Source organism: Euleptes europaea, chromosome 19, assembly GCF_029931775.1.
Source record: "Euleptes europaea isolate rEulEur1 chromosome 19, rEulEur1.hap1, whole genome shotgun sequence".
In the NCBI taxonomy this organism is placed as follows: Eukaryota; Metazoa; Chordata; class Lepidosauria; order Squamata; family Sphaerodactylidae; genus Euleptes; species Euleptes europaea.
Window position 1 is genome coordinate 6,087,602 of NC_079330.1, and position 70,661 is coordinate 6,158,262.

The 70,661-nt window shown below is 49.4% G+C and overlaps 2 protein-coding genes across 2 annotated transcripts; both read right to left on the reverse strand.

Moving 5' to 3' along the window:
• Nucleotides 1–16,816: 16,816 nt before the first annotated feature.
• C1QTNF12 (C1q and TNF related 12) lies at nucleotides 16,817–44,662 on the reverse strand. The gene is made up of 8 exons (XM_056865374.1): nucleotides 44,444–44,662; nucleotides 34,257–34,373; nucleotides 32,304–32,406; nucleotides 31,427–31,608; nucleotides 24,980–25,088; nucleotides 21,962–22,052; nucleotides 18,247–18,325; nucleotides 16,817–16,932 (listed from the first exon to the last, which is right to left on the reverse strand). The coding sequence occupies exons 1-8, from the start codon at nucleotides 44,630–44,632 to the stop codon at nucleotides 16,834–16,836; spliced, it is 969 nt and encodes a 322-aa protein (XP_056721352.1). The 5' UTR covers nucleotides 44,633–44,662; the 3' UTR covers nucleotides 16,817–16,833.
• A 10,958-nt stretch (nucleotides 44,663–55,620) lies between these two features.
• On the reverse strand, nucleotides 55,621–67,977 carry UBE2J2 (ubiquitin conjugating enzyme E2 J2). The gene is made up of 7 exons (XM_056864840.1): nucleotides 67,911–67,977; nucleotides 61,140–61,270; nucleotides 60,017–60,057; nucleotides 58,685–58,787; nucleotides 57,671–57,809; nucleotides 56,333–56,413; nucleotides 55,621–55,955 (listed from the first exon to the last, which is right to left on the reverse strand). The coding sequence occupies exons 2-7, from the start codon at nucleotides 61,268–61,270 to the stop codon at nucleotides 55,671–55,673; spliced, it is 780 nt and encodes a 259-aa protein (XP_056720818.1). The 5' UTR covers nucleotides 67,911–67,977; the 3' UTR covers nucleotides 55,621–55,670.
• Nucleotides 67,978–70,661: the final 2,684 nt, after the last annotated feature.

Here is a 70,661-nt window from a genome sequence, read left to right on the forward strand (position 1 = left end):
AAGCAAATAACTCACTCTAAGCATATTCCTTCTTTTCTCCCCTCTCCTTTTCCTTCTAGGCAGATTTAATGTTGTGTTTGGGAATGATTCAGAAAGTAGTCAAAAGATAAATACGTTGGAAGCACAGCTCAAAACAGACTTCAGGAGGCAGCAGGCCACAGATTGGCACGCGTCCACTTGCGCATGCACATGGTCAAGGTGGCGGGCAGGTGGGGTTGCTAATCTCCAGGTGGCGGCTGGAGATCTCCCGCTAATTAGGCTTGCCAGGCCCCTTAGCTCCAGCGGTGGGAGCTTTGCAGGGATGCGACTGTGGCACGCAGTGCGCGCGTCTGGCGTGGCATACACACACCCCCTGCACGGTGTGCCTACATCACTTCCGGATTTATCCGGAAGCGACGTGGATGCTCTAGCCATCTCGGCCATTAGCCATTAGCCAAGGTTGCCAGAGCGTCCTCATTGCTGTTGGGTTGACCCAGAAGTGAAGTGCGCGTGTGTGTGCCCGCATTGCCCCCCAGCCCTCAGCTGGTCGGCGGGCAGCCCGGTGGATTGGCGGGATTTTACCCGCCGCCACCGGGCACTTGGCAGCCCAACTGCTATTACATCTGATCTCCAGGCGATAGAAATCAGTTTCCCCAGAGAAAATGGCTGCTTTGGCAATTGGACTCTATGACATTGAAGTCCCTTCCCTCACACAAACTGAATGGCAATCAATCGGGCAGCTTTGTTCCCTGAGCATCTGGAACACGTGTGCTCCTGCTCGGCCAGTCGGTGCCAGCAGTTTCGCAGACAGAAGCACAAGGCAATAGAAATATGTGCCTCAGCAAGGGAGTGTTTAGCACATGGCCAACTGCGACTTCAAGGCTCATTCTTATGGCATGGTCGAAATGCCCACCCTTTCAACCGGCAGAGAAAAGGAAACCTGGCGAAATCCCTCCCTGAGCCTTTTATTTGAGGCTCTTCAGCCACACCCCTTCCCTGTCTCCCTTGCCTTGCTCATGAGTAGGCTGTTAATCGTAAGCAAGCCTTTTACACACGAGGAGGCCAGCCAACGGGAGGAACTGACGGTTGCTGCTTCCAGAGAGGGCCCCCACATCCTAGCGTTGCCAACCTCTAGGTACTAGCTGGAGATCTCCTGCTATTACAACTGATCTCCAGCCCATATTGATCAGTTCCCCTGGAGGAAATGGCAGCTTTGGCCAATGGACTCTGTGGCATTGAAGCCCCTCCCCTCCCCAAAACCCCCCTCCTCAGGCTAAGCCCCTAAAATCTCCCGCCGATAGCGAAGAGGGACCTGGCAACCCTACCACATCCGGACATTCCTACACAACCCGCTGGTGAACCTCATTCCCTGTGGCTAGGAACTTCGGCCAGGTGGGGAGTACCCCTTGAATTCGAGGGTTGCCATCCTCCAGGTACTAACTGGAGATCTCCTGCTATTACAACTGATCTCCAGCCGATAGAGGTCAGTTCCCCTGGAGAAAAGGGCCGCTTTGGCAATTGGACTCTACGGCACTGAAGTCCCTCCCCGAACCCCGCCCTCCTCAGGCTCCATCCCAAAAACCTTCCACTGGTGGCAAAGCAGGACCTGGCAACCCTACTGAATTCCCATGTGGTACAGTGTGGTTGGAGGCTGCTGGAGGCAGCCCAGGGAGACCCATGTTCAAATCTTTTCTCACCATTAAGTTTGGTCTTTGAAGACAGAACTGCACAAAAATATAACAAATTCTGGAGCAATAAAGGAGGGGGGCATTTTGCTAATGCCCCCTGTTAAAGAAGAGGCTCTTCCCTAGGGTTGCCAACCTCCAGGTACTAGCTGGTGATCTCCTGCTATTACAACTGATCTACAGCTGTTAGAGATCAGTTCCCCTGGAGAAAATGGCCACTTTGGCCATTGGACTCTATGGCACTGAAGTCCCCCCCTCCCCAACCCCGCCCTCCTTAGGCTCTGCCCCAAAACCTCCCGCTGGAGGCGAAGAGGGACCTGGCAATCCTACTCTTTCCCTCAGCCAGCAGAACCTAACTACATGGTGCAAAATAATTTTTTAGAAATGCATCCTAAATTAGGTATGAAACAAGAGGCATCCTGCAGAAATTTTAGTATTTTGTTCTTTTTAAAATTGCAGTCTGCATACAGGTGTCTGCATATGAGGAAGCACCATCTTGGATGGAGGCACGCCCGGAATTTCCTGAGCATTTCATGCGCTCGTGCACTCAGCCGACAACATCCCCGCGCTATTGTTTGCTGCCTACGTGCCTGGGGTCACCTCCGGAACCACCTGCTGCCGCCAAGCCAGAAAGAAGAGAGGAAAAGAGGATATTGAATGAAAATTTGGCACAGAGGTTCGCATACTTATTCCTTCAGACCATGGCAAGGAAAGGAGAGAGGGAATCACACCGGATCCAAATCTTAATAGATTTCTGGCTCCGGCTGGCCTGGTGCGCTCTCTCTCGCAGGCATGGGGGCGGAGAGGGGCCGAGCTCTCAATATCACAACCTCGAATGATTCCTACTGTCATGGGAGGAGGAGGAGAACGGGATCAGGAATTCAGGATGTTGTTATGAGATTGTGATGAAAAACAAACCTGTTTGCTTCTTTGCATTGCTCAACTCAGCTCCCATCTGCACCTGAGACTCGTTGCTCAGGGACGTGGCCCGTTTTCATGGCAAGAATGTTTTGCTGTGCACAGAAAGCTGGGTGTTTGCCGCGATAAACACCGCACAGAAGAACGGATTTGCCAGATCAAGTCATCGAGCCCAGCATCCGGTTACTGGCGCGAGCAAGGTGGGAAGGCCTACCCCTGTTGATCTTTAGTGGGGAATCGAACCCGGCTCACCAGATTAGAGGGGGATGGGTACGTAGGGTTGCCAACCTTGAGGTGGGACCTGGATTTCTCCCAGCATTACAACAGTTCTCCAGACCAGAGACATCATTTCCCTTCCACCTCTTTGCCACCAGCGGGAGGTTTTGGGGCGGAACCTGAGGAGGGTGGAGTTTGGGGAGGGGAGGGACTTCAATGCCGTAGAGTCCAATGGCCAAAGCGGCCATTTTCTCCAGGGGAGCTGATCTCTATAGGCTGGAGAGCAGCTGTAAAAGCAGGAGCTCCTGCTAGTACCTGGAGGTTCCACAATTAAAGTATCACCAATATTGTATAGTAAATTGAACAAAGTAACAGTGCTAGGCTCTAAAATAATATGAAACACAATTCAAACTTGTATAAGTGAAAGTGTTTAACACAGAAATTTACTTATTATACTATATATAACAACAACCAACATAAAAGGTGATCAGTGAAAATACAAACATGATATTTACATTACAACGAAACAGGCAAGACAGAACACAAGGTCCTAGTTTGGAGGTAAGCATCGAGTACACCTTTTTGCAGGTGTCTTCATGTATTCAACTCTATCATGTAGGAACACCAATATTAGTCCAATGGGACTCTATGACATGGAAACGTTGTCCGGATTAACAAACACGCTTTCACCACAAAAAAGTGGCTTCTTCAGCCAATACTTCAAGCTTAGTTTCTCAGTACTTCAAGCTTGATTATTCAAAGTTTGATTTGTCAAAGAATAATGTTATAAAGATCTCAGGGCGCCTCTGTGGCTGTTTTTTCCTTCAGAGCTTCTCCTTAAGCAAAAAGAAAAAAACAAGAAAGAATTTCAGTAAAATACTTGCAGTGACCTTGTACTCGATGCTTACCTCCAAACTAGGACCTTGGTTCTGTCTTGCCTGTTTCGTTGTAATGTAAATATCATGTTTGTATTTTGCATTGATCACCTTTTATGTTGGTTGTTGTTATGTATAGTATAAGAAGTAAATTTCTGTGTTAAACGCTTTCGCTTATACAAGTACCTGGAGGCTGGCAACCCTAGTGGTAGACCATAAATTCGAGGTGAAATTGCTAACCAAATCCCCTCCTCCACAGCAGGTCCCAGCTTCAAATCTCCAGGAATTTCCCAGGCTGGAGTTGGCAACCCTACTACAGCATAAGAACTTAGGGACCGGCTGCGAATCACCCCGTTTTGGTATCCAGCCTCTGCCTTGAACTCACAAGGTGACCTTAGACAAGACTACTCTCTCTCTAGACCAGTCATGAGGGTCAAAGGAGAGAAGACAATACAAGAAGTGAGAGCACATCCCATGTCCACGTCTTTTTACCGTTAAATAGCCAGCGGAGGGGGGACGTTTTGGAATGGGGCCCGGTGCACCGTACTCTCCTGCACGCAGACATCATCCTGGCTTCCCTTCGCCATCAGACCCTCCTGAATTTTTAAGCTAATAGCCCAAAACAGAGACAGAGAGTATGGCTGTTATCAACAAAGATGGCTATCAGCCCTTAATACAGCATCAAGCTGGCAACAAAATTGGCAGGGGAAACCCCTGAAGAATGTGACCTGTTGAAAATGGCTGGAGTCGGCTGGACCGGGGGACTGTCGATACGGGGCTGAGATGTCTAGCCCCACAGATGAGCAGCCGGTCGTTCTTTCTTCCTCTGATTTCCTGACATGTCTCTTGAAGGCATACGGGCAGGGGGAGGGAGACAGACGAAGAAGCGTTCGTTTTACCCGACTCAGAGGGTGCCAGCTGATCTGTGGAGTAGAGCATGCATCATATATTTTGTTTTATTTTTACCTAGATAGCTATTCCGTGATTTTCTCCTCATTGGGGACATAAAGCAGTTCACAGCATTGTTCTCCCCCTTATACATTTTATCCCCAGCAACAACACCCCTGTGAGGTAGGTTAGGCTGAGAGTGTGTGATTGGCCCGAGGCCAACCGAGCAAAGCTTCCATGGCAGAGCAGAGATTCGAACCTGGGTATCCTAGGTCCTAGTCTTAGGTTGCCAGGTCCCTCTTCGCCACCGGCGGAAGGTTTTTGGGGCGGAGCCTGAGGAGGGTGGGGTTTTAGGGAGGGTAGGGACTTCAGTACCATAGAGTCCAATTGCCAAAGCAGCCACTTTCCCCAGGGGAACTGATCTCTATCAGCTGGGGATCAGTTGTAATAGCAGGAGACCTCCAGCTAGTACCTGGAGATTGGCAACCCTATCCTATTCTGACATTCTCATCAATGCAAAACTATAATATAATATAATATAATATAATATAATATAATATAATATAATATAATATAATAAATAGACAAAGAAGAAGAGTTGGTTTTTATATGTCGACTTTCTCTGCCACTTAATGAAGAATCAAACTGGTGTGCAATCACCTTCCCTCCCCCTCCCCACAACAGACACCTTGTGAGGTAGGTGGGGCTGAGAGAGTTCAGAGAGAACGGTGTCTAGCCCAAGGTGACCCAGCTGGCTTCATGTGGAGAAGTGGAGAATCAAACCTAGTTCTCCAGATTAGAGTCTACCGCTCCTGACTACTGCTCTTAACCACTCCACCATGCTGGCTCTGTTATGATATGATGTGTGTGTGTGTGTGTATGTGTGTGTGTTTTCAAGACGCAACTGACTTATGGCAACCCCAGCAAGGGGCTTTCAAGGCAAGTGAGAAGCAGAGGTGGTTTGCCATTGCTTTCCTCTGCAGAGTATTCCTTGGTGGTCTCCCAAATAGTGACCCTGCTTAGCTTCCAAGATCTGACGGGATCAGGCTATACCAGGCAGACTTCCCTCCTATCCTATCCTATCCTATCCTATCCTATCCTATCCTATCCTATCCTATCCTATCTCATATCATATTCTGTGGGAGGTATATAGATTGGCAGTGTTCCCTCCTGGCAGCCCAACCTATCTCCCACTGAATGCCTAAGAGGCTAACTCCAACTTGCAAGGCCCATAGTGAGGCACAAGGCATGGGGGTAAGGTTGCCAGTTCCGGGTTGGGAAATCCCTAAAGACTTTGGGAGTGGAGCCCAAGGAGGGCGGGGTTTGGGGAGTTTGGAATCCACCTTCCAAAGCAGCCCTTGTCTCCAGGCGAACCGACCTCTGTCTCCCGGAGATCTGCTGAACAGCGGGGAGATCTCCAGATACCACCTGGAGGGTTGGCAACCCTACACGAGGGCCGCTGCGCCACTACAGGGAGGGTGGCATCGGAGAGGGAGAACAGCAGGCCACATTCCCTTGCTGTGCCCTCTCTCCACGTTGGGCTCCAGTAACCGGAGATTCTAGCATGGGAACCGATCTTCCCGATCAATAAACTGTCATCAGTATGAGGCAGGCCCTTGATTAATGGCACGAAGACAGAATTATCACCTTGTTCTATCTGCAGGTACAATCCAGCCCCGGAGCCTTGGCAGGAGGGAGAGTTGGCACCGACGTTGTTTTAGGAAGTTGTCCTTCACAGCTTCCCTCTGTGCTCCTTTTCCCATGAGAAATCCTGCGCGAGACCTCGAGGAATGCACTTCCCAGTCCGTTTTTGGGTCACTGGGCGTAGCATTTCCCAGGATTTTCACACTTTCTCTAGGGAGGGACAGATATTTGGGGACGACGACGTTTCATCATGGTTGCCCGTCTGCCTTGGAAGGCAGGCCCAGGTTCCAGTTTGGGCGCCTGCAGTTCCAGGATCTTCAGTGACGGGCAAGGCCTTTCTCTATTGCCAATCAGAGTCAACAGTATTGAGCTAGAAGGACTAGTGGTCTGAGCAGGTTGTCAGCAACTGTCTAGCAACCACTGGGAGAGAAGAAGAAGAAGAGTTGGTTTTTATATGCCGACTTTCTCTCCCACTTAAGGAGGAATCAAGACGGCTTACAATCCCCTTCCCTTCCCCTCTCCACAACAGACACCGTGTGAGGTAGGTGGGGCTGAGAGAGCTCTAAGAGAGCTGTGACTAGCCCAAGGTCACCTAGCTGGCTTCGTGCGGAGGAGCGGGGAAACCAACTCGCTTCACCAGATTAGTGTCCGCCACTCGTGTGGAGGAGTGGGGGAATCAAACCCTGTTCTCCAGATCAGAGTCCACCGCTCTAGACCACTACACCATGCAGGGAGGGTTTTTACCATAGAGTTTTTACCACTCTATGGTTTTTACCATGGAGTTTTGTCCAGATCCTAGAACGTCACATAAGCGGAGAGAAGAAAAGCACCAATCAGAAGGAGGAGATGGAAAGTTACTCACAAGAGGTCATCCTTTCTAATTAGGAAAATCACTTCCCCCACCCCAAGATAAAATCTCTCTGCCTTTATAGGCAGAAAGCCAACAGGTGAGTCTTTTTACCTCCTCATCCTCCCTTGTCAGAAAAAAGAAGTCTTCACCTGTTGTGTTTATGTCTGCAACTGAGCTTCTAATAGCAATACTCTGTCTATAGTGGATACAGCGGCAGAATCCAGTTTTGGAAGGAGCTGAATCCACCATTCCCTTCCAAACACAGTCCTCCGCCAAGAGCCAGGGAACACATGGCTATAAACTGAAATAGAATTAAAAGCAGTTACAAGCAGGTGTTTTATAACATTTAGGGGAGAGGGGGAAGGAGGCTGGTGGGCAACCGCCAAAAAAACAACAACCGTCAAGCAAAATTGCGGTCAGTTTTGGCAATATAAAATCACCGTTTCATGCTTGGCTGAAAGACTGCTTTTCTCTCCGGACCGCCCCCCTCCCATTTTCGGAGTGTGACTTCAAAGTCTAACATGATTTGTATTACATTGTAAACTCACACATAGCAAAAAAAAAAGGGGGGGGGAGAGAAAGACCTGAGCCGATGCCAGGGCGTCAGAATTGAGATGGGGAACAACCTTGCTTGTCAACTAGAAATGCACAGGCAATTTTCCCCATCAGAAGTTTTTCTAGGATGTGGAGGTCCCCAAAGACCTGAACTGGTTTTTGGAGTGATGGGTGTCCATTCATAGGGTTGCCAGATCCCTCTTCGCCACTGGCAGGAGGTTTTTGGGGTGGAGCCTGAGGAGGACGGGGTTTGGGGAGGGGAGGGACTTCAATGCCAGAGTCCAATGGCCAAAGCGGCCATTTTCTCCAGGTGAACTGATCTCTATTGGCTGGAGATCAGCTGTAACAGCAGGAGATCTCCAGCTAGTACTTGGAGTTTGGCAACCCTAACCATTCGTGATTGATCCTTTCCCCACTTTCTGTTCCGACTCCTGCACATGTACAGTTTGGCGTACTTTTCCATTTCCAGAATGAGTTTCTCCAAGTGTTGCCAGGTCTCTCTTCACCATTGGTGGGAGGTTTTGGGGGCGGAGCCTGAGGAGGGCGGGGTTTGGGGAGGGACTTCAATGTCATAGAGTCCAATTGCCAAAGCGGCCATTTTCTCCAGGGGAACTGATCTCTGTCGGCTGGAGATCAGTTGTAATAGCAAGAGATCTCCAGCTAGTACCTGCAGGTTAGGAAATCAGCACAGACGCGAACATATTACAAAGTGCAAAACCTTATTATTCAATGCTACATTATATACAATATGGGATCTTAACAATGCTAGAACAACCTATCCTAATCCTAAATGTATACACGATATAGTTACAAAGTAACCTCCAAAAATGACTCAGTCCAATGAGAAATAAACATCCATATAGGTAATGTATCCAACAATCTCTAATTGGCTATTCCTCTTCTTTGTGTAGAGTTGTATAGAGTTGGTAGTAATCCTTCAGCAAGGTATCAAGAAGAAAATCATCATAGAAGGGGTACGGCAGTTTCGAATACTTCTTCAGCCCCATCTTCAAGTACTTGAAAGGCTGTCATAGAAGGATGGTGCCGAGTTGTTTTCTGTTGCCCCAAGAGGTCAGACCATAACCAGCGGGTTGAAATTAAATCAAGAGTTTCCGTCTTGACATTAGGAAGAATTTTCTAACATAGCAGTTCCTCCGTGGAACAGGCTTCCTCGGGAGGTGGTGAGCTCTCCTTCCCTGGAGGTTTTTAAGAAGAGGTTAGATGGCCATCTGTCAGCAATGCTGATTCTGTGACCTTAGGCAGATGATGAGAGGGGAGGCATCCTGGCCATCTTCTGGTCACTGGGGGTGTAGAGGGGAGGTAGCTGTGAATTTCCTGCATTGTGCAGGGGGTTGGACTAGATGACCCTGGTGGTCCCATTCAACTCTATAATTCTATTATTCTATTATTCTGGATCCATTTTCAGAGTCACCCAGCCAGCTCAATTTCTTTTAATAAATCCCTATGTTAGGATAGTGAGCTGAGTTCCCCGACGGAACTCTGTTTTATGAGCACAGAAGTGTCTATTTCTCTGCAGTATCTGGAGGTTGGCAACCCTACCTCTCCGCCTTTTAATTCGGCATCAGATTGACAGCGTGAAGACCTGCCAAGAGCCGAGGCAGAAAAATGGCAACGTGGTATCTTATCGCTCATGTTTTGAAATCGAGCCAGATTTGAAGGGCTCGAGAGAAGGCTGGGATGGTGTTTCTCGCTTGCAACGCAAGCGATGAGTAGATTACACCTCCGGCGGGATCTTAGGAAATATCACCTCCCACAGCAAATTACTTTCCTCTCTCGCCCAAACCCAGCTGCTTCCCAGCCCATAAACACAAAACTTCCCATCATAAGTGAACCCGTGTAGTGTAGCAGCTCCAGATGTCGGATGAGGTTCCGGGGGAGACCCGGGTTCAAATCCCCACTTGGCCGTGGCATCTTGCTGGTGGATCTTGGGTCAGCCATTTGCGCCTTGCCCAGTCTACTTCACAGGGTTGTCGTGAGGATAAAACGACAAAGAGAGGACCTTGAAGGCACCTTGAGCAGCTCGGAGGAAAAAACTGATAAAAATGTATCAGCGGTTCCCGAAGTGGGCAGTACCACCCCCTGGGGGGGATTACCAGGGGGGACTAAGAAGCAAGGGGGCAGCAGGGGGGCACTAGAGGTGGGCTCCTTCAGCTGCGTTGTTCACTCATTTACAATAGATCAAGCTGTGGCACCATGCTGGCAAATTTGGTGGAAACAATCAGCATTTCCCCCCACACTTTGAAGAGCTGGTACCACTGGTTCAAGTTCATCAGTTTTGTTGAATAAATTAAATGTTTTAATTTGATTTTGAATAGATGTGCAATTAATTGTTACTGTTTTTAAATTTTATTGTTCTTATCTTCTTTAGTGCATCATGCAAACCATTATTTTGAATAATGCTTTTTATAGGATAGGGTAGGGTAGGGGGCGCTGGGGTAGAGTTTGTGGAACTAAGGGGGCGGTGGCTTGAAAAGTTTGGGAACAACTGTACTAGATGGATAAAAAAAACCCTACTGATTCAAGACCCCTCCCCGCTCTATTGTCTCCCGGTAACCCCCACCAAAGTCTATTCCCCACTTCTTTGTCTTGCTGTCACTATGGCAATTTAACCCAGAAGAAACACCACCCATTGGTTTCATATTGTGACCATCCTTAGGATCGCCAACTCTGGGTTCGGAAATAGGGTTGCTCCGGGTTAGGAAATACCTGGAGATTTGGGGGATGGAGCCTGAGGAAGGTGGAGTTTGGAGAGAGGAGGGACTTCAACGCCATAGAGTCCAATTGCCGACACAACCATTTTCTCTAGAACGCCATAAAGTCCCATCTTCCAAAGCGGCCGGTTTCTCCAGGGGAACTGATCTCTGTCACCTGGAGATCATCTGTAATAGCGGGAGATCTCCAGCCACCATCTGGAGGTTGGCAACCCTGCCCATGGATCACCACGACATGCCATTACTGAGGGATAGGACCAGAGTGTGGTTGGCTTCAGGGATCTGCAGAAAATTGCTAGTTTAGTCTGTATCCAACCTAAAATGCCTCCATTCCTCACAATATCTAGAGAGACCCTCCAGAAGAAAGGTGATGCTAGCAATTCACGCTCAAAGCCAGCATGGTGTAGCGGTTAAGAGCGGTGGTTTGGAGTGGTGGACTCTGATCTGGAGAACCGGGTTTGATTCCCCACTCCTCCATATGAGCGGCGGAGACTAATCTGGTGAACTTTGTTTCCCCGCTCCTCCACTCGAAGCCAGCTGGGTGACCTTGGGCTAGTCACACTCTCTCAGCCCCACCTACCTCACAGGGTGTCTGTTGTCAGGAGGGGAAGGTGATTGTAAGCCTGTTTGAGTCTCCCTTGAGTAGTAGAGAAAGTCGGGGTATAAAAACCAACTCTTCTTCTTCTCTTTAAGAGGCATTGCCAAAAGGTAACCATAGGGACCAGACATGAGGGACTTCTACTAATAAACAGATAGACAAAGATAAGTGTAGACGTGGGCATGCCCGCCCACACTGCACATTCCTTGCTTGTCAACTCTCCAGGGATTGTTGCTGAAGATCAGGATGGTTTTGTGGGGTGTGGCCAGAGACCTTTCAACACCAGAACATGAATCCATTCCACAACACAATGTCTTTCGAGAGGTCTGGAACACGTAGTTAGACTTTCACCCATCCAGATCTTCCAAGCTCTGAGTATGAGCAATTACATGGGCCAGACATGGAAGTATTAACATCCAAGCCAGGTCAGGGCAATCCAACCAGCTACTTCAGGGGCGAAATGCATCCAACTGTCACTCTTTTCTTGTCATTAGCCCTGATAAATCACAGCCTTCTTTTTGTTCCGATTGCCTTTTTAGAATATCTCAGTTCAAAATCTTTAGTGCAGCATCCTAGATTATTGTTCTGTTAGGGTTGCCAGGCATGGCATGGCATGGCAATTGGGAGGAGTCCAGAAGGGAGGCGTAGAGTTGCCAACCTCCAGGTGGTTGCCAGGTCCCTCTTCACCACTGGTGGGAGGTTTTTAGGGTGGAGCCTGAGGAGGGCGGGGTTTGGAGAGGGGAGGGACTTCAATGCCATAGAGGCCAATTGCCAAAGAGGCCATTTTCTCCAGGTGAACTGATCTCTATTGGCTGGAGATCAGTTGTAATAGCAGATCTCCAGCTAGTACCTGGAGGTTGGCAGCCCTATTTACCATACTAGCATTTCCCCAGTCTGGTTCTTGGGTACCTTTCAGGTAGGGTTGCCAACCTCCAGGTGGTGGCAGGAGATCTCCCGCTATTATAACTAGGGTTGCACGGTCCCTCTTTGCAACCGGCGGGAGGATTTTTGGGCGGAGCTTGAGGAGAGAGGGGGTTGAGGAGGGGAGGGACTTCAATGCCATAGGGTCCAATTGCCAAAGCGGCCATTTTCTCCAGGTGAACTGGTCTCTATCGGCTGGAGATCAGTTGTAATAGCAGGAGATCTCCAGCCACCACCTGGAGGTTAGCAACCCTAATTACAACTGATCTCCAGGCGACAGAGATCAGTTCCCCTGGAGAAAAGGGCCGCTTTGGCAATTGGACCCTATGGCATTGAAGTCCCTTCTCTCTCCAATTTCTGCCCTCCTCAGACTCCACCCCCATAATCTCTTGGTATTTCCCATCTTGGAGCTGGCAAGCCTACCCGCAGGGGAATCAAATCCCCAGATTGATCTGACCCCTGATTTTCCCCAGTGTCGGGAAACAATGCCTAAGGGCGGCACCCTTTCGCACTCCCTTTCCTAGCCAAAACCTGCTCCCCATTTCATGCCAAGAGTTTCCCTAAAACGAGCGAAGCGTACGACGCGAAGAGTTAAAAGCCCTGCCAGTCACCGGGAGTTTGCAAACCCGGGGCTTTCGTCTCTGTCGGGTGAGGAAAGGCAGGCCAGCCGACGCTAATCCAACGTAAATACCCATGGAGTCAGTCTGGAGTATGGCATCAAAATCATTTACAAAAACCTGAAATCCGAAGAGGGCTTAAAACCCCCGTAACCTGTCAAATCCCTGCCAGGGAAAATATTCAAAAGGCTGCATGAGAACGGAGCCCACGAAGCTGTCTGGGTGCCAGAAGGATTGGTTGCATTAGCAGCTACGGAAAGGGGAGGTGAAGGAAAGCGATCGCAGGAGAAGATACACAGCACAGTACAACTCCTGGATCACAACCCTAACCACAATATATTCAGGGGTTGGAATGACTGGATCTTCCCCCCACTCGGTGCCTGCGTTGTTCCAAAATGTTGCCATGCCAGAGAAGAGCCATGCCTCTTCCGTTGCAATGAAGGTTGCCGGTAGGGTTGCCACCAGCCTCTTCGCCACCAGCGGGAGATTTTTGGGGCGGAGCCTGAGGAAGGTGGGGTTTGGGGATGGGAGGGACTTCAATGCCATTGAGTCCCATTGCCAAAGCAGCCATTTTCTCCAGGGGAACTGATAGGGTTGCCAACCTCCGGGTAATAGCTGGAGACCTCCTGCTATTACAACTGATCTCCAGCCGATAGAGATCCTTTTAACTGGAGATGCCGGGGATTGAACCTGGGACCTTCTGCATGCCAAGCAGATGCTCTACCACTGAGCCACAGCCCAGTGGGAAACTCCTGGACAATTGGGGGTGGAGCTTGGGAAGGACAGGGACCTCAGTGGGGTACAATGCCATAAAATCCCCCCTCCAAAGCTGCCATTTTCTCCAGGGGAACTGATCTTGTAATCTGGAGATGAGCTGTAATTCCAGGGGATCCCCAGGTCCCTCCAGAAGCAGACATCTCCATACCCAGGCCAGTTTTTTTCAGCGTTGACAGCATGAAAGATGGAATCTGGAGTGTATAAGTTCCCAGCCTCTTGGTTAGGATATTGGGAACCTTCTGCCTGTATCACACCATGGTTAGGACACTGGGAACCTTCTGCCTGTATCACACCATGGTTAGGACATTGGGAACCTTCTGCCTGTATCACACCATGGTTGGACATTGGGAACCTTCTGCCTGTATCACACCATGGTTAGGACATTGGGAAACGTCTGCCTGTATCACACCTCGACAGAAAAGTTGGTCATCGATTGGCGCCACGTACACCCTTCATGACTCTACACGAAACTTTAAGAAAGACTCAAAACAGTGCACGGAGTGAATTTTCTGCATTTTTTTTTATAGCCACCAATGCCAAACCAGCTCCATAAAGAAGTCAACACTCCCCTTGCCAGCCGGCGGGTCCCGTGCCAGGTCGTTTTGGCAGCCGGTACGGTGCGCATGATATGTTTACCACTTTATATGCGTGCCCTGGAGGCGGCAGTGTATACAATGTGACTAAATATACAGATTTATTTATATATCTTATTAAAACATAAGACGACAAAAAGAAAAGCCAAGAGTCTTTGCTATAACGGTTGCAGTTGCTTGAAATATGCGTCCTCTCATTTCTTGCCCTTCTCTTCATAACAAAAACACAAAATTGCCCAGCCTGCAGGAAGTGTTTAACTGTAAGAGATTGGCAGTTGTAATCCTAAACAGTCAATGGGATTAGAAAGGTATAATTGCTTAGGTTTGCAATGTTAGAGAGAGACAACATTAAAGGACTCGCAGAGCTGCCACTGAAAACAGCAGTCTGGTGTCTCGTTTTTCCTTTCTGTAACATCTAGGATGACATGTGCCAGGTTTTCTCATGATGCACCCCCTTCCTGCACATCACTTCCTACTGCTGGCATGGAAGCAAGGAAATGGACAACAATCTGAAGGCATGGGATAAGTGATAGTAATTGGGAGGGATACCTGACTGGGGACTGCCGTTTCCAGCAGTAGCCCTGAGCTCCTTGCAATGTTGAGCTCCACTCTAAGTGATAGCAATTAGGAGTACTCGACACAGAACTGCCATTTCCAGCAGTAGGCCTGAGTTCCTTGCAATGTTGAGCTCCATTCTAAGTGACAGCAATTGGGAGGAATCCTTGACACGGGACTGCCATTTCCAGCGGTAGCCCTGAGTTCCTTGCAATGTTGAGCTCCACTCTAAGTGACAGCAATCAGGAGGAGTCCTTGACACAGGACTGCCATTTCTAGCGGTAGCCCTGAGTTCCTTGCAATGTTGAGCTCCACTCTAAGTGACAGCAATCAGGAGGAGTCCTTGACACAGGACTGCCATTTCCAGCGGTAGCCCTGAGTTTCTTGCAATGCTGAGCTCCACGCTATAAGAATGACTTAGAAATCAAAACAAAATACAGAGGCGAATATCTCACACCTTCCCACATGACATTGCTGGTGCTGATGGTCCACAGGGCATGTCAAAAGCGGATCCAAAAAGAAGGCGCAGCAAAGTTGGCCAGCTGACCTGCATCGTTCACTCCCATACACATCGAGATGGTAGTTCAGGTTCTCCCTTCCTCTTGTGAATGGGAAATGAGAACAATGAAACTCACAACAGCTCAGTCCCAACGGAAACCACTGTGACGAGAGGGCATCAATTTTAGCCGTCTAGACTTGCATTCTTCAATCTTCACAGAGCAGGGCAGGGAGCTTGCAGTGAAGCATGGATAACTTAAATAATATACAGTTCTTTGAATTATAATTATCATTAAACTTTTTTTTTAACACACACACATCACCATAGAGCCGTCACACAAGACCTTTCCAAGCAGCAGCCGCTGATGGCTTGAAAGCGGGTTGGAATGTTTGCATAAATCAGGGATCTAACACACCTGGGGGGAGGGCAGAGGGACCCCCGAATTTAGACTAGGGGGGTCCACCCTTCTCAAACAGTTTCACTTGTCTGCTATTCTGGGTTCAGATTAGGGCTGCCAATCTCCAGGTGGTGGCTGGAGGTTGTCCGGAATTACAACTGGTCTCCAGGTTACAGAGATCAGTCCCCCTGGAGAAAATGGCTGCGACCACTATGGCATCATACCCCGCTAAGGTCCCACTCCTCCCTAGGGTTGTCAACCTCCAGGTATTAGCTGGAGATCTCCTGCTATTACAACTGATCTCCAGCTGATAGAGATCAGTTCCCCTGGAAAAAATGGCCACTTTGGCCATTGGACTCTATGGCATTGAAGTCCCTCCACTCACCAAACCCAGCCCTCCTCAGGCTCCAGCCCAAAAATCTCCAGGTATTTCCCAACCAGTACCTGGCAACCCTACTCCTCCCTAAACCCTGCCCTCCCCAGGATCCACCCCCCAAAACCAGCAGGTGTTTCCCAACCCATAGCTGGCCACCCTATCACAATTCCACTTGGTGGGACAGCTTTGCCGGTATTTTAGTTGATTTATGACTATATTTAAATCCTACAACTTTTGGGGGGAAGCCCCAAATGGGTCAACCTTTGACTCGACCTCCCCCCTGCCCCTGGTCATCTCCCATCTGGGGGCTGGCCAGAATCTCCAAGACAAGAGTCTTACAAAACTCTGTTAATTTAAGCTGTGTTATAATAAAACAATGTTCCCTATCATCAGGCAAGCCTGAGTAAAATAATATTCAGTTCAGTCGCACGGGAGGTGAAAAGAAATATCACCAAGGCTGCATTTGAAAACTTGTTTTTAAAGCTTGGCACCAAAATGGGGGGGGGGATGAAAAATAAAAGGGAAATGTTAAAACTGGGTCACATTTTCAGTCCGCCGTTACTCTGAGGAGCTCAGGGTTGTGTCTGTGGTTCTTTCCTCCTCCTTTTAATCCTCACAACAACTCTGTAAGGGTGATTTGGAAGACAGTGTGACTGGCCCAATAAGCTGAGTGGAGATTTGAACTCGGGTCTCCCCAGCCCAACGCCAACTCTATAACCACTACACCACACTGCCTCTCAACTGCCCATACTACCCCCCCTCCCAAACTCCAGGAATGCATCCTTCACTCGTAAAGCCCAGGACTGAATTTCCCCGGATTTTTGGGTTGTTTTTACAAAAACCTGAAACGAGCCAGATTTGGTGCTCAGCACTGGCCATTTTCTGGGAGCAAAGGTAGAATTTCTACGATGGGAAAACAAGATTTGGGTTTTGCATTCAGTGGCTAGAGCTGTCCACCATTTCCCCCCTCAGGCCGTCATTACACCCATGGCAGGACGGAAGGTACGCTTGCTTGACTGAGCCAGGAACACCCAAAGTCAGTCGGCAAAGAGAAGGCGGTGTTCCAGGAGAGGAGAGGGGTCAAAGTCCAGGTGAGTACATTCTTGGTTGCCGTTTTCTTTTTCTTCCCCACCGCGCGGCAATGCTGGTCATTTGGGATTAGACCCCCATGAACATTCCCATGAAATCGGAACCGTTCTGAATGGTGATTGGTGCGCCGGCGCCGTTATCTATGAATATTGACGTGTACTGCCCTGCCTGTATAATGGAAGCAAAAAAAAAACGGGGAGGAGGGAGATATTAGAGGATGCAAGCTTGTATTGGTTTAATCGATAGGTTTGTTAATAAAAGGTTTTGTCGGGGCCTAATTTGGTGGGGAGGTCTGAAGGTGGATGCTCCCTTCCTGTCTCTACTTAAAAGCCTTTCGGGATCAGCTGTTGCTTCTCTTGTGCAAACTGGGAGAAGAATCCTTGCCAGGAGCAGGGAATATGGGAACCCCAATCCCCATTTAGGGTTCACGCACTGGTGAGTTCCTTTGAGCCGCATGGAAATGCCAATGCAGGATTGGCAGCGCTGGTGCCACCCCATCTGGGTGCCGCCCAGGGCAGTTGTCCCCCTCATCCCCCTAGATCTGGCTCTGGAAGGAAGAGGAGGAGGAGGAGGAGGAGGAGGAGGAGGAGGAGGAGAAGAAGAAGAAGAAGGTTGGTTTTTATATGCCGACTTTCTCTGCCACTTAAAGAAGACTCAAACCGGCTTACAATCTCCTTCCCTTCCCCACACTGGACACCCTGTGAGGTAGGTGGGGCTAAGAGGACCAGGATGCTTGAACCCTAGAGCTCCCAACCTCCAGGCAAGGCTTGGAGAGCTCCCGGAATTACTACTGATTTCCAGACTGCAGAGATCAGTTCCCGTGGGGAAATGGCTTCTTCGGAAGGTGGACTCTATGGCATTATAGCCCGCTGAGGTCCCTCCCCTCCCCAAACTCCCCCCACCAAATCTCCAACAACTTCCCGACCCAGAGTTGGCAAACCCCTATTTTGACCCAAGACTGGCTGACGACAAGGTAAGCCCCCCTCTCCACTGATATATTATAGAGTGATGGTAGCAAGGGGGACCCACAGGGGCCCGTGGTTTTCGTCTGAACCCGGAGTTATGCTTGCCACGGTAGAGGGATCCCATGCCAAGAAGGAACAGAGTAATGCAGGGAATCAGAAAAAAGAAGCAGCAACAGCTGGTCTTTCTTTCTAACAATGGGCCGGAGCTTTGGTACGTTATTCTAAGATATTTCTGGCTTGCAGTAGGGTGGTCAACCTCCTGGTACTAGCTGGAGACCTCCTGGTATTACTACTGATCTCCAGCCCATAGAGATCAGTTCACCTGGAGAAAATGGCCACTTTGGCGATTAGACTCTATGGCATTGAAGCCCCTCCCCTCCCCAAACCCCACCCTTCTCAGGCTCCACCCCAAAAACTTCCCGCCGGTAGCAAAGAAGGACCTGGCAACCCTACTCTCCAGCCCCTGCCCAAGTTCTTACATCAGGCAGAATCTACACTTCAGTTCCAACGCCTTTACCTGTAGCTGCAGCAATCCGTGGACGTAAACAGTGAAGATTTTGCTATTACTTTCCAGGCCGGCGATCACTTCCAAAGACCTACGGGGACACAAAAGAGAGAGGAGCCACCGGAAACGTTAGCTTGTGGAACTCACTGCCATGAGCTGCTTGCTTAGGTGATTTCAAAAGAGGACTAGGCAAATTCATGGAGAAGGTCCATCAATGGCTACTTAGCTAAATGGAACCTCCATATTCAGAGGCAACGCACCTCTGAATAGCAGCAGCTGGGAGCAAACAACCAGGGAAGACAATCTATATATCTAATTCTGAAGTGTGCCCCCTGCCTGTGGATACTTAAATCTGCAGATAAGGGGCACATAGTACCTCCAGGTACTAGCTGGAGATCTCCTGCTATTACAACTGATCTCCAGCCAATAGTTCACCAGGAGAAAATGGCTGCTTTGGCAATTGGACTCTATGGCGTTGAAGTTCCTCCCCTCCCCAAACCTCCTCCCCAGGCTCCGCCCCCCAAAATCTCCCGCTGGTGCCGAAGAGGGACCTGGCAAACCTCGGGGTCGCCACCCCAACAGGATTTTTCTGCAGACTTAGGGGACATTCGAACATTTTTGAAAAAGTAGGATTGTCGTGAGGATCAAATGGAAGAGAAGAGGATTATGTAAGCCGCTTTGGGGGCACATTGGAGGGAAAGGCTGGGTATCTACGAAGTAAAATACCAACGAGCAGTTGGTATGGAACGACAGCCGAAAGCCGCATCCTGGCAGGTGCAGAGTGACGGTGCGCACCTGCATGCTTAAATCTCTCCTCCTCCTTCCTCCCCCACAATGTTGCGCATGAATGGCAAATTGTGCCCGCACACCATTACAGTGTCGCCCTTTGCCAGCGGATGGCTGGTTGGGACTTGCTCTCAAATCGGCAGAGCAACGGGCCTTATTCTAACCAAAGCCCAGTTTGCCGCTCCCAGCAGGTGCAGGCGAAGCCCAGAGAAAAGAGCCCGAGCCAACCTCTCCCCATCTGTGTCCTTCCCCAAATTAGGGTTGCCGACCTCCAGGTACTAGCTGGAGATCTCCCGCTATTACGACTGATCTCCAGCCGATAGAGATCAGTTCCCCCGGAGGAAATGGCTGCTTTGAAGGGTTGCCAACTTCTAGGTGCTAGCTGGAGATCTCCTGCTATTACGACTGATCTCCAGCCAATTGTGGTCAGTTCACCTGGAGAAAATGGCTACTTTGGCAATTGGACTCTCTGCCTCCCCTCCCCAAACCCCACCTTCTCAGGCTCCCCCCCCCCCAAAAAAAATCTCCTGCCGGTGGCGAAGAGGGACCTGGCAACCCTAAAGGAGTCCGAGCCAACTTCTCCCCATCCGTATCCCTCCCCAAATGTGACAGTTTTGTATGACTAATTTTGCAGGTGGGTTGCATGCAGCCGGTCACACTTTATATGTAGGGTTGCCAGCTCCGGGTTGGGAACTCTGTGGCGATTTGGGAATGGGGGTGGAGCCTGAGGAGGGCAGGTTTTGGGGAAGGGAGGGACTTTAGTGGGGTATAATGCCATAGAGTCCACCTTCCAAAGAGGCCATTTTCTCCAGGGGAACTGATCTCTGCCACCTGGATGACCACTGTGTGAACAGACTGCTGGACTTGATGGGCCATGGCCTGATCCAGCAGGGCTTTTCTTATGTTCTTGAGGAGGACGGGGCTATCCGTGGCTACTAGTCAAAATGGATACTAGTCATGATGCATACCTATTCTCTCCGGTATCAGTGGAGCATGCCTATTATCTTAGGTGCTGTGGAACACAGGCAGGATGGTGCTGCTGCAGTTGTCTTATTTGTGGGCTTCCTAGAAGCACCTGGTTGGCCACCATGAGAACAGACTGCTGGACTTGATGGGCCTGGGTCTGATCCAGCAGGGCTTTTCTTATGTTCTAACCTTTCTCTAGGGAAACTAAGGCCTTTGCCAAGCCAATGGGTTAGCAGGTCGCCTTCTGCCCTTAGCTCAGTTTTACAAATAAGAAGTTCAGCACTATTCCCGAGGCCTCTTGGCCAACGAAACCGACGGAAAAGGGCTGGCATTGGCTCTCCAGGGCCCTGTCTGTTGTTTCATTCGCCAATAAACTGTTTAAATTAGAACTTTAATGGCGAGAACAATTCCGTTGGAGCCATGAAGAAAGGGATAAAATGGCGGGGCGGCGTTCCCAAGCTCTGTATGCAACTTTAATGGCTTCCCTGGACTTTATGGGGCTGCCAGCAGAACCATCTGATTATTAATTTTTTTTATTTTTGGGAGGGAGTAATTTTGTTTTCGGTGCCATGGTTATTAATTGTGCAAGTGGGAGGGATGGAGTACAACCATCCCGGAAAGGGGAAAGATGGAAATTCTGACGCAGGAGAAACGCAGAGGCTATTTGGGTAAGGACCAGGTGAACGCCACTGCCCTCTGCTGGGGGAACTTTGGGGCCCCGGAGACTCTACGCCACAAGTACGGGGTAGGCCTGGGGAGGTACAAATGGTTGCCGGGGAGACAAAAGCTTCCAACCGGACTTACTTCCAACTAGGGATGGTTTTGAATTCCTCATACCTGTTGTTTCTACCTGAAAATCCCTTTTTGGTATATAGGGTTGCCAGCTCCGGGTTGGGAAATACCTGGAGATTTTGGGGGCGGAGCCTGAGGAGGGCGGGGTTTGGGGAGGGGAAGGACTTCAATGCCATAGAGTCCAATTGCCAAAGCGGCCATTTCCTCCAGGTGAACTGATCTCTATTGGCTGGAGATCAGTTGTAATAGCAGGAGATCTCCAGCTAGTACCTGGAGGTTGGCAACCCTATTTAGTGGGGAGGTCAGTTTTATCTGTCGTGCTACAGACAATGATTATGTGATTAGTGCCATTGGCGGGAGTATTACTCCTTATTTATTGAATGATTTTGGCTATTTAAAATGTATTTAAATTATATTTTAAGGTTTTATTGGTTTTATTGTTCTGGACTTGTAAGCCGCCCTGTGCCTGGCCTTTGGGCTGGGAAGGGCAGGCTAAAAGCGTAACTATTTGTTTTAAATAAATAAATCTTTATTTAAATAGATCATTTATTTAAATAGACTATTTATTAAATAGATTATTTATTTAATAAATATTTATTTGAATAGATTTATTTATTTAAATGTTTTAAATAGAAACTATTTATTTTAAAATGCAATTTAAACACTATTTATTTTAAATACAAGTAATTTAAATACAATTTAAATAGAATAAATATAATCCGGCCTTGGCCAGAACCAGACGATCTTGTCTCCTCTTCTGAACCATCCAAGCGATAGAAAAATGACAAGAAAAATCCCAGGCTGGCCCTGCCCTCCATTAGGGTTGCCGGGTGCCCACTGGTGGCAGGCAAACCCCCAGTAATGTGCCCCTCTGCCCGCCGCCCAGCTGAGGGCCGACGGGCAATCGTGCATGCGTGTGCCGCCTTGCAAGGAGCTTTAGACCACTCAAACTCTTAGTTGGAGTGGTAAAGGGTCGCTGTGGCCCTTTACCACTCAGACACTTAGTTTGAGTGGTCTAAGGCTCCTTGCGAGGCGGCACTTCCAGTTGTAAACGTCCGCATGCACACACACAGGATCAAAACGGAAACCTCCCGCCGAAGGTGAGTGGGGACCTGGCAACCCTACCTTCCACCTTCCACGGTATGAGCCAAAATACTATACCAGCAGCATCACACGGACTCACGTGTATCGGTGGCAGAGAGATTCGATGCAGATCAGTACCCGGACGTTGTCTCTGGCTCGTAGCTGCAGCTTGCTTTTTAGTTCACTGTGGTCTTCGAGGGAAAGGAAGAGCAGAAGTGGAATATTCAGTTGGTCATTTATTGATACGGCACATAGCCGGACATAAACAAAAAATGTTAAAACGTTAAAACCAGGAATTCCACGTATAAAATATACTGGAGACTACATAAAATCCTAAGGACACTACTTCAAATACTTGAAGGGCTGTCATATAGAGGAGGGTGCCGAGTTGTTTTCTGTTGCTCCAGAAGGTCGGACCAGAACCAACGGGTTGAAATTAAATCAAAAGAGTTTCTGTCTAAACATTAGGAAGAACTTTCTAACTGTTAGAGCGGTTCCTCGGTAGAACAGGCTTCCTCGGGAGGTGGTGAGCTCTCCTTCCCTGGAAGTTTTAAAGCAGAGGCTACATGGCCATCTGTCAGCAATGCTGATTCTGTGATCATGGGAGGGAGGGCATCTTGGCCATCTTCTGGGCATGGAGTAGGGGTCACTCGAGTGTGTGTGGGGGAGGTAGTTGTGAATGTCCTGCATTGTGCAGGGGGATGGCCTAGATGACCCTGGTGGTCCCTTCCAACTCTATGATTCTACTATATACATCAGTGGTTCCCAACCTTTTTTTGACCAGGGACCACTAGGACTTTTTTGTTCGGTGCAGGGACCCCAAGGTTCAAAATAAAAATTCCGAGAATTTGAAAATAATCTTTAATCATAACTGTTAGTTAAACATTAAACTTAGAATAAAATTTGAATATATATTTTTATAACAGAGAACTTTTAATTGAAAATATTAATGTATTATGGGTTTATAACTTTGTTTCGTGGACCTTAATTTAGTTCTCGCGGACCCCTGGGGGTCCACGGACCCCTGGTTGGGAACCAGTGATATACATAGATAATAGGGCAGGTCATCCCAACAACTTGCACCTAATTTTGGATGCGGCTGCACAAAATCTAGCAGCGTCAATGGAAACCCTTGGATTTTCATCTGAGAGCTCCTTGCCTTCTCCGACTCTTGAGTTAACGGAGAGCCTGTTAGTCCAAGGACGAATAAATTTGCCAGGAATCTCTTCATAGTAAGGGCAGCGGATGAGAATATGCTCCATGGTTTCTACGTCCCCTATACCCCACTGGCATCATCTCTCTGAGATGGGGATTTTTTCATATCTACCCTCTAGGTGCGCTGAAGGGAAGGCAGAGTACCTGGCTTGCGAGAAGGCCCTTCTATGACTATTTATTTCCAGAGCAAAAAGATATGAAACAGGGGCAACAACTAATCTGGATTTATACGAGGCAAAGAAGGTGGGCGTTCTTGCTAGATCAGAAGTGAAATAAAAGACTATCGGCGACACCTGAACACGGGCAACGATTTCCAAAGCCACGACATCCTGAATGTTTTCATTTCGATTTTAAAAGTCAAGGTCGTGGGACGCTTTTTGAAAAATTCTAACTTGCAGCTGTTGCCGATCAATTGAAGGCAACTCTGCTAAAGTTCCTAGTCTGCGTTTTGGGTTTGTATACTGTACTTGTCAGCCTGCACCCACATTTAGTTATCTGCAGATTGAAGAGAAGGAAAATTTTCCAAAACAGCCTGCCGCGGAAGGAGCTGCAAAGCATCTTTTTTTCTTGTTGCCTGGAAGAGACTTTTACTCACAGATGGTGCCAGGTTAAGTTATTGTTTTCAAGCCGAAGTTGTAAATTACCAGCTAAATTCAGTAACTGACATACTGGTTGCTGTCTTTATTTTTCCTCTAAAACATCAACAGCATCCATAATTAGGAATGCTTTAAAAAAAAACAACAGATTAGCACAATACCAGATTTAATCCTAAACAGAGTTACTCCAGCCTAAACCCACTGAAATCAATGGGCTTAGATTGGAGCATCTTTTCTTAGGATTGCTAAATGTTTGCAAGCCTGATCTCGGTAGCTAAGCGGGGTCGGCCCTGGTCAGTATTTGGATGGGAGACCTCCATGGAATACTAGAGTCATGACGCAGAGGCAGGCAATGGCAAACCACCTCTGAACGTCTCTTGCCTCGAAAAGTCAGCTTGAACTAGCAACTACCCCTTTTCATTATCAAGTTGTATGTATCCCAACTAGCAATTACCCCTTTTCATTATGCAAGTTGTACGTATCCCCCTTTCTTCATTTTTTTAGAAGATGCACCTGTGATTCTGTTTTTGAAAGAAGAGAAGGTTGCTAAGGAAAGATGGAGGCAACTACGTTTGCTTCTGACAAAGCGAGGAATTGTGGCTTGGCGTGATGGGAACGAGCATCTCAAATTCACCTGCTCCCTTCCCCTCACCCTCTACTTAAGTGCTGCAGGCAAATTTTCTGATTTGAGGGCGGGGGGCATAGCTGGCCATTCCATACAAACTGGCCAAAGATGCTCTGCGAACGGGAACAAAACCAAGCTAGTAGACCCTGCTTGTCATTCCCTTTCACGTACCAAATTCATTCCAACCGCAACAGGAACTGAACTCGTGAGTCTAAGGTCCTTCCATTCCACTGACCAGGCCCAAGGAAGGGTGTTCACTAGCGTTGCCAGCTCCGGGTTGGGAAATACCAGGAGATTTTTGGGGTGGAGCCTAAGGAGGGCAGAGTTTGGGGAGGGGAGCGACTTCAATGTCATGGAGTCCCCTTGCCAAAGCGGCCATTTTCTCCAGGGGAACTGATCTCTGTCGGCGGGAGATAAGTTGTAATAGCAGACCTCCAGCTAATATCTGGAGGCTATACAAATAGGTGTACTGATATGAAATTGTGCAACCCTAAGTTGTTAAGACAAGTTAAAAGGTAAAATTAATATATGCTTGGAGAAAGAAACTTTGAAAGAAAGAAATATATTTAAAAGGAGAAGTTGTGGTAGTGTACTGAGATTATTTCCTTAGGGTTGCACAATATCTGGAGGCTGGCAACCCTACTGTTCACCCCATCTAGCTGAAGTAGTTGACACCACTCACCAATGTGGACGTTGGCTGAAAACTGATAAATGCCAGACAGCAGAGCCGTGAACCGCCCGGTCGCTAAGTTTAACCCGGATCCTCGGAGGAAAGCTCCTTTGGTCAAAGGCTAGGGAGAAAAGGGACATTCTGTTAACCAAGGTGGGACTCCAAATGGGTCACACTGAGCAGCCTCTGATGGAGTTGGCCCATTGGTCCCTCTAGTCCCCATCTAAATCCCAGGTTCAAACCCTGGCATCTCCACAAAATTGTATTTATGGACTTACTTCTTTTCTACCCCACTGTTCTCTGCAGCGGGAACCGGCTTACACCCTCCTCCTTTCCTCCAGTTTATCCTGACAACAACCCTGTGTGGTAGGGTTAGGTTGAGAATGTGTGACTGGCCCAAGGTCACCCAGCAAGCTTCCAGGTAGGGTTGCCAGGTCCCTCTTTGCCACTGGCGGGAGGTTTTTGGGTTGGAGCCTGAGGAGGGCGGGGTTTGAGAAGGGGAGGGACTTCATTGCCATAGAGTCCAATGGCCAAAGCTGCCATTTTCTCCAGGTGAACTGCTCTCTATCGGCTGGAAATCAGTCGTAATAGCAGGAGAACTACAGCTAGTACCTGGAGGTTGGCAACCCTACTTCCAGGGCAGAGAGGGGATTCGAACCTGAGTTGCCCAGATCCTAGTTCGACACTATAACCGCTACACTGCGCTGCAGAACTGGAAGGATTTCAGGTGTTGGGAATGATCTTTTTCTGCTGATCAAAGCAGAGAAGGCTGAGCTTGGTGGATCAATGACCTGACTTTGTAGACCCTGACTCTCCTTTTTCATGCTGGAGTCCTTTGTAGCAAAACCATCAAGCACCATATATGATGGAAGCCACAAGAATTCTGATAACATTAATGAAATATTAAAGGCTGCAGGGTAGCCAACTTCCAGGTGGATCCTGAAAATCTCCCAGAATTACAACTGCTCTCCAGATGATGATGGAGGAGGAAGAAGAGGAGGAGGAGGAGGAGGAGGAGGAGGAGGAGGAGGAAGAAGAAGAAGAAGAAGAAGAAGAAGAAGAAGAAGAAGAAGAAGAAGAAGAAGAAGAAGAAGAAGAAGAAGAAGAAGAAGACTTGGCTTTTACATGCCAACTTTCTTTACCACTTAAGGGAGAATTAAACTGGTTTACAATCACCTTCCCTTCCCCTCCCCACAACAGACACCCTGTGAGGTAGGTGGGGCTGAGAGAGCTCTAAGAAAGCTGTGATTAGCCCAAGGTCACCCAGCTGGCTTCATGTGGACGAGTGGGGAAACGGAAACGGTTCACCAGATTAGCCTCCGCTGCTCATGTGGAAGAGTGGGGAATCAAACCCGGTTCTCCAGATTAGAGTCCATCGCTCCAAACCACCACTACACCATGCTGACAGAGAACATGGCCACTTTGGTGGGTGGACTCTATGGCATTATACCTTGCTGAGGTCCCTCCCCTTCCCAAACCCCACCCTCCCCAGGCTCCACCCCCAAATCTCCCGAAATGTCTCAACCCCGGAGTTGGAACCTTACTAGGCTGGCCCTGGATTTCCTCCTTAGCGTTTTCAGAAGACCACGAACATTTCTCACGGAAGGGTTTTGCAAATAGCTGATCCCTTCTGTGGTATTTCCCCCCTCCTCCGTCTTAATTTTAGAAGGAAAGCGAGCAGGCCCAAAGCCCCTGGTTTAGCAACACCCATATGAGGGAGACGTCTCCCGTCACAAAGCTTGTGGGAGATTAGCGGAATAAAGCTAAAATAAACTCAGGGCGGCGTGTTTCTTATTGGCTTTGGCGCTCCTGGAGTCGGTTTGGCTGGCGTTCGGGAGAAAGAGAAAAATCGCTTCGGCGTTCCAAGAACCGGACCAAGGATGTTCTAGCGCTGCCGCATCAGAATTGGGGGGGCTTTTTCCAATGCTCAGATGGGGATGGTTTGAGGAGGCAAAGGTGTACCGAGCTCCTGATGCGGGGTGGGGAAGAATTTAGGGGAGGGGCCGTGGCTCAGTGGTAGAGCATCAGCTTGGCATGCAGATGGTCCCAGGTTCAATCCCTGGCATCTCCAGTTAAAGGGACTAGGCAAACAAGTAATGTGAAAGACCTCAGCCTGAGACCCTGGAGAGCCATAGGGAGGGGCTGTGGCTCAGTGGTAGAGCCTCTGCTTGGCATGCAGAAGGTCCCAGGTTCAATCCCCGACATCTCCAGTTCAAGGGACTAGGCAAGCAGGTGATGTGAATAGACCTCAGCCGGAGACCCTGGAGAGCCATAGGGAGGGGCCGTGGCTCAGTGGTAGAGCATCTGCTTGGCATGCAGATGGTCCCAGGTTCAATCCCTGGCTTCTCCGGTTAAAGGGACTGGGCAAGTAGGTGATGTGAAAGACCACTGCCTGAGGCCCTGGAGAGCCATGGAGAGGGACTGTGGCTCAGTGGTAGAGCATCTGCTTGGCATGCAGATGGTCCCAGGTTCAATCCCCGGCTTCTCTGGTTAAAGGGACCAGGCAAGTAGGTGATGTGAAAGACCGCTGCCTGAGACCCTGGAGAGCCGCTGCCAGTCTGAGTAGACAAGACTGACTTTGATGGACTGAGGGTCTGATTCAGTACAAGGCAACTTCATGTGTTCAGGAAATCAGTCCCCCACCCATCTTCTGAATTTTCTGTAGAGAGAAAAGATACAGCCGTATTCATTTCTTTAAGGTTTACTTGCTGGTTTTCTCTCAGGGCTAAGGCTGCCAACTCCAGATTGGGAAATTCCTGGAGATTTGGGGGTGGAGCCTGCGGAGGGTGGAGCTTGGGGAGGGGAGGGAGCCAAGCGGGGTATAATGCCATAAAGCCCACTCTCCAAAGCAGCCTTTTTTTCCTAGGCGAACTGATCTCTGGAACTCAGTTCTAACCAGGTTCGATTCCCTATTACTCCACATGAAGCCTGCTGGGAGACCTTCGGCTGGTCAGATTCTTTCCGAACTCTCTCAGCCCCACCTACCTCACAATGTGTCGGTTGTGGGGAGGGAAGGTGGTTGTAAGCCGCTTTGAGACTCCTTAAAGGTAGAGAAAAATAGGAGTATAAAAACCAACTCTTCTTGTTCAGGAATTTTCCAGTCTGCAGTTGGCAACCCCAGTTGAGGCAAGCAGTAAAGCAGCTCGGCCATTGATTTCTCGATGCCCCTGGTGTATCGTCGTCTCTCCTCCCCCCTCCCAATTTACTCCCCGTATCAGGGGAAGCTGCCAGGCCCATTTGGCAGCCCCGCTTTGCCCAATTCATTAAAAGCAATTAAACTAAACGGAGGCGGTGGCTTAATTCCCTCGAAACCGCCGAGCCGAAATGGAAAGGCAGTTTTCCGGCACCAGAAAATTACCACTTGATAAAACATTCCTGTTTCTTCACGTCTCCTTCTGTGGCTTTATCCGCATCTCTCCTCTCCCACACACGCAGAAAGAAAGAGACAACGGGGAATCTCCAGGAAACTGGCACGGGGCGTGGCGCGCCGGGAGGTTAACCCCCCTCACCAGTTAGCTCTCTGCAGGATACCTTCTGCGATGCTAAGCCTGAGAGATTGCAAAGTGGTTTTAATTGCAAATGCGCACGGAGCGAGGGAGAGGGGACCTGGCAATATTTACGGCTGTTCTCGGCTCATTTTGACAAGGGGCCTCCTCCAGATTGAGCCAACTACCAAAGTGTAGTTCTGCTGAGGCCAGTTCTCGTGTTCTCCCCTTCCCCCAAGGTACTGGTGTAAATACTGAATACTGGACCTTCTAACTACTGGGAGCCTGCGTGGTGTTGTGGTTAAGAGAGGTGGTTTGGAGCGGTGGACTCGGATCCGGAGAACCGGGTTCGATTCCCCACTCCTCCACATGAGTGGCATCCGCTAATCTGGTGAACCGGGTTGGTTTCTCCACTCCTACACGTGAAGCCAACTGGGTGACCTTGGGCTAGTCACACTCTCTCAGCCCCACCTACCTCACAGGGTGTCTGTTGTGGGGAGGGGAAGGGAAGGCGATTGTAAGCCGGTTTGATTCTTCCTTAAGTGGTAGAGAAAGTTGGCATGTAAAAGCCAAGTCTTCTTCTTCTTCTTCCAGCTGGCTTCATGTGCAGGAGAGAGCCCAGTTCACCGAATTAGCCTCTGCCGCTCATGTGGAGGAGTAGGGAATCAAACCCGGTTCTCCAGATCAGAGTCCACCACTCCAAACCACAGCTCTTAACCATTACACCACACTGGCTTCCCCCCACCTTCCTCAGGCTCCGCCCCAAAAGCCTCCTGCCGGTGGCAAAGAGGGACCCTGGCAACCCTACCCATCAGCTTTGCCGCCACCACATAAATCTGGAGAAAAATCACGTCGGAAGGAGCATGGCTTGCTAGCATCGAGCGCAAAGGAGAAAAAAACCAAAGCTCAGTTTTTTTTTGTCTGCCCCCACCCCGCAAAGAACCATCTTCTGCAGGGAGCAGCAAGATGCACTCATGACAGAGGAGATAATCCAGGAAAACGTCAAGCCCGTCCGGTCCTGCACGAAGCGGTATGCGCGGACGCACCCAAAGAGGAGGGTGTTGAAACACCACGGTGACAGGGGGCCTGTTTTTCCTTTCGTCACCCTTGGGTTGTCCTCCCTCGGCAGGCTGCCGGCGCCCACAGCTGCGCCCCAGACACTTCCCCGCGTTGCCGCAGCTCCAGCGACCAGACAAGCCCCACAAAGTTGGCACAAATGTGCCCGTTGGCATGGGAAGGCACCAGGAATCCGACAAGCCTAATTAAAAAGGAACTGACTCCTGCGCGAAAGCCCCGTCCCGTCCACTGATGGCTATTAAGATGTCTCGGAGTCTCCTTTGCCGGGCCAATTAGAGTGGCACCAGGATTATCTCTCTCGGTGGGGACCCTGCCCTGGCCTACACCGCAAAGAGCCATCAAGCGGGGCGTGCCTACCCGCATGCCCACACCTTGCGCAAGGCGTTGTGGGAAGCCCGAGGCTTCCAGACGCCGCTCGGCCAAAAGGTTTCAGAGGCAGGCTTTAAAAAAAAAAAAGCAAACATTTGTATTTACTGAAATGGTTAGAATGTCAGACTAGGAGAGGGTTGCCAGTTCTCCGGCTAGCCTACATCACAGGGTGGTTGTGAGGATAAAACCGAGGAGAGGAGAATGATCTAAACCACTTTTGGCCAAAAGGTTTCAGAGGCAGGCTTTAAAAAAAGAAGAAGCAAACATTTGTATTTACTGAAATGGTTAGAATGTCAGACTCGGAGAGGGTTGCCAGCTCTCCGGCTAGCCTACATCACAGGGTGGTTGTGAGGATAAAACCGAGGAGAGGAGAATGATCTAAACCACTTTCGGTCCCCATTGCAGAGAAAGGCAGGATATAAATAAAGTAAAAAATATATATATCCAGGTATATCCCAACTCGGAGCTGGCAACCCTACGTAGTAGCGATGCCAACCTCCAGGTGCTGCCTGGAGATCTCCCACTATTACAACTGATCCCCAGACAACAGCGATCAGTTCCCCTGGAGAAAATGGGGCTTCTGTTTTCGCCAGGAGCCTCTCTCAGGATCAAGTAGGAGGCTTGCGAGAACCTTTCGCTCCGCCCCTTCTCCTTTCCCTTCTCTCTTCCTTCTTCCATTTTTAAAATAGGAAAATATCTGGTTCTGTGACTTTTAAAATAAAAGCAGTGGCAACTGCTTCCTGCAGAGGAAGGAGAAGAATTGTCTCCAAGCTTCAGCCATGGGACTCGCTCAAGAGATTCTCACCGGTGGAGTTTTCGAGATGACTACTGCCCTCACCACACTTAAGGGATCATGAAAATCCCCCTTAGTCACGATGACAGAGCATCGCAAAGACTTTTAAAAGGCCGGGATCAAGGGGTAATTAAGGAAGCTATTATTTACGTGAGAAAGATGTTAATTATTAGTGTGCCGAAGCTCCCAATCTTTTTAAAAATATCCCTTAATTGTCTTCTACGTTTCTGAACGCTAACAATTCAGAGACACGGAAGAACACAGCCTTGGTGAGACTCTTCCAGAAGGTTCGGCAGGTGATGGGGAAACCACCAGTTTTCCACACCTTTCCTCCACGGAGTTCAGAGTGGCCTGCGTGCTCCTCCCTGCCTCTGTTGTGTCATCAGGAGACCCCTGTGAAGCAGGACAGGATGACTGGCCCAAGAATACCCAGGGAGGTTCATGACTCGGTAGTAATTTGAGTCTGGGGACTCCCCGAATTAGGGTTGCCAACCTCCAGGTAGTAGCTGGAGATCTCCCGCTATTACAACTGATCTCCAGCCGATAGAGAGCGGTTCAACCTGGGGAAAATGGGGACTCTATGGCATTGAAGACCCTCCCCTCCTCAAACCCCACCCTCCTCAGGCTCTGCCCCCAAAACCTCCCACTGGTGGTGAAGAGGGACCTGGCAACCCGATAAGTCCCTTCCCAGTCATATACATCACTCCAAGCTCACATTCCTTAATATTTCCTCACCATCTGAAAGTTCTGGAGTTCCATCAAGGTTTTCTTGTCCACGATGATCTGCCCCTTGAGCTTACAGTGGAAAGCCTCCTCCACTCGCTTGTAGGGGGACAGTTCCTCCAGGGACAGCAGAAGAGGGGGTGCCTCACTGGGAGGGGCTGGCAAAGCTGGCGACGCCCGCCGTTCAGTAGCTTCTGCAAGAAAAGAAATCAGGGGGGGTCATGTTGTGCTCCGCATTGGCCCTTACACTCTAGGGATCTCCTCTGCTCTCTATGGTCAAGGCCATAGAGACTAGGAAAGTCAGCCTAGAGCGTCGCCCAGAAGTGACATTGCGTCCTCCTCAAACTTTGCCCTCCCTAGGCTCCACTTTTGCTGAGGCTGTGTTGGGAACCCTTACTGGGAAGCCTCACAAGGAATGCATGAAGGCAACAGCTGGATTCACCCCTGGATTCACCCCAATGGGGAGGGCTAGGAAAAATCTGGGGTGACCGTTGTGAACCTTTAAGGATGCAGCTGCTGAAATTCCAAATTGTTTTTTGCTGCACAAGTAGACCAGTTCCATTCAGAAGCTTTCCCATATAAAACCTGTTGCTGGATGGGTTGCCAACCTCCAGGTACTAGCTGGAGATCTCCCAGGATTACAACTGATCTCCAGCCGATAGAGATCAGTTCCCCTGGAGAAAATGGCTGCTTTGGAAGGTAGACTCTATGGCATTGTACCCCTTTGAAGTCCCTCCCCTGCCCAAACCTTGCTCTCCTCAGGCTCCACCCCCCAAAATCTCCAGGTATTTCCCAACCCAGAGCTGGCAACCCTAATTGCTGGCCAATCAGCAGGGTCACATGCCTCTGACTTCCTCTTCACACACCAGAAGTATTTGATGGATCGTACCTTTCAACATCTCCTTGAATTCTTGCAGCAAGACTTCCTGGGTGACTTCAGCACCAGGAGGACCAGGTGGCCCCGGGGGGCCTGGGGGACCAACAAGCCCACGCTAGGGGAAGGAAAAAGGATAAAGATAAAACAATCACATAGCTAGTAAGCTGGGTTTTCTCTGAACCTGGTCTAAGAAACAAGAAACATACATGGTTACTCTGCTGGACCCGTCTACTCTGACTGATAGAGTTGCCAACTTTCAAGTGGTAGCCGGAGATCTTCTGGGATTACAACTGATCTCCAGGCGACAGAGAACAGTTCCCCCAGAGAAAATGGCTGCTGTGGAAGGTGGAATCCGTGGTATTATAGCCCATTGAAGCCCCTCCCCAAACCATACCCTCCTCAGGCCCCACCCCCCAAATCTCTAGGTATTTCCCAACCCAGAGCTGGCAACCCTAGGTGTGGAGCATGTGAAGCTGCCTTATATAGAGTCCAATCGACTTGCCCAATATGATATATTCTGTACGGCAGTGGATCTCTCAGCACTGTTATCTCAGATCCTTTAGCTGGGGATGCCATTAACGTGACCCTTCTTTAAACCTTGAACTATGAAACTCGGTGGGTATGTCACACCCACTATTCAAGCAATCATGTCTAACACTTATGTTTTGTTTCAGATTTCTAAAATCCTAATAGTATTACATTGCTTACTAGTTGTCTCAGCCTATCCACTGTATTGACTTTTACTGTGTAATCCGCTTGGAGACTCAGAGAGAAAGGCAGACTATAAATCACCTAAATATATAATAAACAGGATCAGAGAAAGTCAAGGGGTACAAATCAGAGCCACCAGCTGGGTAAAAAGCTAACGCTACTTTTGCTCCTGGGGAGCCAAGCCATTGATGGTATTGCCTGCAGCAAATTACACTGCCCCCACATAATTAATTTGCATGGCCCCATTCTGGGCTCAGTTTTTTTGATCACACTGGGGCAGGAGGCCTCAACCTTTTTGAGCCTTTAGTCACTTTTGGGATTTTGAGACAGGGTGGCTACAGGAGGTGGAGCCAAATACACATACACACAAGAGAGGATGAGGAATAGGGACAATAATCCTATACACTTGGAGAGAGAAGAAGCCAAAAGGGAGATAACAGAGAGAAACAGAGAGAGGCGGGGAGGACGGGACAACGTTGATGACCAATGGGTGAAAGGGAAGAAGAAACACACAGAGAAGAAGACCAAAGGGAGAAAGGGGGTATAATAGAGAGAAGACCAATGGGGGAAAATACACACACACGAACACAGAAGAAGAAAACCAAGGTGGAAAGCCTCTCTATTTGTATAAAGACAGCCAATCACTTGTCCTGCCTTCCCCAAGGCCGTCTCCTACCTTCCTGCAGCACATGGCAGGAACCCAGGGAAGTGCCTGTAGGCAACACGTTTGGGAACTCTGTGCTAGGGTGTAACATAATGTTGGGATGGAGGATGAAACGTTGGGAGGCTGTGAAGGAATGCTGAGGGGATGAGAAGGAATGATGAGGGGATGAGAAGGAATGTTGAGGGGATGAGAAGGAATGATGAGGGGATGAGAAGGAATGTTGAGGGGATGAGAAGGAATGATGAGGGGATGAGAAGGAATGTTGAGGGGATGAGAAGGAATGTTGAGGGGATGAGAAGGAATGATGAGGGGATGAGAAGGAATGTTGAGGGGATGAGAAGGAATGATGAGGGGATGAGAAGGAATGATGAGGGGATGAGAAGGAATGTTAGCAAAGGGGGATGGAATGTTGGGAGAGGAGACAGAGTTTTAGGATAAAGAAGCAGAATGTAAAAAAAGGGGAACTTAATGGGTGCAGAGGTTAGCAGGGGTAATGGAAGAGCAGGATGGAATGTCAAGGGAGGGGGACAGAATGTTGGGGACTGGCTGTTTTAACACTGGCAATAGCTACACCTCCAGGAACAACCTACTAATTTCTTATCTTTCCCTCTGCATCTCTTTTTGTTGTTGCCATCATCAGGACGATGTACAAATGAAATCCACGTGCGACGCGGGTCAGTAATGCGAGGGTCTGGGGACTCAAGCATCTAAGGAGAGAAGAAGAAGCATTTGAGGGCAACGTGACTTTCACCCATTCCATAGCAACTTAAAAATAGTTCCAACATTCAATATTTCTTGTTGCCTGATGAATCAGAAAAGAAGAAGGTAAATTCTGGATCTTTAATAAGAGGCGATGGATTTTAGATTTCTATTTTTTTTTTTTTACCCAGATTGTTTTCAGATTTTGCATGTGGGAATTCTCTGCTCGATTCAGAAGCTCAGATGTCAGATTACAAGAAATTTGGCATGTGAACATGCACCTAGTATTGTTGTTTTATTTTAAAAACCACACTTAAACTATCCCAGTTATTGTCATGATATGCACATTCTTCTTTCCAAATTTTAAAAATTTACAGGTAAGTTTCAAAAAGGAGCTCCATGGTGCAGAGTGGTAAGCTGCAGTTCTGCAGTCCAAAGCTTTGTTCACGACCTGAGTTCGATCCCAACGGAAGTTGGTTTCAGGTAGCCGGCTCAAGGGTGACTCAGCCTTCCATCCTTCCGAGGTCGGTAAAATGAGGACCCAGCTTGCTGGGGGTAAAGGGAAGATGACTGGGGAAGGCACTGGCAAACCACCCCGTAAACAGTCTGCCTAGGAAACGTTGGGATGTGACATCACCCCATGGGTCAGGAATGACCCGGTGCTTGCACAGGGGACCTTTACCTTTTTTTTAAAGTTTCAAAAACTGGACATGAAGCTGTGGGAGGGTGTTTTTTTGTTTTTTTTTTTTAAGAGAGCTTTCAGGTGAGTATTTGTGGGTACAACTATGGGAATTATCACATTTTGGCAATGAGTTTGTGAAACAAGATCATATGAAACTGAAGACAGATGTAGTATAGGAAGGGTGAAGGCAGATGTAACATAAGAGGACTCACAGCTGCTTACTTCCAGCTTCCAAAATGAACGTTCTGCCGCTTCAGGTGGGTTGCCCTATCCTGGACCTACTCACTGAGAGCCAGCGTGGTGTAGTGGTTAAGAGTGGTGGTTTGGAGCTGTGGACTGTAATCTGGAGAACCAAGATTGATTTCCCCACTCCTCCAACATGAGCGGCAGAGGCTAATCTGGTGAACCGGGTTGGTTTCCCCACTCCTCCACATGAATCCATCTGGTTGACCTTGGGCTAGTCACAGCTCTCTCCGAGCTCTCTCAGCCCCACCTACCTCACAGGGTGTCTGTTGTGGGGAGGAGAAGGTGATTGTAAGCCGGTATGATTCTCCCTTAAATGGTAGAGAAAGTCAGCATATAAAAACCAACTTTTCTTCTTCCTCCTCCTCTCACCAGGGAAAGTTAACAAAGCTGTGGGTATCATCTTTACTGGCCTCTCTATCTTTCCCCCTTTCCATATGCTAAACTGGTATGGATTTGGAGGGGTGGCTGCCTGTTATCTCAGCCAGCACAATGAGAACTGTACATCTTTGTTTTTGATCGCCAATTTTAACATTTTTATGCTATAGATTTTTATATTGATTGTTAGTGATATCACTATGAATTATTGTATGGTTTTAGATGTTGTTACCCACCCTGAGCCAGCTGAGGCCAGGATAGGGTTACCTCTTCACCAACGGTGGGAGGTTTTTTGGGGCGGAGCCTGAGGAGGGCGGGGTTTGGGGAGGGGAGGGACTTCAATGCCATAGAGTCCAATGGCCAAAGCGGCCATTCTCTCCAGGGAAACATCTCTATCGGCTGGAGATCAGTTGTAATAGCAGGAGATCTCCAGCTAGTACCTGGAAGTTGGCAACCCTAGACCAGGGAGGGTGGGTTAGAAATTTGAAAAATAAATAAATAAAAGCCCCCTCCCCAGCAAAATTTACAAAGCAATCCATTGAAATGGATGAGCTTAGACTGGAGTAACTCTCTTTAGGATTGCACTGTTAGTAGACCAAAGCACAGCAGATGTGACGGGGCTCCAAAGGAAGAAGGGAAACAGCTTCTTGCCATCTGAGGCACTCAGGTAAAAGAAAAGATTGCTTCTCCTTCTGCGGGGCATACGTGGACCTTACCTTTATTCACCCCACCTGCCGCGTTTTTGCATGCAGTAGTTCTGTACGTGCCTCCTGATGGCAAGGAACAATGAGTCGTGCCGAGATGCATTGGGCACCCTCCCCCGTGAATAGCTAACCCTGCTGCCTCAGGAATAGGAATGGAAAGATTCCCCCCCCCATTGCATTCTTCGTTCTTCAATTGTTCTGAATTTCTTTTTCCTTCCTGCATTCTATCCCTCCTTAACTCTAGTTTAACCAGGAATTGAAATTATTAAAATATTAAACAGAATATAATTGCAGAATTAAAACAGAATATAATTGCAGAATTAAAACAGAATATAATTGCAGAATTAAAACAGAATATAATTGCAGATTAGGAGTGTGTGTAGTTTGCCACAGATGTCAGATTCCCTCCTTTATGCTACTGATTAGCGTATGGACACTGATAAAACAGCATTGTGCAGTGTTTTACCGAAGTGACATATTGGTTAAATGCTGCACAAAAAAGAACCTTAATTTCATCATGCATGCAATCTTTTTAAAAAACTTTTTTTTGCATTGTACTTCTGCTTGCAACACAGAAGAGGTGAAAAGGCATGACAAGACTCAAGGCCCCTTCCCTAGGGTTGCCAACCTCCAGGTACTAGCTGGAGATTTCTTGCTATTACAACTTATCTCCAGCTGACAGAGATCGGTTCCCCTGGAGAAAATGGCAGCTTTGGCAATTGGACTCTATGGCATTGAAGTCCTTCCCCCAAACGCCTCCTCCTCAGGCTCCGCCCCAAAAACCTCCTGCCGGTGGCAAAGAGGGACCTGGCAACCCTATCCATCCTTCAAGTGGGGCCTGGAGATCTCCTGGAATTGATCTCCAGACTACAGAGATCAGTTCCCCAGGAGAAAATGGCTCCTTTGCAGGGTGGACTCTACGGCATTACACCCCGCAAAGGTTCCTCCCCTCCCTAAGCCCCACCCTCCCCAAGCTCCACCCCCAAATCACCAGGAATTACCCAGGGCTTTAAAAGTCAGGGGTTGTCCTTGGACTCCCCCACATGTACATATTATGTAGAAAAGCAATGTAGCATGCACATCTGTAAACCGCATTTTCTGTGGAAACAATGTGGGGGGCCAAGAGTCCAGATAAAATTACTTCAGGGTAGGGTTGCCAGGTCCCTCTCCGTCACCAGCAGGAGGTTTTGGGGGCAGATCCTGAGGAGGGCAGAGTTTGGGGAGGGACTTAGGATCGCCAACCTCCAGATAACAGCTGGAGATCTCCTGCTATTATAACTGATCTCCAGCCGATAGAGATCCATTCACCTGGAGAAAATGGCCGCTTTGGCCATTGGACTCTAGGGCGTTGAAGTCCCTCCCCTCTTCAAACCCCACCTTCCTCAGGCTACACCCCTAAAACCTCCCGCCAGTTGGGACCTGGCAACCCAAGAGGGACTTCAATGCCATAGAGTCCAATGGCCAAAGCGGCCATTTCCTCCAGGGGAACTGACCTCTATCTGCTGGAGATCAGTTGTAAGAGCAGGAGATCTCCAGCTAGTACCTGGAAGTTGGCAACCCTACTTCAGGGGTCCGGTCTGATGCATTTGGGGTATTGCCAGCTTAGCCAACTCCTCTTTGGCCCCAGGTGGGCGCTGGCAGAACAGCCGCTGTCTGCCTCTCGCGCCAAAGGAAGTGGATCTTGAGTCACTCCGCGTAGAGTGTTTGTGCATTCCCTGATAATTGAGTAATTAGTGTCAACGTTGCATCTGTCGAGAGCACACCCTCGCGTCTAGCAGACATCCCTGGAATGGGACCAGGAGGCAATTTTCCCCCAAGACCCCAGATTGCTAGGGCTGAAGCAAACGCTGGAGGGAGGGGGTAAAACAAATCCTCAAGAAACTGCCAGCGTGGTGTAGTGGTTCAGAGCGGTGGTTTGGAGCGGTGGAGTCTGATCTGGAGAACCGGGTTCGATTCCCCGCTCCTCCACATGAGCGGCGGAGGCTAATCTGGTGAGCTGGATTTGTTTCCCCGCTCCTCCACACGAAGCCAGCTGGGTGACCTTGGGCTAGTCGCAGCTCTCTCAGCCCCACCTACCTCACAGGGTGTCTGTTGTGGGATGGGGAAGGGAAGGTGATTGTAAGCCGGTTTGATTCTTCCTTAAGTGGTAGAGAAAGTTGCCATGTAAAAACCAATTCTTCTTCTTTGTCGTCTTCATCTTCTTCTTACTTCAATGCCATAGAGTCCAATTGCCAAAGCGGCCATTTTCTCCAGGTGAACTGATCTCTGTTGGCTGGAGTAGCGGACTCTAATCTGGTGAACCTCGTTGGTTTCTCCACTCCTACACATGAAGCCAGCTGGGTGATCTTGGGCTAGTCACACCCTCTCAGCCCCACCTACCGCACAAGGTGTCTGTTGTAGGGAGGGGAAGGGAAGCTTATTGTAAGATGGGTTGAGTCTCTCTTAAGTGGTAGAGAAAGTTGGCCTATAAAAACCAACTCCTCCTCCTTCAAATGGGCCTGCAAGAATTCAAACTTGTATGGTCCTTGTTTAGGGTCACGTTCTCATGAACATGCAATCTGACGGATTGATAAGGTTGCCAGGTCCCTCTTCACCAGACTGGCGTCCGCCTCTCATGTGGAGGAGTGGGGAATCAAACCTGGTTCTCCAGATCAGAGTCCACCGCTCCAAACCACTGCTCTTAACCACTGCACCATGCTGGAGGAGAAGTATAACCCACAGCAAGATTTTGGAATGAGAGGAGGAGGAGACAGGGGAAATCCAGTGATTGCTATTATGAAATTACTTGCGAGGAGAATTGAAGGTGGGAGGGTGTGATTAACCCCCCTCCCTGCACCCCCACTGGCTCTTCATGAACCACATGGGAGCATCCGGTAACTTTCCAGATGGGTTTGTGGGATCTGCCCTCACCTGGATGGCCCAGCCTAGCCCAAAGCCACCAGATGACACATGTGTATGAGGGTCAGTCCTGGTTTGTACTTGGATGGGAGACCAGCAGGGAAGTCCAAGGTGGCTGAGCAGAGGCAAGCACCGGCAAACCACCTCTGTTCGTCTCTTGCCTTGAAAACTGCATGGGGTCGCTGCTTTGCAGCGGGTCCCCATAGTATTATACCGTCTCCCCTCCTCAAACCCTGCCCTCCCCAGGCCCCACCTCCAAATCTCCAGAAATTTACCTGCCTGGAGCTGGCAACCTGGGGTGCAGCTAGGGTTGCCAGGTCCCTCTTCGCTACTGGCGGGAGGTTTTTGGTGCGGAGCCTGAGAAGGGAGGGGTTTGGGGAGGGGAGGGACTTCAATGCCATAGAGTCCGATTGCCAAAGCTGCTATTTCCTCCAGGCAAACTGATCTCTATCGGCCGGAGATCAGTTGTAATAGCAGGATATCGCCAGCCACCCCCTGGAGCTTGGCAACCCTACCAGCGACTGCCCGCCCGCACAGGGCTGGCGACCTCTCCGTCTGCTGCCAGTGTCTTCCTTCAGTTACAAATCCCTCTCGGAGAGGCAGCCAGGCCGCTCCCCGCCAGCCGGCGAGATTGACGGCTCCAATGAATGCTCTGCCCTTGTGGTATTATTATTTAATTACTACGGCATGCAAGAGCAATCCGAGGAATAAGCAGGGAAGCCTCTCTCTTGATCTTGGCAGGAGCCGGCAGCCACAAAGGGGCTCACGGCCAAGTCGGGTATGGCCCGCGACCCATGTCTGTACCACCAAGGCGAGCAAAGAGCCAAAGCACCTTTAGCATCTTCAGCTTGGGTACAGTGCTGTAGTGATGAGTGTCGGACTAGGATCTGGGAGGCCCAGGCTCGAATCTCCACTCTGGTGACCATGGGCCAAACTAGGGTTGCCAAACTCCAGGTAGCGGAAAACAAATCAGACACCTCTATACATTTATCATAAGATGAGAAATTCAGTATAGGTCCAGGTAGCAGCTGGAGATCACCTGCTATTGCAACTGATCTCCAGCCAATAGAGATCCGTCCACTTGGAGAAAATGGCCGCTTCGGCAATTGGACCCTATGGCATTGACGTCCCTCCCCTCCCCAAACCCCACCTTCCTCAGGCTCTGTCCCTAAAACCTCCCACCGGTGGCAAAGAGGGACCTGGTATCCCTGAGCCTGAACCATCCAGGCCAGAGACAGACATCCACCCGCTTCCATTCGTTTGTCCAGCCCTTATATGAATTGCCTCAATAGAGCAGATTATGTTGCATCGAACCCAGTGCCCAGCTTCTGAGATTGGCCAGCCACAGGCCACCAGGAACTGTCCAAACTGGGCCAGAAGGGGTACAGCGTAACCAAGCCTGCATTTAAAAGGACATGCCTCTCTTTACCGGAGAGCACAGACGCGGCACACACGGTAAACAGCTTGCAATGGTCTGCAGGCACCGACGATGGAAGAGTGTTCTTATTACATTCCCTTTGTCTTCTCACAGGGCTGTTGTTCGATGCTTATGTCACAGGAAATGTCATCGGGGTGCGAGACACAAGGGCAGGAGAGTTTTGGAGGAAGTCTTCTGCTGTTTTTGCTACTGCACATTGGAGAGGGGAGTTAATTCTTGGGCCCTGCGTCGTTTCTGAGATTTCAATATCCCCCCCCCCCACCCCACAACACCTCTCCAGGGAGAATTACTTGAGCCAGGGTGATGTAGTGGTTAAGAGCAGTGGTTTGGAGCAGCGGACTCTAATCTGGAGAACCGGGCAAGACTCTAATCTGGCAAACCAGGTTGGTTTCCTCACTCCTACACATGAAGCCTGTTGGGTGACCTTGGGCTAGTCACAGCTCTCTTAGAGCTCTCTCAGCCCCACCTACCTCACAGGGTGTCTGTTGTGGGGAGGAGGAGGGAAGGTGATTGTAAGCCGGTTTGATTCTTCCTTAAGTGGTAGTGAAAGTCAGCATATAAAAACCAACTCTTCTTATTATTATTATGTTTTAGCCCTGGGGCAAATTGGGCTGAGGGGGGAATTCAGACCGTGAAGATGGTATGTAGGGTTGCCAACCTTCAGGTGGTGGCTGGAGATCTCCTGGAATTAATTCCAGGCGAAGGCGATCAGTTCCCCTGGAGAAAATGGCTGCTTTGGAAGGCAGACTCTATGGCATTATACCCCACTTAAGTCCCTCCACTTCCCAAACCCCACCCTCCTCAGGCTCCCCCCCCCCCAAATCTCCAGGTATTTCCCAACCGTAGCTTGCGACCATAATGGTATAGGGGGACGGTTAATTCCCCCTCTCCCCCACTAAATCTTTAATCCAAATCCCCTTCCCAACGCTGTTGTTCCATCAATGGATTTCCCGTCATCCTGTCTAATTCGGCTCTTCAAGCCAAGAGTCCATGGCACCTTTCCTGGTCTATGAACTTCCCACGGGCCATGTGAAGCTCATCTGTTTGGGGAAAACTGAGGCCACAGGAGGCTGACTTTCCCAAGGACAGTTACTTACCCAAGTGATGGCTCTGCTGGGACTTGAACCCAGTATCCCTCATCACCCTCATCCTTTCTCTTCCCGCAGACCCCCAAACCTGACGATGCCCCAGCAGACAACGGCATCAGGAACATTCACTGTGTCGGAAAACACCACTCGACTAACTAACTGACAGCGAGGTGCAGTGGTTAACAGCGGTGGTTTGGCTCTGATGGGGAGAACCGGGTTTGATTCCCCACTCCTCCACATGAGCGGCGGAGGCGAATCTGGTGAACTGGATTTGTTTCCCCACTCCTGCACATGAAGCCAGCTGGGTGACCTTGGGCTAGTCACAGCTCTCTCAGCCTCACCTACCTCACAGGGTGTCTGTTGTGGGGAGGGGAAGGTGATTGTAAGCCGGTTTGAGTCTCCCTTAAGTGGTAGAGAAAGTCGGCATATACAAAAACAACTCTTCTTCTTCTTCTAATTGACAGACGCCCCCTAAACTGCGCAGGTAGAAAGAAACCATTGTCTTCTGCTGTTGTCGGTAGGGAGAAAAATCTCTTCCCCCCAGGGTAATTCGCTCCTATTGACTAATTAACCGCCATGAGGTAATTACCCACAATTAAGGCCCTCTCAGATGAAAAAGCAAATGACACTTCTAAACAGCTGCAAAACTTTAATGGGAACATGGCAAAGTGTCTTTAAGAGGCATTAAGGTTCGCATCTCTGTGCCCCACCCCTCGTTAATGTGGAATCCCGATCTGACTTCTCCCCCCTTCCACCTTCCTTCCCCCGTCTGCAGGCAAGCCCCAAACTGTTCGGCGCACCACAACCGACATCCCTTTGCATGCTCTTGCGTAGACTGCTGTGCACTGATCAATAACCATTTCTTCACAACGTCTTCAATAGTCAAGTTCTTCACACATAGGGCACTTTCACACATCCTGAATAATGCCCTTTCAATCCAACGATCGCTTGCAGGTGGATGTTGCCATTTCACACAGTAAAATTCAGCTGCAAAGTGCATTGAAAGTGGGTTGAAAGTGCATTATTTAGGATGTGTGAAAGCGCCCATGGTTAAATTGCGGAACTGCCTGCCCCAGGATGTGGTGATGGCTGCCAACTTGGAAGGCTTGAAGAGGAGAGTGGACATGTTCATGGAGGAGAGGGCTATTCATGGCTACTAGTCAAAATAGGTACTACTCATGTCAGGATGCATCCCTATTCTCTCCAGGATCAGAGGACCATGCCTGTTATCTTGGGTGCTGTGGAACACAGGCAGGATGCTGCTGCTGCCGCCGTCTTGTTTGTGTGCTTCCTAGAGGCACCTGGTTGGCAGCTGTGTGAACAGACTGCTGGGCTTGATGGACCTTGGTCTGATCCAGCATGGCCTTTCCTATGTTCTTATGTTTTAACAGAGGGTTATCAGGTCCCCCCTGGTCCCTGGCAGGGAATGGGGGGGGAGGGTTGCCAGATCCAGGCTGGGTAACTCTTAGAGATTTGGGGATGGAGCCTAGGGAGGACAAGGACCTCAATGTTGTTCCACCAGGCCTATGGTTGAGGACAGCTATGTATTAATACCTAGCTGGCCTTCCCCCCCACCCTCACGTTCTTTATTTTATAAGTGGCATCATCAATAACACCGGGGTTTCGGGTTGCCCGATTGCTGCAGCTACCTTATGATTTTAGCCATCGGTGCTTGCATTTTTCTGGTTTTATAAAAATTTCTGAATTTGTATATTTTATGGGGAATATATTATTATTTTAGAAGAAGGAGGAAGAAGAAGAGTTGGTTTTTATATGCCGACTTTCTCTCCCACTTAAGGAAGACTCAAACTGGCTTACAACCACCTTCCCTTCCCCTCCCCACAACAGACACCCTGTGAGATAAGTGGGGCTGAGACAGCGTGACTAGCCCAAGGTCACCCAGCTGGCTTCATGAGTGTAGTAGTGGGGAAACAAATCCAGTTCACCAGATTAGCCCTTGCCGCTCACGTGGAGGAGTGGGGAATCAAACCCGGTTCTCCAGATGAGACTCCACCACTCCAAACCACCACTCTTAACCACTACACCACACTGGCTCTCTACAACCCATACGCGTCCTCCCATAAGCCCATGGCCCAACGAATGTGTCTTAACGCACATGCAAGTCATTCCTGTCCTTCCTTAACATAAGAACATAAGAAAGGCCCTGCTGGATCAGAACAAGGTCCATCAAGTCCAGCAGTCTGTTCATACAGTGGCCAACCAGATGCCTCTAGGAAGCCCCCAAACAAGATGACTGCGGCAGCACCATCCTGCCTATGTTCCACAGCACCTAAGATAATAGGCACTCTCCTCTGATACTAGAGAGAATAGGTATGCAGCATGACTAGTATCCATTTTAACTAATAGCCATGAATACCCCTTTCCTCCATGAAAATGTCCACTCCCCTCTTCAAGCCTTCCAGGTTGGCAGCCATCACCACATCCTGGGGCAGGGAGTTCCACAATTTAATTCCTTAGTTTGCCCCATCTGTAAAACGGGAATCCAAAGAAGCTACCTTGTAAGTGAGTTAGTTGTACACATAGAGGACCAATGGAAGAGTTAACACTTGGCACCACTCAACCGGAGGGCGGCCAGTATACCTACAAACATTGAAGGATGCTCCTGAACATTTGTTTTGATGCCTACCTTGGAGTGCTCGTGCTGTTCTTCACTGTTGGAGAGCGTCGTGTTGAAGGGTTCTGTATACTGGTTAGGCTCCTTCACCTTCTTTCGCTCTTTCTTGGCTGCCGCAGCTCGGAAACGGGAAAGTTCCTGGCACAGCAAGGTGGCCAAAACGAACCAACTCCAGTATCTCATTTTTGCTTTGGTGGACATCTTCTCAATGGAAAGTCCAGAGAGCAAAGACCCTCCAAAGACAGAAACCCAGCGGTCAGGCTTGGGCAGGGGGGAAAGTTGTTGGCGTCTTCTCGCCCGGCTCAGTTAAATGCTTTTATTCCCAAATCGACTTCCGTTTGGAAGAACCAGCGATCGCCACGAGCAAATTCTGGACGGTCGAGTTGGCGATGGACGTCCTGAAGGACTCCTTCCGTCACGGCGGCGTGCGAAGATCGAACTGTGAAGGTGGGTCGAACTGGGGCCGATCGACTCAAACAGCTGCCCGGATGATCTTTCGCGCTTGATCTTTCTCGCGAAAGAAATGTGTGAACCTCAAGTTCCAAATTTGTACAAAGTTGGAACTGGGAAAACTCAAGGAGCCGAAATTCCCGAACCTCAAGTTCCAAATTTGTACAATTGAGGAACTAGAAAAACCCAAGGAACCAAAGGACAGCAGCGGAGGACCAAAAAACTGAAACCCTGGGAGACTGATGTGAGATGGGGGGGTGACCTGTAGGTGAGCTTTGCCCCAGCGCCAAATTTCACCTCTGGTCACGGAAGACTGCCAAAGTGGTCCATTCCATGGGTTCCATCCATCCAGCTGGAACTCGGCAAAGCGTCCCTTCCTCCCTTATCGAGGGACAGGTCCCCCTCCTGTCGAGACTTGAGGTGGTTTGGGAATCCCCACGACACCCCAACGCCGCATGCCAAGGGTTCAGATCTGGTGGGCTCGCTTCATCCAAGAGTCAGAAGAATTTCTCAGGCACCTCCAAGGAGAAACCAGGGAAGGGATCCCACCACCAAAGCTCCCACTGTCGGTCAGCTGTGAATCCTCCCCAGTGCCCTGGAGGGGGGCCAAGCCCGCTGGCCTTTCTCCCTTGGGTAGGTCCTCTCTGGAAGGGATGTTTTGCTCCAACCGGCTCTCCGAACCTCCCTCGCCTCCCTTTCTCCCTCGGCTCTACCTCAGCAAATAAATACTTCTTTTGTGGGAGAGTTTTCCATCAGCTTGAAGGAGGGGTGGGGGGGGGGAGGGAGAAGAAAAGAAAGGAGCGAAACACATCTGGGGAGGGAGGGATCACATTCTAATGAGCTGTCAAGGCAGTCTTTTCACACTCCTGTTAAGGGGAGACTGGCGGCTGAGTGGAATCTTCCCCGTGCCAAAGAGATTTACATCAGCCGCGTCTTTCTCCTCCCTCCTTTCCACCTTCCCTCTCGTCCCCTTATTATCTGAGAAGGATCGTCACTTTTCGGCGGAGAATTCTGGAAGAATGCACATCTCGGAGACATGCAGAGTTCCAGGACAAGGGCCCGAGCATCATTTTTTTTTTGGGGGGGGGGTGCAATGCACATTTGTAAGCCCCCCCCCACACACACACACACAGTGATCTCACTCCATGCAGGGCCCATGCATCATTTCCCAATCTCTTGGTTTGGTATAAACGCAATGAGTTAGTGACTATTATCCAAATGGAACCTCCATGTACAAAGGAAGTATATCTCTGAATACCACATGCTGGCAAGATATAAATGGAGGAAAAACTATTGCCTTCATGCCCTTTTTGCATGCTTCCTGGACTCCTCTGACTGGCTATTGAAAACCCAACTGGTGAGCTAGCACAGAGCAGCGAGTAGAGGGGTGAGGCAAGGACCAGAGAAACCCGGGTTCAAATTCCCACAAAGCTCACTAGGTCCTTGGGCCAGTTGCGCGCGCGCTCTCTCTCTAACCTACCTCAAAGGGTTGTCGTAAAGATAAAATGGACAAGGGGGGAAACATGTACGTTTCTTTGAGCTCCTTGGAAGAAGGGTGAGGTCAACAAAAAGAGGCACCAAGGAGGACTTTGCTCTGATCCAGCAGGGCAGTTCTCACGTTCCAAGTAGAACCTCCATGTGCAAAAGAAGAATATCTGAACGCTCTGTGTTAAACCTGGGAGGCTCCATGCTTGTGCATTTTCCCCTGGTTGCTATTGAAAACAGAACGTTGGACTAAATGGAAACGGGTCTCATCCAGTGAGGCAATTCTGATGTTCTTATGTCCCTGGGTACAATGAGGGCGCTTTCAAAGGAAGTCCACTGAGGCGCTTGTCTCCCCCCTCCTCCAATTGGAACTGCTTGGGGGAGATCTTTGCACTCTTTTAAGACACACTAATGCCAACAGCCTTGTGACTGGATGGCTTCCGGGACTCTGAATCTTCTTGACCACTGTGCAAAACAGGATATTGGGCAAGATGGACCATTGGTCTGATCTTCAAGTACTTGAAGGGCTGTCATATAGAGGATGGAGCCGAGTTGTTTTCTGTTGCCCCAGAAGGTCGGACCAGAAACAATGGGTTGAAATTAAATCAAAAGAGTTTCCATCTAGACATTAGGAAAAATATTCTAACAGTCAAAGCGGTTCCTCAGTGTAACAGGCTTCCTCGGGAGGTGGTGAGCTCTCCTTCCCTGGAGGTTTTTTAAGCAGAGGCTAGATAGCCATCTGTCAGCAATGCTGATTCTATGACCTAAGGCAGTTCATGAGAGGGAGGGCATCTTGGTCATCTTCTGGCATGGATTAGGGGTCACTGGGGGTGTGTGGGGAGAGGTAGTTGTAAATTTCCTGCATTGTGCAGGGGGTTGGACTAGATGACCCTGGTGGTCCCTTCCAAATCTGATTCTATGATCCAGCAGGGCTCTTCTAAGGAAAGTCCCCACCACCACCCAAAAAAAGGAAGGAGGATAATTTTTATATGCCGATTTTCTCTACCTTTTAAAGAGAACCAACCTGGCTTACAATCTCCTTCTCTTCCTCTCCCCACAACAGACACCCTGAGAGGTAGGTGAGGCTGAGAGAGTTTGGAGAGAACTGTGACTGACTAGCCCAAGGTCACCCAGCAGCCCTCCTGCGTAGGAGCGAGAAACCAACCCGGTTCTCCAGATTAGCGTCCGCCGCCCTTAACCACTACACCACGCTAGCTGTTGATAAGCCCAGGGAAGATCCCCAAAGAATTTTGTACATCTTTAATTGGGACACCCAGAAACCCTGAAGGCGGTTTATATTTGTTGACGTTGTCCGTAAGCTGGCGGAGAAACGCTCCCCCTAATAGGCAAAGCTGATCAAAATGCAATCACCATTTGCAGTTTTAGCCTGAGCAAGATTTGGAGATTCCCACCTAGGACAAAATCCAAGGAATTGAGGGTGGGGGAGAGAAGCGTTTGGATAAGGCAACTGAATTTGCAGAGCCTTTTGCACCTCCCTAAACCTCAGTCTTCACCCCCCAACTTGTTCTTTCTGGTCCAAAGTTATTACCACTCTCCTGGATTGAGCCAGGTAACCTTTCTAGTGGCGGTGCAGCACTTAAAGCATCTGGAAAGTCACAGGTTCACATCTCCATTCCAGCATGGCGCGCACGCTCTTGTGGCCAACCTACCCCGCAGGGTTGTTGTGATGCAAAATGAGAGGGACTTAATACACTGCGCTCTACGCCCCTTGAAGGAACAGTGGGACAAAAATGTCATAGACAGCAGCCATGCTGTGGGAAATCCTGAAAAGGCTCACTGTGAACCTCTGATAGGCAGTGTGGTCTAGTGGTTACAGGACTGGGAAGTATTGGAAGAGAACTGTTCTCAGGGTGCTGAAAACCCGTGCAGGTGCTACCACTAGGGTTGCCAGCTCCCAGCTGGGAAATACCTGGAGATTTTGGGGGCACAGCCTGAGGAGGACGGGGTTTGGAGAAAGGAGGGACTTCAGTGCCATAGAGTCCAATTGCCAAAGTGTAATAGCAGATCTCCAGCTGGTACCTGGAGGTTGGCAACCCTAAGAAAACGGCTGCTTTGGAAGGTGTACTCTATGGAATTATACCCCATTGAAGTCCCTCCTCTCCCCCAACCCTGCCTCCTCCGGGCCCCACACCCCAAAATCTCCACTTATTTCCCAACCCAGAGCTGGCAACCCTACCTGACAGCAGGGAAAGAGAAAAGTGCTTTAGGAAAAAGCAGCTGCTTAGCTGATTCCAACAGGAGAAAGCTGGCTTCTTTGGCAGGGCATGTGTTTGCTTTGCTGGGGGTTCCTCGACGTGCATTAGGGGGTGGTCGCCTGCAGACGTGGAGGGCCCGGGTAGGGGTGGACCGAGGGGGGACCAGAGCACAGCCCTGCAGAGTCACGCCAGCTCCCTCCCTGGGGTCTCCAGACCCGTCTGGGCCACCGAGCTGCCGTCTGACAGATCGTCCTATTAAGGTATCATCGAGTGCGACTTACAAATTCGGGATGCCGTCTGCAGCGAACCTGGACGGGGGCAAGGAAGACGAGGCGACGCCAGGGAAAGTTAAATATTATTAACAAAGAATGGCTGCTGCGTTGTTCTCATGGAATGCAAGATAGTTGGGGGGAGAACTGGGGGGGAGAATGGGGGGAGACATCTAATGGATTAACTGTTTAATCGCTGTCCTGAAACGGGGCATGTTTGAAATAAAGCAGTGGTTCCCAAACTGTACTCCACGAAACATCTCCTAGTAGTGCTCCGTGAAGAGATTGGAAAGAAAAGTACTACTGTCATTCGGTTTCGTATATAGGTGCTAGGTGAAAATTAGTGCTCTGTGACGAAATTTCTCTCCTGAAAAGGGCTCCATGGCTCAAAAAGTTTGGGAACAGCTGAAATAAAGCACAGGACCAGCTTAAAAATATAGGGAGATGAAAGCCCTACTGAATCAGGCCATGTCAGAAGCCCACAAACAGGTCGCAAAACTAGTAGCCCCCCGCCCCATTTGCATTCTCGTGACTGCCACTCGGGGATAGACTTCCTCTGTCAATGGAGGCTCTGTTTAAATTAGCAGGGCAGGTAACTGCCGATCGAGGCCTCCTCCGTGCCTGTCTCACCCCCCTTTCGAGCCATCTGAGAGAGCAGATGATCTTGGGGCAGTGAATTTCACGAGACAATTACACCGTTGTGTAAAGATACAAGGGGAGGGGCTGTGGCTCAGTGGTAGAGCATCTGCTTGGCATGCAGAATGTCCCAGGTTCAATCCCCGGCATCTCCAGTTAAAGGGACTTGGTGAATAGGTGATGTGAAAGACCTCTGCCTGAGACCCTGGAGAGCCACTGTCGGCCAGAGTAGACAATATTGACTTTGATGGACCATGGGTCTGACTCAGTATAAGGCAGCTTCATATGTTCATGTGTGTCCAAGGTGTCATCACCCCCTCAATGGAAAAGAAAAAAATTGGTTCCTTCAGTAGTAGTAGGTTTTTTTTTAAATCAAGTATACAGAAGGATCAATGGATGGTTTTAGAAGCTCCTTATCTCAAGGAACCCTTTTCACACAGGGTCTTTGCTCGGTTTCGAACACGGGAAACTTGCCTTACACTGAATCAGAGCATCTGTCCACCAAGGTCAGTCTTGTCTACCCAGGCTGGCAGCGGCTCGCCAGGGTCTCAAGCGGAGATCTTTCACATCACCTGGTCCTTTTAACTGGAGAAGCCGGGGATTGAATCCGGGACCTTCTGCCTGCAAAGCAGATGCTCTACCACTGAGCCACAGCCCCTTTCCAATAGGCCTGCTAACAAGGCAGTTGAATGCCTTCTGCTGAGTCAGAACTTCGACTCATCTAGCTCAGTATTGTGGGCTGGCAGCTGCTCTCCGGGGTCTCAGGCCGAGGTCTTTCACATCACCTACTACCTGGTCCTTTTAACTGGAGGTGCCGGGGATTGAACCTGGGGCCTTCTGCATGCCAAGCAGATGCTCGTCCACTGAGCATGGCCTTTTTTACCCTGACACACACCTGCCAATGACCTCCGTTCCTTCTGCCCCACCACCTTCCACCGTGAAGGTCCCTCGTTGTCGCTTAGGCCTGACGTTACTTATCAAGAGTATCTACCTCGCTAATCTTCTTCCTATCCCATTTTTTAATACCACACAACCACCATCCAGCAACTAAACACAAGTACATATAAATGAACTATTTTTTGCCCTTTTATACTGTTGCTACCCCCCCCCCCCCGTTGCATTTTAGATTGTAAGCGCCTCGGAGCAGGGACCTGGTCTTTTCATCGCCCCTCTACAAAGTAAATCTTCAAAACTTTGGGTGAAGTTCGGGTTCCCTTTGCTGCAATTCCAATACTTAGACGGCCTCACAGCGCCACCTTCTGGCAGGAGACAGCACCGTTAAAAAGAGCAAAGCGGTGAACATTCTCTGCTTGCCCCAGCTGCTGGTTCTGAGATATACTGCCTCTGAACATGGAGGCTCTGCCCCAACTGATCTTATGTATTTACCGCCAGCTTGGGCAAGCAGTCCCCTTCATGCTCTCTTTGGGGGCTTACTGGAGGAAACAGAGGTCTCCTGCAATGCTGATTCTATAACCTTAGGCAGATCATGAGAGGGAGGGCACCTTGGCTATCTTCTGGGCATGGAGTAGGGGTCACTGGGGGTGTGTGGGGGGGAGGTAGTTGCAAATTTCCTGCATTGTGCAGGGGGTTGGACTAGATGACCCTGGTGGTGCCTTCCAACTCTATGATTCTATCTCTACATGGAGTTTAGGTTCCTAAGCCTCAAGGCAAATCAGAATATAAGAACTGTGCTGCCTGATCAAAACAAGGAGCCTTTAGTCGAGCATCCTATTCCAAAAGCTGCCCGCCAGATGCATTCGGCAATCTTCCCGCTTGTCTTCAGCAGCTGGTGCGGGAGGTAGACTGCAGCTACACATCAAGGCTCCATTTATAACTGGGTACGGCCAAGATCCACTTACTCCAGTTCTCTTTCCAACAGCTGGACGCGGCGGTTCCTTTTTGTCCCTAGCACGTCAGGAGATACACTGCCTTTGCCCACGCCAGTTCAATTCCTAGAGCAGCTAACAAATGCCCCCCACATCAGTTCAGTTAGTTCCAGCCTTGTTTCGAATGGCAGCCGGCCACAGACCTCCGGGGCCTTCTCGAACTCTGTACCTCTGCAAGGCATCTCCAGCCCGACGTGAACCATGAACCCGGGAGCGAGCTTGCAAATCCGATAGCTGCGTTTCATCCCTCTTCCTTCCCCTTCAGCCTTGCCCAAATAAATATTTACTCCGTCTACAAGCCGTGCCCAAAGCTCACTAAACAACAGCTGGGCGATTTCCCAGTTTGGGAGGGATTCCTCGGTAATTGAAGGAGCAGATATCCCTTTGATAAACGGGAAGAAAGTTTCCTAGGAGGGGGAGAGAGACGTCTGGCGCAGAACATGCGCGCCTTTGAGCGTTACGCCTTCTTGCCCAAGAATTCCGCCCTTTTGATGAAGACGCCGCAAAACCCACAGAAAGAATTCTTGACCTCCTCCAACGCTTCCCTTCCTTCGCTGGTTCCTTTCCCACCTCAGGCCTGGTCCACACCTGCAGCAGAACGCGTTCCAAAGATGTGCATTTGCTTCATTTATACCCCACCTTCCCCCCACCCCCAAAAAACGGGCACGCCAAGCCTCACCAGGCAGTTCGGCGATCTTACCTACAAACTCCACACTCGCGCCAGGATGGCAAACGTCGGCCGCAGGAATCTGCCAATGGCTTGCGGGCACTGCCCACCCCGTTGCGGGGATTAGGCCCGGGAGACGGTGACTGCCTGGTTTTCACTACACAGCGGAGTGTGCCGTTACACTCCAGGCTTAATCTGAATGGAGCAAAGCCAGTTTGTGGTTCAGCCATGGCAGGGGCGTCAAACTCATTTGTTACGAGGGTCAGATATGACATAAATGTCACTTGGTCGGCCCAGTCCATGCCTCGCCAGCCCAGATCACGAGCTGGGGGGGGGGCACTGCCTCGGCTGGCGAGTTTGCTCAGATCAAGACTGGGGTGTGTGTGTGGCTGGCTCAGCGGACGGATAACAGTTCTCAAAGGGGGCAGATTATCATGGAAGTATTTCACTAACTGAGCCGTGGGATCATCCACATTTGAGGATCTCCCGAGTTGTTCACAGAACAGGCCCTGGCTACCGGGTCTCACTGTCCTTCTGTACGGATCAAAAGAATGCTCTAGGACGCAGGGAATCCCACCACGAGGGAAGACCCACAGTGACCATTATCACACTCTCTCAGGGAGTCCCGCCCGCCAACGTTTTCCTTATTGAGGAGGTCTCGGATAAACTACCGAGGAATCGGAGGGATTCCCCAGAATGCAGTTTCAAAGCCGCTTTTTCAATGACTCCCGCTCTTTCTTCCCGCCCTGGGGAACATTAAAGAGAAGAGTCGCCGCATTTCTGTTCGTAACAGAGAAAAACAGAAGCCTTTGTAGAAACAGAGATACATTAAGATCTTCTCGTGATGCGAGCTGATGAAAAGCATGTACAGGAAGCAGAGGTAATGAACAGTCATAAATAAAATCTGATCCCCCCCAAAAAAAAGAAAAAAGGGGGAAAAACACCCTAAAATCTCCAAAGTGTTTTATAAATACAGATCTGAAGTCATCCCCTGGCACGCCCCTCTCCCCCCCCCCGTCCCATTCCCAGCCCACCCACCCCTCCCCAACAATCAGGCCTCTTCCTTATGATGTTTCTTTCCGTTGTATGGATCGATCCAGTCGGCCCTGCCTCATCCATCCCTACTGCGGAGAAAATTGGTCGAAGCGTGAATTTTCTGTTTTGCTATCCTAGATGGCTCATGGGTTTATTTAATGCTTTCAAACTGTGCTTCGTACCCCACATACGCCCTCCTGTTAGTTTTCTCACAAGCTACTTCGAATTATCCTGTCCAAGCAAAGATCAACGCTCTCTCTTTTTAGGCTACAAAAAGGAAAATAAAACCAGAAGCTTGGATTCTTAGAAAGGTGGCGGGTGGGGGCGGGGGAGACTGCATTCTTAGAACACAGGAGGTCATGGCTACAGAGAGGGGGAAGAATTAAACGCGTAAACGGGTTGGATGTTAAGTCTGACGCCACAGTTTTGACAAACCTGGAATCGTTCAGAGAACGCCTCGCTTTCTGGAGGGGCTTTGAGGAGTCAGCGACAGCTCGGAAAGGCACTGGAGTTTGCCTCTGGGCCGAGGCAAAGATTGGGGGGGGGGGGGAAAGGAAGGATCCAATTGATAACACCCCCCCCCACACACACACACACAACTTAAAGTCAACTCCTGGGCTAGCTACTAAAATGCATATGACGGACAGAGATCTATTAGGGTTCTCCCCTGCTATTCTGTTAAGGTGAACCGTGGCTTTCAGTCTGGAGCTACTGAAATAGTACATCCCCAAAACTGTGGGGTGAGTGGCTCGGCTCCCCCCATCCTACCCTCTCGGGACCAATGATGGGAGATTTGCCCCAAAGGAACCAGCAATACACCTACGAGCTGGCTGATGGAAACCAGTTGGTGCGATCCATTAGCGGTTCCCCACTTCAGGTTAAGAGGGGCAAGATGGCATCTCGGAATACTCCCTTTCACACCGACTACCCACTGCTCTGCTAGAAGAATCCCTTCTCCCTGGCACCTTAGCTTTCTATAAGCAAGGTGGGGGAGGTGGGTCAGGAAAACTTTCAGAGGTACCTCCCCCCAAAAAACAACGCACACACCTTTAAGAGAAGCATCACTCCACTAATTCTAGCAACTGAACACGCTGAGATGGGGCGGTTGGGTTGCCAATAAGGAAATATTAGGGTTTGGATCTCCACTGTCACCCGAGAACTCGGCGGTGTGGTTTGTCATGCTTTCGCTTCCCCTGCACCCCAAACTGTAAAGGAGTTCACCCCAAATTCCTCGCAAAACCATCTACTCTGGATTTTCTCTTTATTAAAATAAAATATTAAAAGAACGGTGACATTCTCGCGGCCGGCTGCAGCATTAACATGACTGCAACCAGGATCTGCGCGTTAAAACAAGAGGGGTTTATTTTTTTTCCTTTTTTTTTTTTTTTGAGAACTAAACATCAACGAACACAAACTCGAGAAACCCTGCATCAAAAAAAAAAAAAAAACGCTGGCAGGACAGCATCTGACGCTGGACCAGTTTCACAGTCCGCTGGCCGGTTTCTGGGTAACCGGCAGCGGCACAGCTCCTGCCAGCCCGGATGAAACAACAACAAAAAGTGACATTATTCTGACAGTTTAGACAAAGGGCAGGTACGCTTCCAAACGCACGCTCGAGTTATCCTGCACAGTGCAAAGATCACCATGATTCCTGCAGACACCGAGAGGCGCCCCCCCACCCCCCGCGTTCCCTTTTGAAGAAACGAACCGTCTGCTTCCCCTTTTAGCACCAAGTCGCCATGCTCTCGGGAGATAAAAGTGGGATAGAACTTAGGTTTTCTTCCTCACCTCAACTCCAATTAAAAAACAACAACTCACACGGAGCTAAAACCAAACATGGCTCTTGGGAAAGGAAACATTACCAGCTCTTGCCCGTCGCTTCCTGGAGGATCCTGTTTTTCGTTCATCGTTTCACGGGCTCAGGTGGGAACCAGATGAGGGGCAGAAGATTGACCCAGGGGAGGGGCATATGAAGGGGAGAAGGGAAGGGCACCGAGCCCTTCCTGGGCTCCGGACTTTTCAGCTGCATCTCCTCCCCAGAATGGACAGCTCCCCAAGGCAAAGAAGAGGAGCATAGCAGCAGGGTCGGAAGAGCTAACCTCCTTTCCCCTCCTCGGTTCTGATCTGGCACAACTTGCCAGAACTCTGGAAACCCCCAGGTGATACCCGAATGACTGCGGGGCATCTCAGAAGACAAAAAAAGGAGCTTCAGTGCCCATTCAAACATCGCCACAGAGAATCCATTAGCGGGCCAGTCATCTTTTGGGGTTTATTCTTTTTTTACTCTCAAGAGAAAATTGGGCATTTGGGGAGGAGGGAGTAGATGTCAACCCTCTTCTCATCTGCCCAATCCCAATCGCGTCTGCTTCGAATTTTTAACGTTTTGTTTTAAAAAATTGTTCCTGTCTTCCCCCTCCCCAAAACTAAACCCATGAGCCAAACCCAAGTTTTGTTTTTTACCTGTACATCACATTATTTATCCGGGGGGGGGGGGTCAGAAGTCTGATACCCAGAGAGTGTCCCCAATCGCGTTTTTTTGTTTTGTTTTTGCTGCCGCTACCGTTAATTTGGTCTTGGAACCGGTGCAAAGCGCCTTCACTCCTGCGCTATGCTTCTCAGGACGTATTTGACCGTGTAGGCAAAGGCGGCGAAGCCGACTATAACAAACAAGTTCGCCAAAGCTCCGCCCAGGAGTCCGTGGTTCCGATTGGCCTGCTGGAAGCCTGGGTGGTTAGCGGCCGCCAAGGGCATGTGCCCGTTGAGGAGCGGCAGCCCGTTCTGGCCGTGATGCGTTTCCCCATCGGGGACGACGTCGGGCAGCGGGAGGGCCGGGGGCCGGCTGTGGAGTTCCTCTTGCGCCTTTTGCTTCTGCTTGATTTCCTAGAACAGAAAAGAGGAGAAAAGGAAAACTCAATGGAAGTTTCACGTATCTACACCTAGTCGACTGCAGAACGAGCCTAAGAGATCCTAGGGTGGCAGAATGCATTTCTGCAGGCCACATTGTCTGCAAGTGGTACTAGATTTTTAAAAGTTCTCGCAATAAGAAAGCTAGTGCATCAATGCTCTAAAGCCCAGCACATTTCCAGATGTATTAGTTTTCTACTTGCATAAAGGCGAGGTTTTTTTTTTTTAAATGTAGAGGAGCATGAAAGGAAACACCCAACTGAGATACCACCACCTGCCATCTGAAGCAGTACACTCCATCTCAGTATCTCATCTTTCGTGTGACCAGCTAGCTTGCCAACCTTGTACCTTACCTCTACCACTTCAGGGAATAATTCACAGAAAACTTTGTCTTTCACGTTAAATGCTAGGCTCTGCGAAGCAAGCTGTCTTTTCTGTTGAGAGAGAGAAAGAAGGAAGCTGTAAAGGGGAGCTGCCTTCTGTACCCTACCTACCTTAATGAACATGTTTTTGCGCACTAAACCCAAGGGAAGCAGAACAAGGTCCATTTTCCTGGGGCATCCACTCTGGTGCGCTTGAGAAGGGCATCAGAAAGTGGCAAGGGGACAATAAAAATAGCCTCCTCCCCCAGTATCCCAGCTGTTTTTATTAAGAACATAAGAACATAAGAAAGGCCCTGCTGGATCAGACCAAGGCCCATCAAGTCCAGCAGTCTGTTCACACAGTGGCCAACCAGGTGCCTCTCGGAAGCCCACAAACAAAGCGACTGCAGCAGCACCATCCTGCCTGTGTTCCACCGCACCCAATAATATTGTTTCCACACAATGTTATTTTTAAATTCTTAATTTTTTAATTCCTGAGCTGTTTGGGGAGAAAAGCAGACCAGAAAGGTTTTTAAACAGACACGCCACAGTATCTTTGTCTTTTCCTAGGGGAAAAGAATGAAAAGCAATTTTCATTTATGACTCATGAGATACTGTACACGGGGGGTGGGGGATTGTGTCTTTTTATATGAATGGACAAAGGGGGAGAGAAACGATGCGGGGGGGACAAGTGTAGACTTGCAGAAGAGATGGGCAGGAAGAGGTAGCTTTAGAACTCGCAACACACACACACAATCTCTTCCCATCTCTTTATTTTTCAGTAGAAGAGTAGTAATCCAGTAGCACCTTAAAGACTAACAAAATTTCTGGCAGGGTATGAGCTTTCGCAAGCCACAGCTCACTTCTTCAGGTACCTGAAGAAGTGAGCTGTGGCTCACTTGCCAGAAATTTTGTTAGCCTTTAAGGAGCTACTGCACTCTTCTACTGAAAAATAAAGAGTACCTGAAGAATTCAGGTGCCTGAAGAAGTGAGCTCATACTCTGCCAGAAATTTTGTTAGTCTTTAAGGTGCTACTGGACTCCTACTCTTTTCTACTGTTAGTGGCAGACTAACACGGCTACCCATCGTGATTTATTTTTCAGTTATGGGAAGTGTGAGTCGTACTTCTCTATGCTGGATTATCCGAGAGTTTCTACGTATGCATTCACAATGGACTTTTAGACAAAGGCGCACCACATGAGATTGGAACCCAACATGTTAAGAACAAATAAATTTTTGCCACTTGGGTAAAATCTGCCTCTGAAACAAATGTTGGTGCTCATTTTCGAACTGGCAACCGACCGATTGCTGCCCTGGAAGGTTACTCACGGTGAACTCTGACGTTTCTATGCTCCCCAAAGTGGGGCCCTTTTCCACCATAAAACTAAGCAGGCCCGTTAGGATTGTCGAGACCGACCACGCCGGGTTCCATGTGTCGGGGTGGAAATCGGTAATTGAAAGACATAGCCTGTGATGAAGAGGGGGATAAATGTTATTCCAAAAACATTTAGAGCGACGCTTTTGCAAACATGTGTTCCAAGGAACTTACAAAGGGGGGGGAGGGAAGAGAAAGATGGGGAGGACCATTAAAACCATTTTGAGCTATTTTAATTGGAGTACGTAGATAGAACTGTTTTAAATAAATACTAAACAAATCACAGTCGACTGGGGGCGGGGAAGGTAAGGGCAAACAAAATAATGTACAGATATGAATCCAGTCATAGAACCACACAGTTGGAAGGAGACACACAGGCCATCTAGTCCAACCCCCTGCTCAATGCAGGATCAGCCTACAGCATCCCTGGGACCTTATGCTTGTCAAGCAGAGGCTCTTCCACTGAGCCATGGCCCCTCTTTTTGCAAGGAGATACGGGGACCCAGCCAAAATCCAAAAGGGCTGAATGAGAACAAATTATGCTAGAAGAAGATGAAGAGTTGGTTTTTATAGGCCAACTTTCTCTACCACTTAAAGCAGAATCAAACCGGCTTACAATCACCTTCCCTTCCCTACAACAGATACCCTGTTAGATAAGTGGAGCTGAGTGTGACTAGCCCAAGTGAGGAGTGAGGAAGCAAATCCAGTTCACCAGATTAGCCTCCACCGCTCATGTGGAGGAGTGGGGAATCAAACCCAGTTCTCCAGATCAGAGTCCACTGCTCCAAACCACTGTTCTTAACCACTACATCATGCTGGCTCTCTACTAGGGGGCTGGGCTGACCCATCCACTCACACACACATACACAATCCAAAATGTCAGTCTTGTGGAGCTTTGCCAACCCTCCCCCCCTGCAGATCAGTGGTTGTTTGGATTTTGAATAAATGACCTCACAAACAATACGTACCGTGTATTGCATTTAAATCTTCCATTAGGCGTTATCATATAAATACTTGGAGGTTTGAAAGGAAATTCTCTGGGGAAAATCAGTTTCCCATGGTAATAGCCACCTATTAACACGAGAGAAAAACAAAAACACAGTTACTTGCTTGAGAAGCAGCAGGAGCTATCCAAAGGGCTCACAGGATTGGGGCAAGGCTCTCAGACCCTAAAAGCTACCGTTCTAAAGGGTTCAGCCCTTTAGAAGATCTGGCATAGAAATGGTTTATCGCCAGGGATCCTGGGCCCTCTAGCGGCAACAACTGGGGGTATTTCAAATCCCAACACTGAAACTAAACATTTTAAGATCGCTGGTAAACACACTTTGTGTGCGGAAGTCTGAGAAAGGCTGGAAGAGTTCCTGGGAAAGGCATCAACCAATGGGTCCACATCCTGGTATACTACTGCAAGACACTCTACACAAGGGGCACACCTTTGTAGACTGTTCAGAAGACCCAATTAATGAAAAGCTGCCATCTACAATGGATGCCAACTGGTTTGGCACAAGGTGTGAATTGGGTCCATGAAGGGAAGACTAAGTGGTGGTGGGGGTTTGCTTACGAACGAGCCAATAAGGTGAGCTCGTGTTAAACATCGCATCCCCTCCCCAGCCCGCAGACTTGCTTTTCTTCCATCATCTTTATCCTTCAAGGTGCCAAAATTGAGAAGAGGCCGGTTGATAGTTTGGGTTTCCATGCCATGAGAGTAAAATAATTTTTTAAACCTTGTAGGCTGCATCTACCACTGCACATGCCCCTGTACCAGTCTTATCCGTTACCCGATTTTACATCAGATTTCTGATTGTTCACAATCACGCACAGTAGCGGACTGGGTCTAAAAATATTGGTGGCCACCAACAACTATAAGGCTACCATTTAATTTTTATAAGAAATAAATAAAATTTTCAAAAAATACATAAGTGGAAAAAAGGTACAATTAAAATGTTTGCGAAATAAATGTATATTTTTAGTAATTACAGTGTATTACTGTATATTGTATATATTGTACATATTACTGTACATTGTATATATTGTACATATTGTTGGCAGTATGCAGTAGATACTAAATGCAAATACAGATTGTTATAATTGATTTTTTAAATCATTTTTTAAATTTTAAATAAATCTATTATATTTTCAAGCTACTAAAAGGTCAACATTTTTAACATATTGTCTAATGTTTAAGGGGCCCCCACTTCATCAGGGGCCCACAGGGTCACCTTGAAACAGACATTCTGAAGGCTCAATTCGAAGTCCTCCATTCGAAGGCTCGTTAAAGCAGCACAAAGTTACAAATTTACCTTCGTATGGAGTCATCTCTGGTCCCCGTACCACGTAGTGCCTAAGGGGACCGAGAAAGCTGGTGTTAGATTTCTAGGGGAAGGTCACCCACAACCGAGTTACGAAGACATCTCTGCCTCTGGGTACTGCATAGATCCGCATACTCCAGGAAAGGGGTTTTCCCCCTCCTACCTTGGGCTTATCAAGTAAGCCATCAGTTATTGCCTGTGGGAAGTACCGAAAGGTCACAAAAGTACCACTGGCGCCTATAGCACCCACAGGCTGGCTACCTGCAGGTGGGGGCACTTATACAGCTGGTCTACATGCACATCTGCCCCTGGGGCACTAGGGGCACTCAATACATACAGATGTTTTTGACGGTTCGCAGCCTCGGGGGCCCTAAACTAAGTAGAAAGGCAGCCTAAAAAGGTTCTAAATAAAAAATATATTTTTAAAACTAAAAATGCGCATGTGGACTATGGGAGGCTGAAGCTACGCGCCCCCCCACCCTGGTGGAATATCACACAGCAGTGGGGCAATTTGCACACTTGACACACAGATGGAAAACATGACCAGCTGCCATTGCTCCCCCCACCAAACTCACCCCAGGTTCTGCAGGTGCCAACCAGCAAATGGGCAAAATCAATAACTGCCCATATAACTGTGCCTTCTCCATTGTGGTTCCCACACCTTATGGAACGGCCTGCCTGAGGAGGTCAGGAAGGCGCCCGCTCTCCTGGCTTTCTGCAAACTGTGCAAAGCGGAATCATTCAAGAGGACTTCCCTACGCAGGCAAGAGGGCAGCCATGTACAAAAGGCTTGTACATGTGCAAAAGTTTGGGGAGGGGCTGTGGCTCAGTGGTAGAGCAACTGCTTGGCATGCAGAAGATCCCAGGTTCAATCCCCGGCATCTCCAGTTAAAGGGACTAGGCAAGTAGGGGATGTGAAAGACCTCTGCCTGAGACCGTGGAGAACTGCTGCCGGTCTGAGTAGACAATACTGACTTTGATTCAGTATAAGGCAGCTTCACGAGTTCAAGGGTTGTGTATGCAATGACCTCACGCTGAACAAATCACGGGAACTGGCGTGGACCTTCCGTGCCACCTTCATCTGTGGGCGAGCGGGCTGGTTTCCGACCCTTACCATTCGAGGATATTTGACGGGAGAGGTTCAGCACAGATGTAAGGCACTGGGTCTTTTTTGATGCGCAGGTAGTCCTGTTTGAGTCTCTGGGTAGCTGTCGTGGGTGCTCGCTTGGTACTGTTGCTGCTCATCTGGTGATAAAAGAGAAAGGTTACAGTGACACACCTTCTCCGCTTGGGCTGCTGTTGCGGGGGCGGCAAGAAACCCGGGCAGGTGAGTTTGACTACCCTCCCCAAGACAGCCAAGAGCTGCTGCCGCAGGTACAGGAAGCTCGAGAGCCAGAGTGGCAACTGCCGCTCGATCCAGACCTCAAAGGCCGCCTCCACCCTTATTGACCAATCTGAGACTTGAGATTTGCTCAGGGGGACTTCCTCTGGGAGTCAGCCTCAGTGGAGATTTAGCTGGGGGGAACTCGGTTGAGTAATTTCCCAGCCCCAACCCCGAGACAGTCATCCCCCTAGAATCAATCTGGGCTGGCGAACCCGCTCCGGGCTCGCCAGCCACCCTTCCGGCCCGACCAAGTGACATTTATGTCATATCCGGCCCTTGTAACAAATGAGTTTGACACCCCTGCTCTAACCACTACAACTCACTGGATCTCGTCCTCCCTAACCAACAGGCAAGGCACTTAGCAGCCAGGAAAACCTGCAGCAGCCACGCCGAAGAATGCGAAAGTCGCTGCATGGAGCAGAAGACGGCACAGCGCTTTGGAGCGTTTAAGGCAAAGACATTATTAGCATTTCTAATTGCAAGCTGCCTGGAATCGCTGCGGGGTAAGTGAGGAGGGGAACATCCTAATAAATAACTGTTGCATTAACGGGGCCCTCAGCCCTGGAGAAAGAGACAGGCCCCGTTTCAGTCTTTCAGACTGCTTCAGAGCGTTTTTATCTTTAGAGGGTTTTATCTTTAAAGCGTCCCTTATCACTCTTTTGAAAGGTGCGCGGGGTTGCCAGAGAATTCTAAAGCGGAAAGAGAAGGAAGCGCATCAGCGAGTCTATTGTGAGGAAGGAAGCGAAAAGCAGAACCCTGCTGGCCTTTCTGGAACAGACGCCCGTTGACAAGCCGGCCTTTCAGTTCCGGCACACTGAAGCAAAGCTTTTAAACGTGTTGGGGAAGGGGGTGGGTGGTGCAGGTTTACAGATGGGTGGAAGCTACAGAAGCGTCGGGGAATATAGGCCATGGGGGGCGAACATCAAACACGTTTGCATCTGTTTTCGATCCCATGCGCCTATCAGCCGTGCATCTACCAGCCCCCAGCCTTCAATGGTAAAGGGAAATCCTGAAAAGGAGGGGAGGGAGAACAAGCAAGGAAAGGGAACCCGCAAGCCTGCAAGCAAATTCCAAATGTCCCAAGTGAGCTCCCCCCCACCGCTGTCCTGTTTCCATTTCAAAAATAATGCTAAAACAGCTTTGCCTAAGAGGAAAGAGTACCCAGTTTTGTTAATCAGGGTTGCCCATAGGCAAACAAGCATTTTTAAATTAGAAGGCAGATTTTTTTTTGTCTCCTAGTTCACCCCCCCTCCTCCACACACACACCTCATTTTTGGGGAGGTACGAAAGACAGCAAAAGAAAAAAGTGTTCGGCGGCTAGCTAAGAAGTCAACTGCTTGCATTTGACGGGCCTATACAGGCAATCACCAGTTAGTAGGATTGCAAAGAACACACCCTTCATCAGTACTGACTTTGATGGACCAAGGGTCTGATTTAGTAGAAGGCAGCTTCATGTGTTCATGGGAGGGGCCGTGGCTCAGTTTGTAGAGTCTCCGCTTGGCGTGCTGAAGGTCCCAGGTTCAATCCCCAGTGGCATCTCCAGTTAAAAGGGACTAGGCAGGTAGGTGATGTGAAATACCTCCGCCTGAGACCCTGGAGAACCACTGCCAGTCTGAGTAGACAATACTGACTTTGATGGACAGAGGGTCTGATTCAGTAGAAAGCAGCTTCATATGTTCATGGGCAAGGGAAATCCGAGGCTATTCTTTGGCAGGTAACAAAGATGAGTTTTAACCTCCCTGGGAGGTTCAGGCCTTGGGGCTGCTCAACAATGTGCCGGTGCTCTTGAGTCAGGCAGCCTTTGTCAAAGGTTGAGAGTCTGATCAAGGTTGCCTTTAACGAGAGCAACATGTATGTAGAGCACCCAGAAGCAGGCTTGCTCGGACATTTGGAAGAGAGGATAAAAAAGGGAAAGGAAACAACCTGGATTTGGTGGGGGGGTGGGAAGAGAAGAGTTGGAAATGCAGCAAAACAACCGCCTAGTAGAAGAGCTAAAAGTCCGGCAGCACCTCTGAGACCACCAAGATTAAGGGGTGACATGACAGAGGTCTATAAAATTATGTGTGGTATGGAGTGGACAGGGAGAAGCTTTTCTCCTCCTCTCATAATACCAGAAGGCGGGGTGATCTGCTGAAGCTGGAGGGGGAGAGATTCAAAACAGATCAAAGGAAATATTTCTTCACACAATGCACAGTTAAATTGTGGAACTCCCTGCCCCAGGATGTGGTGATGGCTGCCAACTTGGAAGGCTTTAAGATGGGAGTGGACATGTTCATGGAGGATAAGGCTAATTTGATAACAGCGCACGTCATCTCCCTCTTTCAAACAAAGAATCATCCAAGCCCTACCCCTTTAAGCAATGCCTTCCTACACAAAAATCACATCCACGTGATACCTTTTAAGGGACCAAGTCAGCACAAAACACTGTGCAAGCTTTGGAGCCCACCAGAACTCTTCATCAGGCTACATGTTACAAGATTTCAGAAAGACAGCAGGGTGGAAAGCAGATCTCTCAGGCCAGGTGTGTCCCACACGGTTCCCGCGGACCCCCCGGTGCCTTCATGACACCTTTTCTGGTGCCTGCCAAGTGTTTATAGAAAATGGGTGGGGCTTTTGCTCAGCAAGGCTTCTGACTGGCCACCGGAGATTTGATTGGCGGTGCAGATTTTTTAAAACACCGTTTTGGCAGCAGCTGCCGCCACAGCACGAGGGTCTTCACTGTGTGGCTGAAGGTAAACTGCAGCAATCCTTCTGTGGCTGGTTCCGCCTCCTGTGGCAGCTGTTTCATGGCTGAGCCCACCATGTTGCGCCAGAACTGAAAACTGCCTGCAGGCTCAAAAATCCCTCCCTGCCCCCCAATAAGACATTATAGCCTTTCCCCAAAAAAAATTATTACCCTCAACCACCAAATCTTCCCAACCTTAAGACACAACTCCAGTGCTTATCAACGGTCTGCATTCCCTGATAACCGTGCATTCCCTGATAACCGAAGCAACCCTCTCACCAAAAGTGAAATCAGTGGTGGAATAGTTTGGGTGGCCTTCCGCATGGCAAAGGGTTAGCCTCCTCCACACACTTTTCTGAGAGATTCTATCTTCCCCACAAATCTCACAACTGCTCCACCTGTAAATCTTCCCTGTATAACATTAAAACATCCCAAAAGGCCCCTCCAGAGCGATATCGCTTCCCGCCACTGGCCAAAACACGTAACAAATCCCCCCCCCACCTCAATATATTAAGAGTTTGGTTTCCACTGGTGACATTCACTTGTGGAATTTCTTCCAGCGACTTTTAAAAAAAGGATCAGATAAATTCAGAGAGGAGGAGGAGGAGGCCTATCAATAACTACGTGCCGTGGCAGGAAAATGGCACCTCCGTGTTTGGAAACAGTATTGCTCCAAGAGCCAACTGCTGAAAGCGAGCGACGCGGGGAGCACACCACACGCTTTGTGCACCCAGCTTGTAAACTTCCAGCAGCCATCTAGATGACAGCTGTCAAAATAAGATTCTGAACTTGGACGGGCTGTGACATGACCCAGCAAGGTGGCTATTATGTTCTTTGACAAGTCTCAGATAGATCAAGTCACAGTGGACAGGTCTATCAGGTTCTACTAACCGTGAGAGCCAGGGACGGAACAGCCGTATTCCAAGGCAGTATACCGCTGAATGCCCAAACCAATAAGGGGTCAGCCGTTAGCCTCACACTTTGCTTCTCGTTCTCCCAAGCGCACAAAGTTGGATGCTGTTCCACTCAGAATGCTGGATGAGTCAGACCTGATGAATTCTGCAGAAACTAACCTGGGGAAACCGACAACTGTGCAGGACAGGCAAGAGGACAGCTAACTGTGGTGCGAAACACAATACTGAAACAGGAGATCATGTTGTTTGATCCTGTGAGATCATTATATTCTTGCATAGGTTTGTATCAATTTATATGAGGAAAGGCTGAAGGAGTTGGGAATGTTGGAAAAGAGGAGGTTGAGGGGGGACATGATTGCTCTCTTGAAGTATTCCAAGGGCTGTCACTTAGAGGAGGGCAGGAAGCTGTTCCTGTTGGCAGCAGAGGACTCGCAATAATGGGTTTAAATTGCAGGGCGGAAAGGTGCCGGATGGATATTAGGAAGGTCAGCCACAAGCAAGTTACAAACTGTAAGAGTTGTTGGACAGTGGAATCAGCTACCTAGGGAGGTGGTGAGCCCCCACCCCCTCACTGGCAGTCTTTAAGCAGAGGCTGGACAAGCACTTGTCAGGGATGCTCTGGGCTGATCCTGCATTAAGCCGGGGATTGGACTAGATGGCCTCTATGGCCCCTTCCAACTCTATGAATCTATGCAGACCAGTCAATGGCAACTACCTTCATGAACTTCCACGAACAGAAGCAGCATGGCCGGAAGTGAAAGCATCTGGCCAGCCACTGTTGGCAAGTGGATGCTGGATGCTTTGAGCCAGCAGGGGTCCTCTCCTGTTCTCCTTAAGTAAGTAATAAGGAATGAAACCTTCATGTACAGAGACAGGCTACCTCTCCATCCAAGACGCTAGGGCCAAGCAATAGGAGAGGATCATTACCCTTCAAGTCTGGTTTGTGGCATCTTTCCAGCTTCTGTCACAAACAGGACACTGGACCACAAACCTTTAGTTTAGGAAGGTTATTGAGAAACACCAGATGCTGGAATAAATGACAGCAGATAAGCCATTGGCTTATGGAGGAATTTGCCTTCCATTCTTTGGAGCACCACACTGCACTTGAAAGGCCTGATCCAGCAAGGCACTCTGTATGAATTTGTAATGAAGTGCAGCCTCAGCATTCAGAGGCAACCTACCTTTTAATGTAAGATGCTGAAGGCAAACCACAGGGGACACCTGTGCCCTCACTCATGAGCTTCACCGAGTAGCTAATCTTGAATGCTGAGCTAGATTCAGACTTTGGGCCAATGCACCAAGGGCTACTCTTACTAGCCAAGCTAGCTGAACAGAAACCTCCATGTTCAGATGCAGCACGGCCAGGGCGGACAATTCCCAAGTAAGGAGGGAAACACTGCAAGCTATGCTTGCATGCAACCCTTCCGGGACGGGGCAAGAGACAGCTGGAACCCAGCAAGGCAGCTTTACAAATGGGAGCCTCCCTATACAGGCGCAATCTACAACCAGCTGCTGGGAGAACAATGAGGCAGGGCATGAGGCCGTTGGAACCCACCAAGGAAGCTTTGCAAATGGAGCCTCCCTATCCAGGCGCAATCTACCACCGGCTGCTGGGAGAACAATGAGGCGGGGCACGAGGCAGTGGGAATCCAGCAAGGCAGCTTTGCAAACGGAGCCTCCCTATCCAGGCGAAATCTACCACCAGCCGCTGGGAGAACAAGGCAGGGCACGAGGCAGCTGGAACCCAGCAAGGCAGCTCTGCAAACGGAGTCTCCCTATTCAGGTGCAATCTACCACCGGCTCCTGGGAGAACAATGAGGGCTTCTGGGTCCTTCTAGGATGCTGAACTTGCACGGACCCTTTTGGCCTGACCCAGCTGGGCCCTTCCTCGCATCCTTCCTTCCACAGGGCTTGGCGGCTGACCTCGCTCGCTGCAAGTCAGCCCCCGAGATCTGTTGCGCTAAATGCAGTCTTGAGTCTACTTCCATCAGTAGGAAGAATTTTCTAACAGTCAGAGCGGTTCCTCGGTGGAACAGGCTTCCTTGGGAGGTGGTGAGCTCTCCTTCCCTGGAGGTTTTTAAGCAGAGGCTAGATGGCCATCTGTCAGCAATGCTGATTCTATGACCTTAAGCAGATGATGAGAGGGAGGGCACCTTGGCCATCTTCTGGGCATGGAGTAGGGGTCACTGGGTGTGTGTGTGGGGGGGAGGTAGTTGTGAATTTCCTGCATTGTGCAGGGGGTTGGACTAGATGACCCTGGCGGTCCCTTCCAACTCTATGATTCTAGGAGTGCATTCTGCCCTGTCATTGTCAATATATCAATATCTATTCATAGATAATAAATGATAATAAATGAGAGAATATCTATTCATAGATAATAAATGATAATAAATGAGAGAATTTTCTAACAGTCAGAGCGGTTCCTCAGTGGAACAGTCTTCCTCTGGAGGTGGTGAGCTCTCCATCCCTGGAGGTTTTTAAGCAGAGGCCAGATGGCCACCTGTCAGCAATGCTGATTCTGTGACCTTAAGCAGATGATGAGAGGGAGGGTTTTTTCCCCACCTTCTGGGCATGAAGTAGGGGTCTCTGGTGTGTGTGTGTGTGTGTGGGAGGGTGGTTGTGAATTTCCTGCATTGTGCAGGGGGTTGGACTAGATGACCCTTGGTGGTCCCTTTCAACCCCATGATACCATCACCCCCAAATTCCCATCGGGGCAGTCCTCCACCGTACAAGCTGTGCCCCCCCACAGCGGGTCGTCCCTCCCCCCAGGAGCAAAGACCCTCGTCCCCTCCCCCCCGACGCCATTCTCCCCCCCCCCTCCCCGCGCACCGAGCCCAGCTGGGCTTTGCGCCTGCGCCTCACCTCTCCCTGCCGGGCCCAGCGCCCTCTGGTGCGGCTCGGGGCTAGGGAGCGGGCTCCGGAGTCAAGCCACCCCCGCCTACACGGCTCCCCACCCCCGGCGGATCCCTTCGGAGAGCGCCGCTGCCTCCACCGCCGCCGTCCAAGATGGCAGCCCAAAGCAGGCCCAGGCAGGGACCGGCTTCCCCTCGCCCCGCTTCCGCTTCCTGCCCAGAAATGGGACGGGTGGTTCCGGGAGACGCGCTAGGCCGCGACAGGGGAAAAAGTCCCTTCGGAGGGGGAAAGGAACGGCCGATCTAGGACGTTGTTTGTCTATGGTTCGGGAGCGCTCCGCCTTCGGGCTTCGAATTCGGCCAGTGTGCGCCTGCGCAGGGAAGCTCCGCCCTCTTCTCCCCCTCCGCCCACCCGGGACGTTGCTATGGTGACCGGCGGGCAAGCGCGAAGGCTGGATTGCGGCCTAGTCAGGGGAAATTTAAATGCATGATATAAAATCTCCCGTCAATACAGTCTCTTGCCCATTCGCCCACATTATTTTTAAATTTGTTTTTACTTTTTTTAGTTTTTAATCATTCTCTGTAAAGCAAACAAATAGGGCTGATACATACGCCACCATGGACATGAGATCACGTACTTGGCTCCCAAAAAAGGTGCAAACTTTTGGTATTTAGAATGGCACCTAGGCCTGAAGGTCTCTGAGCATGTGCAGAGCGCCTTTCCCCAGGCACACTTTTTTTTAAAAAAAAAGGCAAAGTGAGGTTTTAATCTGAGTGTGCAGAATGCCTTATTGAGGGCAGAAAGAAAAGCAATTTTTTTTTACCTCTTAAATGGACAAAGGTTGGTGTCTCTGAACATGTGCAAAGTACATTTCTGGGAACGAAACAAGCTTCTGGCTTTGGTTTAAGTGGACATTGTCTTTGAGCATATTTTATAGGCTGACTAGCTTCTTTTTTATTTCTTAGACGGGGAAAACATTGTGTCTCTGAGCCCACAAAGAGTGCTTTCCTTTTCTTTGAAAGGAAAGGCACTCAAGTCGTTTTAATAAACAAAAGTGCTTTGTGTCCCTGATTACGTACATGCCTTTCCTTTGTGAAAATGATGGCTTTAGGTTTTTTTAATTGTCCAAAAGGCACAGAGTCTCTGAACATGTGCAAAATTCCATTTGGTGACAGGGACCCGCTTTATAAAAGGGCACAGGGTATCCTTGCGCATGCATTGTGCAAAGGAGGAGGGACCCTACCTAGTTGAGCATGTATCATTTATTTTATGTATCCTAAAACTTTGGCCTGGGTCAAAACAGAAGTCTTTCCCCTAATGTATTAAGTAGTGGCGATTGCTTGGGTTTATGATGCTTGGCCATATCCAGCAGAGAGCAGAAATGAGTGCCTTTTTTTTTCTTCTCTTGCTCTAAAGACAGCGGTGAAAATTTCTTTTCACATTTTTCTCCACACTGCTAAACTGGCAAGTTGAGGCTCAAGTAGGGTTGCAAACCACCAGGTAGTAGCTAGAGATCTCCTGCTATTACAACTCATCTCCAGCCAATAGAGATCAGTTCATAGGGTTGCCAACTGCCAGGTAGTAGCAGGAGATCTCCTGCTAATTCAACTGATCTCCAGCCGATAGAGATCAGATCACCTGGAGAAAAATGGCCGCTTTGGCCATTGGACTCTATGGCATTGAAGTTCCGCCCCTCCCCAAACCCCGCCCTCCTCAGGCTCCACCCCCAAAATCTCCTGCCGGTAGCGAAGAGGGTCCTGGCAACCCTATCAGTTCACCTGGAGAAAATGACCGCCTTGGCAATTGGACTCTATGTAGGGTTGCCAGGTCCCTCTTCGCCACCGATGGGAGATTTTTAGGGCGGAGCCTGAAGAGGGCGGGGTTTGGGGAAGGGAGGGACGTCAATGCCATAGAGTTCAGTTGCCAAAGCGGCCATTTTTCTCCAGGTGATCTGATCTCTATCAGCTGGAGATCAGTTGAATTAGCAGGAGATCTCCTGCTACTACCTGGCAGTTGGCAACCCTAGCTCTACGGCATTGAAGTCTAGGGATGCCAGGTCCCTCTTCGCCACCGATGGGAGGTTTTTGGGGCGGAGCCTGAGGAGGGCGTGGTTTGGGGAGGGGAGGGACTTCAATGCCATAGAGTCAAATTGGCAAAGCGGCCATTTTCTCCAGGTGAACTGATCTCTATCAGCTGGAGATCAGTTGTAATAGCGGGAGATCTCCAGCTACTACCTGGAGGTTGGCAACCCTATTGAAGTCCCTCCCCTCTTCAAACCCTGCCTTCCTCAGGCTCCGCCCCCAAAACCTCCCGCCAGTAGCGAAGAAAGACCTGGCAACCCTAGGCTCAAATTGGTGGGCTCTGTGTGAGAGCAGTGTTGCATTACAGTCACAGAGTGCTGAAATTGGACTGAGCCATGGCAGTATACATAATTTTTATTTGTTGGTCATATTTTTAATCTCACCCTTCCTCCAAGGAACTCAGAACACCATACATGGCCTTCTCCTGTTCTACCCCCTCCGAAACTGTCTGGCAGGCTTGGCTAAGTGATTTCCCAAAGCCCACCCAGTTAAATTCATGTCTACGCAGAGCACCCGTGGTAGAATATCCCACCTTTTAAAAACGCCCCCCCCCCAAATCAAGATTTTAATTAAAAATAAATAAAAGAATAGCTAGGTAGAAAGACAAACAGGACAGATGGATACGCTGTGATGATTACTTAAAATATTCTATGGTGTTCCTCTTTCCCGTGTCCAAATG

Excerpts from the sequence above, each read along its gene's own strand:
- C1QTNF12 (XM_056865374.1), bottom strand. The coding sequence starts at position 44,632 with ATGTCCACCAAAGCAAAAATGAGATACTGGAGTTGGTTCGTTTTGGCC. Across the intron at positions 31,609-32,303 it reads ATTCAAGGAGATGTTGAAAG|AAGCTACTGAACGGCGGGCG; the intron begins GTACGATCCATC and ends CTTTTCTTGCAG. Across the intron at positions 25,089-31,426 it reads AACTCCAGAACTTTCAGATG|CCTTTGACCAAAGGAGCTTT; the intron begins GTGAGGAAATAT and ends TTTTCTCCCTAG.
- UBE2J2 (XM_056864840.1), bottom strand. The coding sequence starts at position 61,270 with ATGAGCAGCAACAGTACCAAGCGAGCACCCACGACAGCTACCCAGAGA. Across the intron at positions 57,810-58,684 it reads AGATTTAAATGCAATACACG|GCTATGTCTTTCAATTACCG; the intron begins GTACGTATTGTT and ends TCTTCATCACAG. Across the intron at positions 55,956-56,332 it reads TATTCCCTGAAGTGGTAGAG|GAAATCAAGCAGAAGCAAAA; the intron begins GTAAGGTACAAG and ends TTTCTGTTCTAG.